This window comes from Hibiscus syriacus, unplaced genomic scaffold (genome assembly GCF_006381635.1).
Source record: "Hibiscus syriacus cultivar Baekdansim isolate YM2019G1 unplaced genomic scaffold, ASM638163v2 tig00000738_pilon, whole genome shotgun sequence".
Lineage (NCBI taxonomy): Eukaryota > Viridiplantae > Streptophyta > Magnoliopsida > Malvales > Malvaceae > Hibiscus > Hibiscus syriacus.
In genome coordinates, this window is record NW_024061816.1 from 838,239 (window position 1) to 910,133 (window position 71,895).

At 33.2% G+C, this 71,895-nt stretch overlaps 7 protein-coding genes across 8 annotated transcripts in view; 1 reads left to right on the forward strand and 6 right to left on the reverse strand.

Moving 5' to 3' along the window:
- Positions 1-15,682: 15,682 nt before the first annotated feature.
- Positions 15,683-19,731, reverse strand: LOC120213085 (apyrase 2-like). The gene is made up of 9 exons (XM_039211230.1): positions 19,118-19,731; positions 18,108-18,236; positions 17,961-18,017; positions 17,782-17,874; positions 17,056-17,261; positions 16,759-16,850; positions 16,366-16,580; positions 16,090-16,279; positions 15,683-15,996 (listed from the first exon to the last, which is right to left on the reverse strand). Exons 1-9 carry the CDS (start codon positions 19,433-19,435, stop codon positions 15,887-15,889), a joined length of 1,410 nt encoding a protein of 469 aa, XP_039067161.1. The 5' UTR covers positions 19,436-19,731; the 3' UTR covers positions 15,683-15,886.
- Positions 19,732-22,122: 2,391 nt separating this feature from the next.
- On the reverse strand, positions 22,123-25,040 carry LOC120213072 (violaxanthin de-epoxidase, chloroplastic-like). 2 transcript variants are annotated; one of them, XM_039211211.1, is made up of 6 exons: positions 24,889-25,040; positions 23,820-24,126; positions 23,548-23,720; positions 23,303-23,399; positions 22,800-23,191; positions 22,123-22,681 (listed from the first exon to the last, which is right to left on the reverse strand). In XM_039211211.1, exons 2-6 carry the CDS (start codon positions 24,096-24,098, stop codon positions 22,180-22,182), a joined length of 1,443 nt encoding a protein of 480 aa, XP_039067142.1. In that variant the 5' UTR covers positions 24,099-24,126; positions 24,889-25,040; the 3' UTR covers positions 22,123-22,179. The 2 variants fall into 2 exon arrangements, with proteins under 2 accessions (XP_039067142.1, XP_039067150.1); XM_039211219.1 differs by lacking the exon at positions 24,889-25,040 and adding an exon at positions 24,247-24,330 and having other exon boundaries at positions 23,820-24,127.
- A 7,896-nt stretch (positions 25,041-32,936) lies between these two features.
- On the forward strand, positions 32,937-34,194 carry LOC120212477 (AT-hook motif nuclear-localized protein 1-like). Its single transcript, XM_039210764.1, has 3 exons — positions 32,937-33,387; positions 33,679-33,746; positions 33,928-34,194. The coding sequence occupies exons 1-3, from the start codon at positions 33,045-33,047 to the stop codon at positions 34,102-34,104; spliced, it is 588 nt and encodes a 195-aa protein (XP_039066695.1). The 5' UTR covers positions 32,937-33,044; the 3' UTR covers positions 34,105-34,194.
- Positions 34,195-34,941: 747 nt separating this feature from the next.
- LOC120212487 (germin-like protein subfamily 1 member 13) lies at positions 34,942-35,985 on the reverse strand. The gene is made up of 2 exons (XM_039210772.1): positions 35,810-35,985; positions 34,942-35,684 (listed from the first exon to the last, which is right to left on the reverse strand). Exons 1-2 carry the CDS (start codon positions 35,931-35,933, stop codon positions 35,131-35,133), a joined length of 678 nt encoding a protein of 225 aa, XP_039066703.1. The 5' UTR covers positions 35,934-35,985; the 3' UTR covers positions 34,942-35,130.
- An 18,864-nt stretch (positions 35,986-54,849) lies between these two features.
- On the reverse strand, positions 54,850-55,885 carry LOC120212498 (germin-like protein subfamily 1 member 13). The gene is made up of 2 exons (XM_039210780.1): positions 55,710-55,885; positions 54,850-55,584 (listed from the first exon to the last, which is right to left on the reverse strand). Exons 1-2 carry the CDS (start codon positions 55,831-55,833, stop codon positions 55,031-55,033), a joined length of 678 nt encoding a protein of 225 aa, XP_039066711.1. The 5' UTR covers positions 55,834-55,885; the 3' UTR covers positions 54,850-55,030.
- A 7,116-nt stretch (positions 55,886-63,001) lies between these two features.
- Positions 63,002-64,045, reverse strand: LOC120212508 (germin-like protein subfamily 1 member 13). The gene is made up of 2 exons (XM_039210790.1): positions 63,870-64,045; positions 63,002-63,744 (listed from the first exon to the last, which is right to left on the reverse strand). The coding sequence occupies exons 1-2, from the start codon at positions 63,991-63,993 to the stop codon at positions 63,191-63,193; spliced, it is 678 nt and encodes a 225-aa protein (XP_039066721.1). The 5' UTR covers positions 63,994-64,045; the 3' UTR covers positions 63,002-63,190.
- A 7,613-nt stretch (positions 64,046-71,658) lies between these two features.
- The window catches only part of LOC120212518 (germin-like protein subfamily 1 member 13), a 1,044-nt gene continuing 807 nt past the window's right edge, over positions 71,659-71,895 (reverse strand). The window contains exon 2 of the mRNA XM_039210798.1: positions 71,659-71,895. This exon is cut by the window's right edge and continues 506 nt beyond it. Within this exon, the coding sequence (XP_039066729.1) occupies positions 71,848-71,895 (48 nt within the window). The 3' untranslated portion in view covers positions 71,659-71,847.

Below are 71,895 nucleotides of genomic sequence, written 5' to 3' on the forward strand. Positions count from 1 at the left end.
TTTAGGAATTGATTTTGTGTGTTTTTATTGTTTGTTTTTTCGCTTTTCCTCACACACTGCACAGCTGCATTATCATAACATGAGCTAAAACTCCGCTCCGTCCTATTTAAGTAGGAGTGAGAGACTATGCCCTCGTGTGGTTTTCACCTCCGCATGGGATAGTGGATCGCTCCTGGAGCTCACGCCTTATGGTCCTCGTGATGGTAATCACCTCCGTATGGACATAAGGAGGTGTGTTCCCTCGAAATTGAACTCGATCCCCTAAAGCCTATGATGGGCCAGGATTGAGGGTTCGATAGCCCAATGGGGCACCGGCAAGGACAATTCGAGAACCTATTACTTTAGAACCTAACCCATCATATAGTGAACGTAGAGCCTGAACTTAGGTTGAGTAAACCCGAACCTTAAGAATCCTGTGAGGAGGGTACACAAGGAAAAAGTTTTTTGAGTCATTTATTTTCATTTTTTCGAATAAATGCATGTGAACTAGATATCATGCGGTTAGGTTTATTTTTCAAACAAGCATGCGAATTAGATATCATGCGGTTAGGATTTATTTTTGTGAATAACAAAGCATGGGGGTAGATATCATGTTGGGTAGGATCTGATAAAGCATGATTGGGTAGCCAGCATGTGAGTAGGATTCTTGAACAAATTATTATCCCGATTTAATTGCTTTATGTTTACTAACTGATCTTTTGTTGTCTTTGTCTTGTTTCTTTTCTGTTTTGCATTGCACTATCCATTACATGGTGTTGATTTGGGATCGATGTCCATATAGAAGGCCAGTAATATGGAAAGAACGGCTCAGAAAGAGGTTGAAGACAATGCAAATGTTTTGAGGTGGTCGAAACAGTCCCAACTGACCAATGGGGACAGCGTGATGCCTGGATACGTGTCAGAGTTATTTGGTTATACTCACATCAACGTGCGTCAGAATGATCTAAGTGAGCTAAAAGAGATATGGGGAAGATGGACAGTAGCCGATAAGGAGATGTTTTATCAGTTGTACGGCGATATTCCTTATCTTCTGGATGTACCTATTGACCGAAATTTGTTTAGAGCATTGGCACAGTTCTGGAACCCGACTTATAGCTGTTTCACATTTGGTAGAGTGGATCTGACACCAACAATAGAGGAGTATCAAGCTTTGGTCCGTTGTCCGAGGTCCCAGATAGATAGAATATATACCAAGCTGCCAGTCACTCATTCGTTTAAGAAGAAATTACTATTGATGACCGGAATGAGTAAAGATTGGGTAGTCAGAAACATTAAGAAGAAGGGAGACAGTGAGTGCATCTCTTGGGCTGCTTTGAAAGAAGTAATTGATCATCACCCTGATAAGAGAAAGAAGCTTGACTTGTTTGCTTTAGGGATTTATGGGCTCGTCATTTTTCCAAATGTACTAGGATATGTAGATGTATCAGTCGTTGACCTGTTTGAAAGATTAGATAAGCACGTGGATCCTGTTCCAGCCATTTTAGCTGAGACGTTTCGGTCTTTGAGTTCTTGTAGGCGCGAGGGAGAAGGACGCTTTATAGGATGTGCGCATTTGCTGCTAGTGTGGATTCTGAGTCATTTCAAACATGTTGAAAGAGCACCAGGACGAGTGTTTCTAGAGGGGTTTTCGCCTTTGAAAGATTTTCTTTCTAAAGAATGGCCTGGGGGCTTCACCGAAGAAAAATGGATGGTCATCTTCAAGGATATCAGAGATGGAGATATTTTGTGGTGAGCTTCGTGGAATACCTCTTCGGATATACTTTACCGATGTGGAGAGCGAGATTGGGTTCCTTTGCCAGGTATATGGGGTTCTGTTGGGTATGCACCGCTACTAGTTTCCAGACAGTATGGATCGAGGCAGTTCATTCCAGCCACGTGGGACTTGGTAAGATCGGATTTTGCATTCAAAGGAGATCAGTATAAGGGTAAAGTTAAAGGGGTTTCTGAGGCCTGGAAGCAAACTCGTCGCGTGAATTTGTTCACCTATAATCTCGAGTTTTCTCAAGAGTACGAGCAGTGGAGAAGCGGTCGAGTAAATGACAACATCCCGATAGTGAATCCTGAAAATATTCAGTTGGTGGAGGAACAGTTGAGAGTGGTGCCATCTCCATTAGAGTTAGCCAAGCGCGATTTCGATGCAGAACGGAGACAATGGAGAATGACTTTGCAGAAACTGGAAGATGAAGTGTATCAAAAGGGATTGGAGATCGACATTCAGAAGAGTAGAGCAGATCGAATTGAAAAAGTAGAGAAGCAACTTCGGCTAGATTTTGACGATCTTCGGTCAACTTATCAGCGAATGGTAAAAGCTCAGGTAGGTTCTAGCTCGAGTAAGTATGTCGAATTGAGGCAAGAGGTGGCGAGCCTCAAAAGAGTAGCCGGAGAGAGTCAAGAAGAGCTCAAGCAAAGCAGGCATCAAGTGAAGATTTTATAGAAAGAAAAGAATTCTTTAGAGCAGCGATTATAAAAGAGTCAAGCCAGAATGAAAAGTTGAAGGAGAAAATTTCAAGTTTAGAGACCGCATTACGATGATACCAAAACAGGGAAGGTAGCTCGAGCCAGAGGGAGGTTGAAAATCTGAAAAAATAAGTGAGTGAGCTTGAAGCCATGGTTCAAAATTTTCAGAGGCAAGCAAGTGAGCTATCAATAGTTCCTTATGAAGGGGATATACAATGGCGTTTTCGATGGGAGCGTGCTCAGGCGAGAGTTAAGCAAAGAGAGGATCTTATTGCTTGTTACTTAGGACACGCGCAGAGAATAGCTCAATATTTGGTCATTTTATCCGAGGAAGTTGCTGATGTGACTGAAGAACTGGATCCCGAGGCTGAAGAAAACTAGAAGATCGTGGAGTTACTTGCACATGTACAGGAAATAGGAGAGATGGTGCAGATCTATTTGTGATGTGTTTCAACTTTGTAATTGAACTTCGTTCTAATATAAAGAGTTGTTCTAAGGAGTCGTTCCAAGATCAACACCCTGCATTTTGCATATGCATTTTAGTACATTTAAATTTTTGCATCACATTTTATTCATTCATAATCATATAAATCATATTCTTTAATAAACAATAATGTTAACAAAATGACTCTGTGACAGTGTAATACTGGAAAATCCCAAGCATATCTACAGAACCAGGAAGAAAGTTATGGAGGACAAACTTGCCCAAATTGAGAAGGCTCAGTTGGAGTTACAAGATAATATCAAGAAAATGCAAGAAGATATGATGAATGTCCAAAAGGAAATGTTTGCCAAGTTTGCGAGTATGTTGGAAGGAAGAAATCCAGAACATGGGAAAAGCCCTATGCCAGAAGGTGTAACTGAGGACCCACTTCATCATCCAGGGTTAACCCCAGAACAATCTCAGAACGTTCAAGTGACCCCTGTTCATGTAGGAAGGTGCACATTAATCCAGTCGGTGCTTCTGTTAACGTACAGCCTGGATCTAGTTCATATCAGGAAGAACATCAATATCATCAAGTTCCGGACCTTGATGAAGAAGCCAAGAAAAACCAAAACGATCCACTGGAAGAGAAATGGAAACAGCTAGAAAGAGAAGTCAGAGCCATGAAGGAAGATACTAGTGTCTATGGATTCGACGCAAAGGAATTAAGTCTAGTTCCAGATTTGGTTTTACCTCCAAAGTTCAAAGTTCCTGACTTTGAGAAGTTTGATGGTACCATGTGCCCCTCTGCACATATCACAATGTTTTGTAGGAAGATGACCGGATACATAGGGGATGATCAATTGTTGATACACTGTTTTCAGGAAAGCTTAACTGGCTCGTCAATCCGGTGGTATAACCAGTTGATTAGAGCTAATATTAAATCATGGAAAGACTTGGCTAAGTCCTTTCTTGAGCAATACAAACATGTAAAAGATGTTAGGCCCAACAGGATGATGTTGCAAGGAATGGAAAAGAAGTCTAACGAGAGTTTTAGACAATATGCTCAAAGATGGAGAGATGTAGCAGTGCAAGTCCACCCGTCATTGGAAGAGGAGGAAACAAATATGCTTTTTGTCAACACCTTAAAGGCTCATTTTTTCTCGTATCTTATCGGTAATCCTTATCGAAGTTTTGTTGATGTAGTTACAGCGGGAGAAATGATTGAAATGGCTGTTAAGAGTGGGAAGCTCGAGGGAGGAGAGTCTAGTAAGAGGCCACCAGCGAGGAAAAAGGAAAATGAAGTCAGTAATGTGAGGCAGTACGATTCTAATAACATCACTGTTTCCCGTCCTCAAGGAGCAGGGTCATCAACACAAAATGACAATAGACAATGAGCAAGGGACCAGAGGAGAGAGAGGCCTCAATTTGATCCAATTCCGATGACTTATAAGGAATTGTTTCTGATTTTGTATAATCGACATGTGGTTTCGCCGTATCACGTGACTCCAATGCAACCTCCTTTTCCCAAATGGTATGATGCTAGTGCTCAGTGTGAGTACTATGCAGGGAACCCTGGGCATTCCATTGAGAATTGTACTGCTTTTAAGAAGGTTGTCCAAGCTTTAAGAATGAGGAATGTCATCAACTTTGGTGACAGTGAGCAGCCGAATATAGCTCAGAATCCGTTGCCAAGCCATGCAGGGGCATGAGTTAACGCGATTACTGAAGAGAGAGGAAAAAGAATTGTAAGGAATGTTAGTGAGGTGGTATCACCTATGAGTTGGGTATGGTGCCAGATGGTTAAGGTAGGATGGTTGAAGCCCAGTTTGGTGGTTGAACAGTTAAACAGTGGAGAGGTATGTCAGTGTCATAACAGTGAAGGACACAATATTCAGCAATGTCCTGACTTCCTATCTTTGGTACAAGACATGATGGACAGTAAAGAAATTGAGTTCTTTAAAGAGATTGCTGAAGAAGAGGAAGTGGAAGTTTGCACTTCAGAAGGATTGTCTAAAGGGGTATACAATGCCAGTTGTCCCCTAATTATTACTCCCAAGAATCGAGTTGCTGAGAAGATAGCCCCGAAAGTGGTTATTACACCTCCATCTCCATTACCATATCGGGATAATAAACAAGTGCCTTGGAGATATGATTGCCAGATGGGAGATGTAACAAAAGAGAATGAGGAAGTAGATGAGGTGGGACGCTTTACTAGAAGCGGTATGTGTTATTCTCTTAATCCACCTAAAGAGTCTGAGAAGAAGGTTGCAGTTGATAAGCGGAAAAGGTTGATGTGCAGATAGAAGAAGATAAGCCTGTTATCAATGAACCAGTAACCGAGAGTGAAGTGGTAGAATTTTTGAAGTTTCTGAAACACAGTGAGTACAGTGTTGTTGAACAGTTACACAAGTTGCCTGCCCGTATTTCTGTTTTATCATTACTTTTGAGTTCAGAGGCCCATAGGAATGCTCTGTTAAAGGTTTTGAACCAGACTTTTATTCCGAAAGAGTTGCCCATTGAAAAGTTGGATCAGTTAGTTTCCAATGTACAAGCTGATAATTTTTTATCTTTTTCTGAGGATGAAATCCCTTCTGGGATGGTTGGTAGTCAGAAGGCTTTGCACATCACAGTTAAATGTAAAGGGCATGTGTTGTCCCGGGTCTTGGTTGATAATGGTTCAGCTTTGAATGTGATGCCCTTAGTGACTCTAAAGAAGCTTCTATTAGATAGTACACTTATGAGAACCTGTCAAAGTGTGGTTCGAGCTTTCGATGGGACTAAAAGAGAAGTGTTGGGCAAGATTGATGTTCCTCTGAATATTGGTCCAGCAACTTATGAAGTGGAATTTCTCATAATGGACATTATGTCTACGTACAATTGTTTGTTGGGAAGGCCTTGGATTCATCAGGCCGGTGCAGTTCTGTCCACATTGCACCAGAGAATGAAATTTGTGATTGATGGAAGGTTGGTATGTATTCATGCTGAAGAGGACATTATTGCTTCTGTTTCTACTACTGCTCCGTACATTGAAGTGGATGAGCAAGCGGTCGAGTGTTCTTTCAGATCGTTGGAGTTTTTCAATGCTACATTTATGGCTGAAGGTAGGAAGATACCAACACCTAGACTGTCAAATTGTACCAAAATGGGACTCAAGCTGACCCTTGGAAGAGGAGCAAAAGTTGGGAAAGGATTAGGAAGTCAGTTGCAAGGACCAGTGAATCCAATATGCCCTGTTACTAAAAGAGATCGATTTGGTTTGGGGTATCAACCAACTCTGAGGGATAAGCTGAGGGGAATTAAGAAGGGTCAGGAAATGAGAAAGGCCAGACTAGCTGGTGAAGACCTTAGCTGGGAACCCATGATCTTCCCGTCGTTGAGCAGCATTTTCATATATGGGGGACATATGTTTCAAGGGAATTCAAGGAACACTGAGGTGATGGTTGAGGATGCCTTGGGAGATTTAGGCATTAACGTTATAACTGATGATGAATTTGAGGAAATGAGAGTTATGGGCATTTATCCTGCACCGCCGGGCTTCGTGTTGAATAATTGGACCGCGGAAGAACTTCCTGTAGTTTACAAATCTTTTACAGAGTAATGCACTGGAACTTTCTCCCTGTTGTTCATACCCTGGGGCAATAGGTGATTTTATGTAAAGGGTTAAGTTGTTTGTTTTTTCTTGCTTTCAATAAAAGATGCATTATGTTAGTTCCAAATGGCAAACATTCTCCCATACATTTCATTCGTTCATTCTTTGTTGTATATATGTATGTATTTATTTCTTTCTATTTATCTATATGGGAAAAGATCCTCCCATATGTATATATGTATATATATCTTCTCTTTCATTATTTTTTCAGGAGCTCATATATCAATAATATGAATGCTAATGACTCTGACCCGGAGATTGATTTCGAGAAGCCTATATGTCAAGGGGAAATCGAGGATTGTGATGATGATGAGGGATGTGAACTACCTTCTGAATTGCTGAAAATGGTGGAGAATGAAGATAAGCAGATTCTGCCTCATAAAGAGTCTACTGAGATTTTGAATTTAGGGACAGATGAGGATAAGAGAGACGTAAAGATTAGTACCACTCTGTCAGTTGGAGGTCGACATGATTTGATATAATTGCTTCAAGAATACAAGGATGTGTTTGCTTGGTCATACGAAGATATGCCGGGTTTAGATACAGAGTTGGTTGTTCACAAACTGCCAATAAAGCCTGAATGTAAACCGGTACAACAAAAACTGAGAAGAATGAGACCCGAGATGCTGTTCAAGATTAAAGAGGAAGTGAAAAAACAATTTGAGGTTGGGTTTCTTAAAGTGGCTAAATATCCTGAATGGGTGGCGAATATTGTCCTAGTACCGAAGAAGGATGTGAAAGTTTGAATGTGTGTTGACTACAGAGATCTCAACCGAGCTAGTCCAAAAGATAATTTTCCTTTGCCACATATAGACACGCTAGTGGATAATACTGCTGGAAATTCTTTGTTCTCTTTTATGGATGGTTTCTCTGGCTACAATCAAATTAAAATGAACCCTGAAGATATGGAAAAAAACGATATTCGTTACCATGTGGGGAACGTTTTGTTATAAAGTAATGCCGTTTGGATTGAAGAACGCCGGGGCAACATATCAAAGGGCCATGGTGACATTATTTCACGACATGATGCATAAAGAGATAGAAGTTTATGTCGATGATATGATTGTCAAAGCTAAGACAGAGGAAGAACATATTGGGAATTTGAGAAAGCTTTTTAAAAGACTAAGAAGATGCCAGCTAAAACTCAACCCAAATAAATGTACTTTTGGGGTGACATCTGGGAAGTTGTTAGGATTCATAGTAAGCCAAAAAGGAATTGAAATAGACCCATATAAAGTAAAGGCTATTCAAGACTTGCCAGCCCCATGAACACAAAAAGAAGTCAGAGGATTTTTGGGGAGATTGAATTATATAGCTCGGTTTATTTCACAGCTGACGGAAAAGTGTGATCCCATATTCCGCCTTCTTTGCAAGAATAACTCAGGGGAATGGAGTGAGAATTTGTCAAAGAGCTTTTGAAGCAGTGAAAAGATATTTGTCGAGCACACCAATCTTAGCGCCACCCATCTCAGGCAAACCCTTGATTCTTTATTTGTCAGTTTATGAAAATTCAATGTGTGCTGGGGCAACGTGACCAAACTGAGAAGAAAGAAAGGGCTATCCATTATCTCAGCAAGAAGTTCACTGAATGTGAGACAATATACTCACCCGTTGAAAAGTTGTGTTGCGCTTTAGTATGGGCTACCCGAAGGCTTAGGCAATATATGTTGTATCATACTACTTGGCTTATATCGAAGATTGATCCCTTGAAATATCTAATGGGTGTGCCTGCATTATCTGGAAGATTAGCTCGTTGGAAGATCTTATTGTCCAAGTTTGACATCCAGTATGTAAACCAGACAACAATTAAAGGAAGTGCTATAGCGGAATTCATTGCAAGCAGGGCTTCGGAAGAATATGAGTCGTTGAGCTTTGATTTCCCAGATGAAGATTTAATGGCTATTTCGGTAGAAGAAACAGTTGCATCCACTAGCAAATATTGGAAGTTGAACTTCGATGGTGCTTCAAATGCCATGGGACATGGAATCGGGGCAATTTTGGTCTCACCAGAGGGAGAGCATTATCCTTTCACCAGTCGGCTTAATTTTGATTGTACTAACAATATGGTCGAGTATGAAGCTTGTGTTCTGGGTCTTAGAGCTGCTGTTGAACGTAAAGTAAAAATTCTCAAGGTGTATGGAGATTCAGCTTTGGTAATATACCAGCTCAGAGGATAATGAGAGACAAAAGATCCCAAGCTTGTAGAATACCGTAAGTTGGTTATGGAACTTGTTGAAGAATTTGAAGAAGTAACTTTCAATTACCTCCCCAGAGAAGAGAATCAAATGGCAGATGCCTTAGCCACACTGGCAACAGCGTTTAAGATGAACGAGCATTCAAATATGATGCCCATTGAAATGAAGGCTTATGAGTATCCAGCCCATTGTTTTAATATCGAAGAGGAAGAAGATGGAAACCCTTGGTATTATGATATCTTGCAATATATAAGGTATCAGAGTTATCCAGAACAGGCTACTGAGAATGATAAGAGAACCATTAGAAGAATCTGGATCAGGTCTTGTTAAGGTGTGTGGACGCGAAAGAAGCCAAATTGATTCTTGAAGAAGTGCATGAGGGAATATGTGGTACCCATGCTAATGGGCATGCTATGGCCAGGCAGATTATGAGATTTGGGTATTATTGGTGAACTATGGAAACAGACTGTATCAATTATGCCCGAAAATGTCACAAATGTCAGATTTATGGAGATAAGATACATACTCCTCCTCATCCGTTGCACGTAATGACAGCTCCATGGCCATTCTCAATGTTGGGCATGGATGTTATTGGACAAATTTTGCCCAAAGCTTCAAATGGTCATCGCTTCATCCTGGTAGCCATAGATTACTTCACCAAGTGGGTAGAAGCAGCTTCTTATGCAAATGTTACTCAGTCTACAATATGCAAATTCTTAAAGAAGGAGATCATTTGTAGATATGGTTTACCAGAGAGGATTATCTCCGATAATGCGTTGAATTTAAATAATAAGATGATGGACTCGGTCTGTAAACAGTTCAAAATAAAACATCATAATTCCACCACTTATCGCCCAAAGATGAATGAGGCAGTAGAGGCGGCCAATAAGAACATCAAAAGGCTCATAGAGAACATGACTGAGACCTATAAGGATTGGCATGAGAAGTTACCCTTTGCTCTGTTTGCTTATCGAACTTCAGTACGGACTTCAACTAGGGCAACTCAGTTTTCTTTGGTTTATGGGATGGAAGCTGTCTTACCTATTGAGGTGGAAATTCCCTCACTTCGGATTTTGTCAGAGGTAAAGCTTGATGAGGCAGAATGGGTCCAAGCTAGGTATGACCAGTTGAATTTGATTGAAGAAAAGAGATTGAAAGCTATTTGTCATGGTCAGATGTACCAAAAACGTATGATACAGGCACATGGTAAGAAAGTTCGCCTTCGAGAATTCCATGAGGGAGATTTGGTGCTTAAAAGGATTTTGCCTATTCAGAAGGATTTCAGAGGAAAATGGATGCCCAATTGGGAAGGACCTTATGTTGTCAAGAAAGCTTTTTCTGGGGGAGCTCTAGTCCTAACTGAAATGGACGGATCAGAATTACCATATCCAGTGAATTCCAACGCTGTTAAAAGATATTTCGCTTGAAGAAGAAATAAAAGAGAAAAAAATGAAAAAAAATGAAAAAATAATAATAAAAATGAGAAGAAGAAAAAGAAGAAAAAATGAGAAAAAAGAAAAATGATGGAAAAATGAAAAGAAAAAAAAGAAGAAAAAATGGAAAATGGAAGAAAAAATGAAAAATGAAAAAAAGAGAAATAAAAGGAGGGTTCAAGATGAAAACCCGAAAAGGGTGTCTTGGAACCAAATGAGGTCTCAAGTTGAAAACCCGCAAAGGGCGACTTGAGTTGAATTTGAAATTCAGAATTCGTGCATGGTGGAGGTTCTGAATCAATTTTGGAAGTGGAAAGAGCTCCTGATATGGATAGTAACAATGACAGTTGGTGATCAGGGATGAGACTAAAGATTAATAAGTCTCGATTGAAATAACCAAGAGAAATTGAATGCACATGAGATTCAATACTGGTTTAGGGCATCCAACGATAGAGATTTGGGAGTTTAGAAGCAGCTTCATACTCTTAAGCATCACAAATTTGGAGCTCTTTTTGACAGAAGCTACACTCGAGACATTCTAACGGCGTGCCAGTTCAAAAGCATTTGCATTATTGATATTTGAAGACGCCTACTCTTTTGTTCTTTTACTGTTTCCAGTTAAAAGTTTGCCATTTAGTTGCCTAAAATTCTCTGTATTTATATAAATAAAGAGGTGTCTTTCCTTGTTCGTTTCCCTTTTGTAAGCATCTTATTTTGAAAAGTTAAAACATATAGCTTAACTTGAAGTACATGAGATCATTTTGTATTATTGTGCAAAAGGTTTTGGAAAATGCAGGTATTCTGAAGCTGATGATGGTTTTAACATGTAAGCTTGTGTGGTTACGGGAAAATGAAATCTTGAAATTCATAAGAAAATCTCAGCCATGAGAAAAGACCTAAAGAGATTGTCATTAATTAAGAAGTTGGTTATGGGTACTGGTGGGTTTTCAGGAAAGAAAGAAGTCAAGGCCCTATTAAGCTGAGAAATATGGAATTGAGATTGTTAGCCGGGGTGAACTGGTCAAACGTTCTGTGCCCAAGATGAAGCCGAGTTTCATTGAGATCAAAAGGAGATAGAGTTCTTTCGAAGAAGAAAATACATTAAATTGCATAATTGCATACATTTTAGGCATGAATAGGATCATGACATTCATAATTGCATGATGACTTAAATATTTACAGGTTTCTCAGGGATAGTTGAAGATTGAAGATATTGAAGCATCGAGATGAACAAACTGGTTTTGAGATTTTGAAAAGAATGATGTTTATACGAAAACTGAGCCAAAGCAGATTCATGTATCCAATGGTTTCCAGACAAGTTTTCGCGATGGAGATGGATTTTCAGAAATTTTATCAAATTCTAAATTTTTGAGTATAATATTTTCAAACATACATTAATGATTGGTAATGTTTGATTTTCAGGTTGGACCTTTGAAACAATTCAAACTTAAGCCTTCACGGAAGAGTAGTGAAGCCAATCATCTATAAGCCTTCACGGAAGAGTAGTGAAGCAAACTCGTTTGTTGAAGATTGAGTCCTATACTCTCTGAAGGAATAGGGAGTGGACAAGTTCGTTGAAGATTGTTCGAGTTCTATACTCTCTGAATGAATAGAGAGCGGACCCGTTTCATGAAGATTGTTCGAGTTCTATACTCTCTGAAGGAATAGAGAGCGGACACGTTTGTTGAAGATTGTTCGAGTTCTATACTCTCTGAAGGAATAGAGAGCGGACCCATTTTATGAAGATTTCTTGAGTTCTATACTCTCTGAAGGAATAGGGAGCGGACACGTTTGTTAAAGATTGAGTCCTATACTTTCTGAAAGAATAGGGAGCGGACCTGTTTATTGAAGATTTCTGAGTTCTATACTCTCTGAAGGAATAGAGAGCGGACCCGTTTTTTTTTGGAAGATTGTTCAAGTCTTATACTCTCTGAATGAATAGAGAGCAGACACATTTTATGAAGATTGTTCGAGTCTTATACTTCCTGAAGGAATAGGGAGCAAGCTCGTCATTTGAAGATTTTTCAAGTCTTGTTTATCTTGACATAACATTCTCATGACCAGACAAATTCGATCATCTTTTGATCTTTGCCCTATTCTCGTTATACGATAATGAGAAAAGAGGGGCAGCTGTAGATGCTTAATTTGTCTAGGGCCTATATTATTTTCAAATGAAAGCAGTTCTGGGGAGTTAAAAACCAGAAAAAAAAACGTGGGGGGAGGACACAATCAGATAACAGAAAAAAGGAGACAAAGAAGGGACATAAGGGAATTAACCGAGTGGTCATGGGGAGTTAAAAACCAGAAAAAACATGGGGGAAAAAAACAGAAAGCATTGAAGAATAATTCCATTTTAAATTCTTTCTCAACACAAACCTCACGGATCAACAAAATAGAGTAAACTTAACAATCAAACAGAAACAAACAGTAAAAATCATCCTCAGTCATCGACATCACAATTGAAGAGGGAGGAATTCGATCGTTACTACCTGAGTTCGAGGCCTCTATTGCGTGAGATTTGTCGCCGGTTTCGTCTGGCTTTAAGGGAGCATCCAACCACCTAAAGGTAATACTTTTAATGTTCAGCTGAGGGTTTTGTTAGGTGTCAAGGGTTGTATCTTCGGGGCTAGGTTGGGATATAGGGCTAGATGGTGTCCTGTTGGCTATTTAGGTAAATCTTACACGGATTTAGACCCTCGTCGGAGCTTCTAGGTGGTGGTCGTTCGTTTTGGTTGAGGGCTAGAGAAGGAGAAGACATGGTGGCTTGGGTTTTTCGAGGTGGTCGCGTAGTTTGTTTTGAGTTGGGGTTTTCACTTGTATTTCTTTAGGAACCTTAGCATTTCGTTGGAGCGGCTATAGGGCGGAGGCCACGGTGGCCTTGTGTGGTCGCCGATTCAAAGAAGTAGAGGGCAAAGGAGAAGAGAGATATGCGGTTGATAGTGATGAAGTAAGCTAGGTTTAGTTTTCACATGAAATTACATACATATTAGCGAATTAAAATGGTGTCGTTTAAGGGATTTAGGGTTTCCTGTTTCTGCATGGTTTATTCTTAATATGGGCCATCTAGATTTTCAATTTCATGTAGTTTCGTCCTTAAATCGATGTTTTCATATTTCTAATTTTGTCTCTGTATTTTACTCGTATTTAATTTCAGTCCTAAATGGTAATGTATTTAGTTTCTGCTTGTTTATACATTTGCCTTGTACTTTTACGCACGTTATATTTTAGTCCTCAGGCTGTTTTCTTTTGGGTTTCTGTTCGTGTCCTCTAGGTTTATGTATTTCCTTTTTTCGTCCTAGATTAGGTTGTCTTTGATTCTATTTTGTTTTTACATTTAAGCTGTAATTTTGTGAATTTGTATTTTAGTCATGGAGCAAAGTTATTTTGGGTTGTGTATGAATTTTCGTATTTAACCTTTAGTTTTATTTCTTGTGTATTTTAGTCTTTTGAGCATGACTTGTTGCTGTTTTATAATTTCATTTTTTTATTACTCGTTTTTTATATATAGGTTCGTTCTGGCCTTAGATGTTCATAGTTTCCTCTTTTAATAGTAATGCCTATATTTTTTTTAAATAGTTGATTTTAGGCCATAATATTTTGCTTCATTTCATGTTAGTAACCTCTAATTTTTGTTATGTTTATTTCAGCCATTACATTGCTTTCTTTAGTTTGTATGTGATTTATCTTGGTTGTATTTTGGTGTGTTAAGCACAATTGTGGCATGTTATTAAATTAATTGGTCTAGGAAGTGTTTATGTAAGCATGTTTGATCATACACATATAGTTAGATGCCATTAATTTTTACATAACATACATTTTTTGCATAATTTGTATGATATCCTCATGTGCATAACTCGACATCATTACATAATTTAACTAAGGGTAATATCCTTTTAATTTAAAATTGTTGAAGTGGGCAGTCATAACTGATTTGAGGTCCGCTTTTAATGATTTTAAAATAAAAGTGTATCCCGAAAGTGAAACCAAAAAATTGATTTGTCACCTAAAATTTAGGAACAAGAGAAAAAGAAATGTTCGTTTATTTAAATATATCGAGAAAAGGTTGTTATATCTTTAAGATCTGGTCTCGATATTTATAAATAATCGAACATTCTTTATCTTTCTAAAACGACTCAGTAATTTTAATTTAATTTATTTGAGTGCTTTTTGAATGTTTTTAAATTTACATCCTTATTTTATGAGATCAAAAATTAAATTAAATTTGAATTTGTAAAGTTCATTGCAAAGACGTTAATTAATCGGCTAGGTACCGATTTAGGGCGTTGTGGGGGTGCTAATCCTTCCCCGCACGTAACCGACTCCCGAACTTGGATTTTGGTAACGCAGACCTTAATTTGTTGTTTTAATTAAAATTAATTTTTATTTAAAATAACAAACATTTTTGGGTGCCCAATCACACCCTAATCAAAGATTGGTGGTGACTCTTTGAACTGTATTTTTTTGATCATAAAGGAAATCCGATTTTTTTTCGAAACGAAAGGTTTTTTAAATTACATTTGTTTTTAAATTAAAAATCAATAGAAAGAGATAAATTAAAAATTAATGTGGTTTTTAAAATCTCACATTTTTCTCACTTTTTCACATTTAAGAAAAAAATCGTTTCGACAGTTTCCATATTATTTTCATCTTGTCTGCTATGAGTTCTTCTTGATTTATTTAATCTTTCTCTACTGACCCTTCTCCCACATAACTCTTCCTTTATCTTTCTTTGGTTTGCTTTTGCGGTGACCCCTCTTTCCACCCATCCTCTCACCGAGCTACGTAACATTGGTTTTAATCGCAAAAGCTCCAAAGCGTTGTGTCCGTCACTCGACGCCTAAAACCCATAGGTGCGCGCCTCACAACACTTAATATAAAAAGCCTCGCTCTAACCAAGGCGATCGTTCACTTCACCACCTTTTTGCGCCTCGCGCTTAAGACGTGCTTTAAAAAACCCAAATACTAATCATGTTCTATGTTAATAAAATCATTAGGCCAAACTTTACTGTATGTTTGAAAAAAAAATAAGTTTAAGGTTAGTTAAAACTAAAAACATATTGAATTTAGGGATGAAATTGAAAGTTTAAAAGTTTAGGGACCAATTTAGAATGAAGGCGATAGTTTGATGATAAAATTGGAATGTTTAAAAGTTTAAGAAGTTATTCAAAATGAGTATCATATTTTAAGGATGAAATTAAAATATTCAAAAGTTTAGGGACGAATTTAAAATGAGGATTGTGGTTTGGGGATATATGATGCAATTAACTCTTCAAATTAATAAAAAAATACAACACCTTTATAATAACACTTATTGCACTTAATAAATAATGTTAATTTTGTAATTTCCAAATTGAATTAACACTGATGACATCGAACTTTAAATATTTGGATAGGTATCAAAAGGATAACCAAGTTAAGAAATTAATTTATCCCTTAATTAGATACACGAGCTATTCTAAATAAACATTCAGAATTCAAAATTGAAGATATCCGAAGCTTAATGCTTATAAATAATCTGTTATTTTCACTGACAAAAGTATTAGAGATACAATCACATTGGTATTGTATAATCTGTTTGTTCAGTTCTGTAGGACAAAATAAAATTTAATCAAATTTCATTAAACCTAGTAATAATGCAATTACATATGATTCATTCTCTTCCATTATTCCCTCCAAAATCCGATTTCCGGTGAGTGATTAAAGCCGCATTACCTGAAATTTAACTTCAAGACGATACTGCCTCGATGGCACTGCCTAGTGGCCAAGCCGCTTCCACAAATGAATCGCGGTATTGGACTTTCTTTACCAGTGTGATATCTTGGTAGGGATCAAGGCCTGTCCAAGAAAAGATTATGTCGAACAATGAGAACCATAAGGATCTGCAATTATGAAATTGCATAACGAAAAACGATGAAGTATGGGCTTTACCTAATCCGTCAATGAGCAGGGTGTACTGATAAACTAGATCCATGCAAAAGTACGCCAAGTTACCCTCACCTACATCAGGGAATGTCGCTTTAGCGTCTGCGTACTTGGTTCCACAAGCACGTTTAGCAGCTTCTGCAAATGAATGAGGGTTGACTTTTGCAACTGGATCAGAAGCTTTAATAAAACCGGCCTGTATTCATGAACAATTCAATTAGAATGGCAAACCACTTTCATCCATAATTTATTTCAGGCAATATGATTCTTGATCAACGATACCTCAGCAGCCCTGTCAAAGAAAAACGAAGCAATAAACAGATTTTTCTGTCCATCTCCGCCTCCACCATTCCATACACCACCGAATGTGCACTTCATATGTGTACATGTATCATTTATTTTAAGAGCCTTGAGAGTCACCCTCCTGCATTCTTCCATGCTTGTGCCAGATGAAGGAGCTGATGCTTTATATTCGTTGCCTCCATATGCATAATTACCTTGTAAAGATAAAAAGGCCATATATGTTCATTAAACGGCACATATTCGGTCATCCACAAAACAAAGGATGCTACAACTACAAACTACTAAAACTACATTCACAGCATTTCAAAATTCAAGAATAGAAAGAGAAGTTACAGTTCAAAGTAGGAAGCTGGTTGAATAAATCTAACATACCATCAAAACCCTCCAAGATGCAAGGGTTGCCAGAATCATCAGATGCCTTCAGAATTTCTGCTCGAGCTGCCAATAGGCCGTAGCGCAAATAACTGCATGCAAAAAGTCCCAAAGTATATTAACTAAAAACTCATAATAATGTAGAATGGTTGGCATTAAACCACAAAGTTATACAAACGATTTTATAAAAACATCTGATAAAATTGGCTGCTGTTGCAATCAGTTATAAATCTATATTGTCCATTTAAATCATTAATAGAATCATAAAACCAATTTATCAAAATGAACGAGAGAAACCTGTGCACGTAAAGGTAATATTTTGATCCCTTCAGATACATTTCATTTACATAATTGTCCTCTCCAGCTGGTACACTTGGAGCCTTTGAAGCAGCATCCCGGGAGATGGCATAAGCCATTTGCACAGATCCACCACCAAGATCAATGATGCCAACTGTGTCTTTGTACGTCCCTCCCAACTTACCTAATAGGTAATTTATTGTCACCTGAAAAGGAAGATGGCAGTTAAGGAACTCCAAATTAGGTCACTGCCTAAACCAGCAGGATAGATCCAGATCTTTGACCTTATGTTGTTCAGTATAAATGCAGCAAAGTTTAGCTTCAGCGCAAAATGTAAATACTTGCTTCTACGGAAAAAGAACACAAAATATATCCATCCTTCTATATTACCCAAGCTTTAAGCGTATCGCCATTCATTACCACAGAAGTCCTGGGGATCTCCCCCTTTGAATTAACCATCATCATCAAATCATCTAGAGTAAGACTGAATGTGCAGACCAGCAATAGCATGCAAAAGTGTTTTCAAGGAAAAAAATCATAAGAACAATGAGAAACTTGAAGACGGTCAACCACAAAAACAAAGGAAGCCTGATCAAGCATGCAATAAAATGCATTCTACAGCAGGCTTGGCATGCTTTCCCTACAATCAATCTTGAGAAGGAAAATAACTTAAGGTCCATAATAAAAGCAAAATATAAGATGTGAATGAAATTCAACAAAACATACCCACTCATAAGAACCTTCTTGAGAGCCATCCAGAATTTTAACACCATTTGCCATGGACTTTAGAGTGCTTCTATCTTTCAGAAGATCCCTAACCTATACGAATATTTAAAACAAAATTAGCATGATGAAATGGAAACATGATGTGAACATAACCAACATGCATAAAAATGTAGAGTTACCGCTTGCAAAATTCTGTCAGCTGCATCGCCTTCTAATGCCCTCAGGCCTGCAGTTGCCTAAACAACATTTGAAGTCTCAGATTTCAAGCAATTTAAGAAACTTAGAATACAAAAATAAGCATAAACAAAGAAACTAAGTATACCAACCCCAACTCTGACAGGAGTTTTTGATCGCAACTCCAGAGGCACAACACTTTCTGCCTTGTCAAGAAGAGAAAGTAATGAATTTGCTGCAGCCTGTGGATCTTTCGCATAATAGCTCAAGCCAGGTTTTAGCTGCAATAAAACAAACCACATAAAATCAATTAACACATGGAATACAACCAAAGAAAGTCATGAAAACTTTAAAAATTCGAACTAATTGATGCTAGAAATTTCTCTTTTAGTCCAAATTCTAAGTGAAATTCTCTTTTAAACCATAAAAAGTCAAATCTTACTTTAAAATATGCCGGTGTATACATTTTCTTCTAAAAAGGCTATACGGTAAACATTGAACAAAAATTATTATTTTAAAGGTACATTTCTCACTGAAAGTCCAGATTTAAAAGCACGATTATATCCTGGAAGTCAAATTCATAGCAATCTAGTTTTAGATCCTAAAACTCAACAAAATTGGGGTAACAAATAACAGTAACCATAAGATAAAACCCACAAACATAATTAAAGCAAAGCAAAGTTACATTACATCAGCGCTTGGATTATCATTTCAAGGCTTTATATCCCTCTCAATATCCCAAATTTTAATCTTTCGTTTCTAAAATTAAACGTAAAACTAGAAAAATATAAAATCAAATCTCCACAAATTCAAGAAAAAAATTCATCTTAAAATATTAAGATAATGCCACCACAACAACCGAAAAGCGAAGAAAAGAAACAGAAACAAAAAATTATAATAATAAATTCCCATTTACAGCAATCCACCTTCTAAAAGAATTAGTTTTCGTTTCTTAAAAAATTAAAAAGAATTATTAAAGGCCAGAATTTTTTTTAAATGAAAGATTGGTAGTTTCAAAAAAAAGGCTGTAATTCTAATGAAATCTATTAATAAAGTACAACTATTAAACTAGGACTCGATTATCGTTTGGTGAACCTGCATTACAAGGAAATATATTTTTCTACTCTAAAATATATCATAAAATTGTAAGAACAGAATTTACCTGTTCAAAAAGCTCTAATTCAGATCCAATTGGAACAAGATCCAAATTATGATCAAAACAATAAACATGAACCCGACTCCCGGAACTTCCCGCATCAAAAATAACCGCATAATTCCTATTTCGTCTGGAACTCGCCCCAATTTTCCTGCTATTCAGCTCGATCTCCTCCAGCACGGTCAAATCCCCCGTAGATTTCCCGGGCATAACGTACAACACGAACAACACGAGCAAGATAGGTATGGAGATCACCAACAAAACGCCACGATATCTGTGGATCTTATCGGAGACGGAGTCGTGTCTGGCCATCGGACGCTTCATCTTTTCAAGGTGATCGGCGGTGCCGCTTCTGGTCGGGGATGTCGGGGCGCCGTTCTTAAAGGCCTCCTGCAAATCCGCAGAGGACGGTGTTCTGTACCGGATCTTTCCGTTCCCGGAGGAAGGCGGTAATGACTCCAGATCTTCCAGCTTTCTAGATTTGAGAATTTTCAAATTTATAGAAATTTGGAGCCTTAATTAAAATAAAATAAAACAATAAAGAAATAATGAATGAAATTAATAATTGATTTTGAAGGGATTGGGAGAGGAAGAGAAATGTATATTCATATTGGGAAAAAAAAATGGCTGTCCCTTTTTCCCATATGTATGGGGTAAGGGGGAGGTAAGATAGTAGGCTACCCCCAACACCAGGTTGAGAGCAGCTTCCGTTAGAGACCTCCGAATTATGAAATGTCCTCCGTGGGACTCGATCCCACGACCTCAAGGTTAAAGGAGAGTGTAAAGGGCGAAACGAGAAAGGGGAGGAAAGGGAAGGCGATGGTTTAGGGAGGGAGAAATTAAATGTGAAGGTGCAGGATTATTTGTTTCTTAAGCTTCGTCTAATTATGGATTTCATCCTCTATTTTACCAAAATAAATATTTTTATTTATAATTTCATCCTTCATTTTATCAAATTAATAAATTGTACCAAATCAAACTAAATTGGTATTATTATGATTTTCTAAATACGTAAAGTATTTACAAATAAAGGGTACAGTATACAAATCAATGTTCCCACTATAATATATTTTGACTATTAAAAGTTATAAAATAATCCCTAGATTATAAAGTGTTGTTTTGTAGAGTCTTCCGATTATTAAAAGTTATAAAATGATCGCTCAAGTATTTATATGTTATAAACTCGTCATTTCCTATTAAGAAATTGACATCAGTCTAAGCTGGAGTTGACCATGATATGATAAAATCTGATCTTAGAATCTCAAACGACTATACAACTCAAACAATTATAATTTTTTACAAAAAATGATGAGTTTGTAATATATGAATACTTGAGTGACCATTTTGTAACTTTTAATAGTGGAAGGACTCAATAAAATAACTCACTATAATCAAAGGACTATTTTACAATCTTTAATAATCGAGGATTTAAATAAAATTGTATCTTATAATCGGGGGATTATTTGTGTACTTTACCCTTAAATAAATTATTAATTTGTGTTGGGTCCATTTTTAATGTTTTTCTAATAATATTTAATAAAAAAAATATTTTGTATTTTTCAATTTGATTTGTTTTTAATAAGACATATAATCTATTATTGAACTTTAGACAATGAATTGTACACATTAGTGAACTTTCAATTACTATTTTAAAACTGAATTTTGATTTTGATTTAATTATAGTATCATGTCGTTAAAAGCATAACAAAATGATAATATAGACAAAATGATATTATTTTAGTATGGTTACTGATAATTAAAATAATATCGTTTTAGGTATTGAATTTTAGAGATATATCATTTTTATCATTAAACTTTTAAACGGTTCATTCCATACATTAAACTTTTTGGCTACAATGGTAGTGAATCATCGACCTTCACGGTCGTCATTCGCAATAAAATTAGTATTAAAATGTCGCATTCTATTCCTCTTACTTCTTCTAGAATTGTTTTTTTACAAAACCCACTCAAAATTAATAAAATTAAATAAAAGAAATATATCATTTTTTTTTGGAGTTGAAAGGCTTTCTCAGATTTAAGGAGTTTGTTCAAAAATTCAAATGGTGAAACATTATTTCGAGAAGACACCATTAGAAGATATCAAAGTATTTAGCATGTCAAACCTTTAGATGAATTTTCATTAATTTTGAGTAAAATTTACAAAAAAAAACTAATTCGATAAGATGAAAGAAGAGTAAATGTGAAAATTTTGATATGCTACTAATGGGGACTGGTGATGAACGACGTTTGATTGCCAGTGATGGTCGAGTGTCTAAAATCGAACCTTTTCAAAGTTTAGTGACAAAATCAACACACTCTTAAAGTTTATTATCTAAAATGACATCATTTTTTGCATCAATAGTAAGACTAAAACGAAGTTTTTTTGTCCATGTTACCTTAGTGGCAGAAAGATCTGTCCATTTCATAGTGCTATTAAAATTTAATGTTATAGTGCTATAATTGAAGAAAAAAAATCAAAGTTCAATATTATAACTGAAACAATTAAAAATTTATTGGGATAAACTATATAATAGATGTTTGGCATATGATATAATTTAGTCTTTTTTATATAATTTTGCTTTTATTATTTAGCTATTAATTTATAAAATGATTTTCTGATGTGGATACAATTTTTATATATTTGGCATGTGATGCATGCTTACTCTTTGCATGATATTTTTGTTGCCTGTTAAGTTTCAAAAAGAAATGATGATTGATAAAGAAGAAACCCCATTGAATATATTTACGGTTGAATTGAGCAAAGAAATGGAGAAAACTAATATTAAATCAATTCGTAATGTTTATAACAGTTTACGATTTATGATTTTAAAAAATATGATTATTTTAATAAGATTAGATTTTACTTTTATTTAATTTATAATTTTTAATACATTTAATATAGTTAGTGAAAACAATTTAAAATCATTAATTGTTTTCATTTGAAAAGTATTTTTAAAGATTCATTTATTAACAAAAATCTTAAACTATATATAAGATGTAACAAACCTCTGTACAGTTCTAACACAAAAGGTTGTAATTGAACTTTGTTGAATTACTTGCGAAACAATCTATCGCAGCTTCCTAATCGGCAGTGCATTTCCGAAGAGTTTCTCGACTTCACTCGCTTCCATTTTCAGCTCGTTCAACAGCTCCATCTCTTCTTCACTTAGCCCTTTCAAGAAGTTTTCTTCATCTCGTTGCAGCTCTTTAAAACCTTCAAACAAGCTCTGAAACAACGTCAGCTCGGTCTTCCCGGCCTTCTCCACCTCCTCTTCTATCTCTTCAACTTCTCGAATCAGTGTCTGTTCTCCTTCCTCTACTTTCTTTTCCAGTCTTTCAACGAGGGGAGGCTCCGGGCCACAAGTATTATCGGTTTTGATAAATTTGTTGAAGTTTCTGCCAACATTTTCAGCTGCCCTTTTGAGTTCAGGTACAATGGTTTCCGGCAAAACGGCACTTCTTGTGTACACAACAGCTCCACCATATCCATCCCATGCATCGTTTCTTCCCCGATAATATACGAATACATAATCATCCGGTTTGTTTTCTATTTTGGATGATATAATATACCTGCATACCATAATGAGAGGTTCAAAAACTATAAATTTTAAGCAAACATATGTGAAGTGCTTCCCTCAAGTGTGATTGAATACTTAATATTCAGCAAATATATGGGAGCGGATGTTACCAGTCATCTTGATAATGAAGGTACTCATTGTCATGATTGTAAAGAATCCCGGGGTAGTTCGGATCTTGCACGAATCGTTGTTCAGTCGATCGAGTGAAAAAACCACCATCCGGTGTTCCTATTCTCCAAGTAATATTGCCTACAAGTTTGTCACCTTCTGCATGAAATTCATGTAGTTGGCAGTCAAAAGTGTCAAAGGTAGGATTTAAACCCCTACTGATGAACCATTTCCCATTAAAATCTGCAATGTTGAAGTTTTCAACTAGAACAGCAGGATCGGGGGCAGGGAATTCGCCTAGATCGGATTTCTGGGGCACACATTTCTTGCGTGAGACGGCACATTCGTTAAATTCGTCTACAACGCTGTTCTCAAAGAGGTCCCCACATTTAATCTGCAGAAGTGCTGATATAAACAAGTCTATAAAAAGCATAATATGTAATCATTAGGCATAAACTCACCTATCAATAGACTAAATCATTTGCAAGAATCATATAGAACTTACCTGGCATTCGGTCTCGTCCGGTCTATCGTTGCAGGTCTGGAGGCAAGCAACATTTGCAGCACATGATGGGTTGGCGATGCACTTAGCAAGCTCTACCCTGACAAGAATAATATTGTGCACTGAATTAGATGACAAGGGAGACTTTACCTCCATAGACTTGGAACACAATCTAAAGTTAAAACTTAAAACAATAAGACACTGAGTATGAAAATTGAAGATGACTTTCGCTTAATTTGATCAAATACCTGCATTCCTTCAGCAAACAAGTGCATGTTTTTAGAGCATCGACAGCTGCAGCTGACGGAATCACCAAGTATGCACATGCAAGCAATCCAACCATTTTCACAATCTGTGACTGGCTCCATTGTTCCATGAAATTGGATAACGTAGGCACCGATAACGAAAATGTCTCTTCTTCCTTAAAGAAGAAGAAATGTAAATAGAAAGATATAAACACTAAATTGCCAAGGAATGTTGTTATTTAGTAAGAAACTCAGCATCTAGAAGCCAATACTACCATAGGTGTTCTTCCATTGCTTCTCCTTGAAGAGAAGTTCCTCTCTTTTCTTCTTGAAAGCTGATTTGAACATCTTGACTTCAACGAAGCACTCGTATTCGACTTCATTAACCGAGAGTACCTTGAGTTTCTGCAACTAGATTGAATTTTCAGTAGCACTATGCCATGGACAATAAGCCTCCGACGAAACCCTTCATTACGAGTAAATGCCGATGTTCGACATTGAAATTTAACACTTTTACCATGGGAAAAGCATATTAGACGTGCAGCTTGTGCCATATTTCAGTAAATCAACTTCACAAACAACCTGATTATCCAAAATAAAATCAACAAGCTCAATTTCTGATCTTTTTTGTAAGTATTACAGGAGAAATTCAAAAGTATGGAGTCAGATTCTTTCAGTAGAATCAACTTTCCCTATATTAGGAATCCTTTCTTTTAAGCAATTATTAAAAGCAATCATCTATTAGCATTTGTTCACCATAATCACATTACTCTCTCACCTCCATTACTAAAGAGGAATAACCAAAAGGCAACAACGGACCGAGAAATATTTTTGAGACTGAATATATATATGTTAATAAAAAAAAATGTATGGAGTAATTACAAATAAAATGAACAATTAACATAAATAAATTAAGATTTCTTGGCGGACACGTGTCCCGAACATCACTTGCATCCGCCATTGACCAAAAGAAGCAAAACATTGAAAGGAAAAGCATCCAATTACCTGGTCTACCATTTCTGACGGAAATTATCAGCCAAGAAATAAAACCCATTTTCCTACCAAACAGATTTCATGAATCATATCCATTTCCCACCCAGAAATTAAGAACATAACTTACCAACAAATTCCCAAGTTTCCCAGTTTAGAGAACATAACATATTGCATATTTCAATCCAAAAAGCCTACAACTTTCACTTGCTAGAAAATGTCGAAACTATAAGTAATGTACTTGAAGAACTTTCCATTTTTTAACTGTTATTAACAGCTATAAACACAACAAAAGGAGAAACAAATTAAAGAAAAGGTTATTTGTTTTGAAGAGAAAGGGTTAAGTAAACTGACCTCAGTTAAATGGAGAGGGAAAAAATGGTGGGTTCTTCTTCTTTGTTTAAATGTTTGCCATGGTTTTATTAAGGAGAGGATTGCAGGAAGACGAAGCCAGTGGATGCTAAGACTTGAGTGGGGGAAAAAAGGGCGGCAAGAAGCTAACGACAACGTGTGACAGTTGCAAGTTTGTCTAGTGAAATTAGGATAAAATAATGTGTGGAAACTAGACGTTTTACGTATCCATTCTGCTCTTTCTTTCTAATAATTGAATTTTATTTAGTTTATTTAAATTTTAAAAAAAATAGAAAAACCATGAAATAATTTTTTTAGTACGGTGATTATTTAGAAAATATAATGAATATTACATTAAGAATTAAAGTGGTTGACAGTTGTTATCAAGTGTGATAAGTTTAAGATAGTTATTGATGATTTTTTTTCAAGATTAAAATGATTTTTTTTTAAATTATAATGACTAAATTAAAATTTTCAAAAAATAATACATTCAAATAAAATGATAAATATAAATATATTAAATTATATTAGTTTTCTTTTATAATTAAGTTTAAGTTAGTGTGACTTTCTCAATTCAGGACTATGACATACTTAAGACTCAGTTGAGATTTACATAGGAATTTACAAATTGTTCATCTAGAGTGACGGTGGTAGGATTCGAACTTGACTTTATAAACTCAAATTCCTAAATCTCAACCCCTTAAATCAACACTCATTAATAATTATATTAGTGTTTGAAATATAAATTTAGCGATAACTATATTTAAATTATGAAGTGTCCTTGAGATTTAAGTGAGGTGAAAAAGTTACAGGACGCGAGTCAAGGAAGAAACCCATACAAACAGTGTCACCCAATGAGTATCGAGCAACATATCAGAACCAAAACTGCCATCCAAAGTCAAATTGTACTTGCTTTCATCCGAGAGGCCAACATTCGAGAGATCTAATTCATCAAGTAGTTGAACATTCATCAACTAAGACTATCACATCGCCGTAGTCGAACATAAACATTTGAGGAAGTAAATAACGAGTCTATTTTTATTACCTCATTGTTGATGTACCACTCCTATACAATGAATTTGTGGCAGAGGCGCTTCCAAGCCATGCTGTTGGTTGCTGGTTTGATTCGCAGTAGATATAAAATATTTTGAATATGTTTTAACTTTTCATTCATAAGGTGAGTGAAAATTTATTGAACTAAATAAATTAAAAATTAAAGAAAATTTTCTAATCAGGGTTTATACATGTCACTATTTGATTTGAGAATTAAATTTATTGAATTGATATTAGAGTAAAATTAGTTAAATGCATAATAAGTAACGAGGACTAAGTATGTAAATATATCAATTTATTTAATTGTCAGGTCATCTATTCCGTCAACTGTTAACGGCAGGTGATTTGATTGACAACGTTTAAACAACTATATGATCTGATTGAAAAAAGTAAAAGACCAATGGTAGAAGTAAAAGGACTAAATAGTTAAGAAGTTATTTATATAAATTACCCTAAATAATATAGTATTTAACATTGACGTAAAAGTTAAAAAAAATATTTATTTTTATCTTAAATATATATATATTTTTAAGGGTAAAGTATAGTAATGGTCACTGAACATTTTTGAATCTTGCATTTAGGTTCTTCAACTTTTAAAACTTGCAATACAGTCCCCAACATTTATTTCGTTTGTAATATGATCCCCAAACTTAAACCACCGTTAGAAAATTAGGGTAAATTATATAAACGGTCATTGAACTTTTCAAGCACTTGAATTTAGGTCCCCTAATTTTTAAAACTTGAGTGACTGAACTAGGATAGATAAGAAAGTTGAGTGATGATATGTGTAGTTTACCCAAAAAAATTAAAAGAATATTAACGGCACCGTATAACATTTGGGAAAAGATAAATGGGTTTTAAACTCAAATCAACGACAAGTTATGAAATTTTTTCCCAAAAAACACATATTAGGTTTATTTTGGGGTTTTTGGGGGTTAGGATTATTTTTAAGAGTATTGATTGTTGGTGGATTAAAAATGAGGGAGAAAAGGAGTCGATCGAAGGCTTGTTCAACTATGGTGAACGATAAGTTTTCCTTTTTGATGTATTTCAAAGTTTCTTTGATGTTTAGATTACAAATGCCGTATAATTTTTTTTTATTTTGAAAATTTATAGATTTAAGTTTAAATCTTGGTTAACATGAAATTTTTTAGTGAAAATATTTATGATGTTTTGATTGAGTTGTATTCGGTGATTTTTTTTTGATGTTTTACTTCTGCTCTTTTGTAAGTTCCCAAATCCATCATCTCTTCTTTGCTATCTAAATCTTAAAATTCTTTTCCTTTTATTTTTGGTTTTTATTGTGTGATTTTTTTATTCATTTTGTCTCTTCAAGAAATGAGGTATGCGTTGTTTTATTTTTCATTTTTGCGATATTCTTGAATATCTATTTCGTGGCAAACGCCAAGTTCCTCTTCTGTTAGCTTGTGTAGACACAAGAAAATACCTATGGTCATTTTTTTTATTTATATGATAATGAAAAGGGTTTTGCCTCCCATTTTCAAATTGCTAGGTTTTGTTATCGAACCTGCAATTACTTATTTTTCTGTTTGATTTCGTGTTAAATATTTAAATGTTCTGATATCGTTGTTTCTTGCACATTTTCCTTGTTGTTCTATTATTTTCATCAACGATTAAACAAAGCTGCTACAACGTTGTTGTTTCAGTAGTTTATGGGGTACTGAAAATGTTTGCATGTTCAAGCTTGTATTTGATTTATAATTTGATGTCGGAGAGTGAGTAAAACTTGATTAGAAAATTTTGATTTTTTAAAAGATTTTAAGTTATTTGACTTGAGTCTCTCGAGCTATTCGGATTTTTATCCGAATTTCGAGTTTAGGTTGATTTTGAAATTACGTATACTATTTACATTTATAAATTATACATACCCCTTCTTGACATTCACACGTAATTTAGTGTTGAGATTATGTATCCTTTTGTATTATAATTATATTTTGGGTATTATATGTTTTTATATAAAATTTGATTAAAAATATTTTATATTTACAAGTTATATTTTCAAATGAAATTTGAGTTAAAAATAATCTATATTATATAAATTTTTGAAAATTTATAGATTTAAGTTTAAATCTTGGTTAACATGAAAATTTTTAGTGAAAATATTTATGATGTTTTGATTGAGTTGTATTCGGTGAATTTTTTTGATGTTTTGATTGAGTTGTATTCAATAATTTTTCTGATTGAATGGTAGGGTATGTTTCTTTTCCTTTTACGTGTCTTAGTCCTATTATGCATACTGTTTTATTTTCTTTTTTAGTTTAACTTACGTTTTTTTTCATTTTACTTCTACTTGACAGAAACTGTTCACAATGAAATATCAGAATCTGAAGGTTCTGATTATTGGCCATCTAAGCATGAAAGGTCTGAATCTGACTTTGTGGATAGTGAAAATGATGTGTATGATACAGTTGAAGAAGATGGCGTAATATTTGTGACTAGTAGTGTACAAGAAAACCTAGGATTTATGCCTAATCAATCTGCACTAGTTTGTGTTTCTTCTGATAGTCATAATGGTGCAGAGTCATTGCGTAGTGCTTCTTCTTATGATAGCACTGATCATAGTAAAAAACAAAGATTTCATGAGTTTAATACTGAGAAAGATATGACATGCCCTAGTTTAAAGAAAAACCTCATATTTGCTACTAAAGAAATCTTAAGAGATGCAATTAGGCAGTATGGAAGGGTTGAAAGGTTTAGCATGTCATTTAAGAAGAATGATAACCGAAGAGTGCAGGCTGTGTGTAGTAAAGGGAGTTGTTCTTGGGTATTATGGGCATCTAAGTTGAACCCTAAGGATCCTAATGATGACACATGGTAGATTAAGACAATTAATGATGAACATAATTGTCAAAGAGGCATAAGAAATCAAAGGTTGATATCTGCCAAGTGGATTGCTGAAACGTTTTTTGCAAAATTTAAGACTGTCATCAAGTATTCAATTGTCTCACTGTAGCAAGATATTAGAGAAGCTTATGGAACTTATGTGTGTTTAGCAAAATGTTCTAGGGCTAGGAAATTGGTTGTAGAAAAGGTCTTAGGTTGTTTTACAGAACAATATAGCAAAATATATGAATACCTAGGAGAAGTGAGACACTCAAATCCTGATACAACCACAATATGCAAGTTAGACAACAGACACTTCGTTAGGTTGTACGTGTGTTTATAGGGTTACAAACTAGGGTTTAAGAATCACTGTAGACCCTTCATTTCTCTTGATGGATGTTTTCTGAATGGTTATTACCAGGGTTACATATTGACTGTTGTGGGAATTGATGCAAATGATTGCATTTATCCCATAGCAGTGGTAGCTGTGGAATCTGAAAATCGTGATAGTTAGCAATGGTTCCTGTAATTATTGGGAGAAGACTTGGACATAGTCAAATCTCATCATGTCACATTTATGTATGATAAACAAAAGGTAAAAGTTTATCATTTATTTGTTTTTTTTTATGAAGAAGCCATATTTTTTAGTATTCAAAACCAACTATAAAAAAGGTTTACATCATTGTTCCAACAAAATATGTTGCACAAGTCTCAGCTGAAACTGATTTCTAAAAGAAAACGAGGTTGATATGCCATACCTTACAATGCAAGCAGTGTTGTATGCATTTTCATATGATGAAAAAACTGGAAATCAGATTAACCCCAATTCCCCTTGTTGCCACTCATCCTTACGTTGCTCTTATCATTTATTTGCTACTTATTGATTGTACTTGTTGTTTATTTTCCATTTATTTGCTATTTATGGCTCTTGATATTTATTGGCTGTACTGGTTTTGAAATGTGGCAGGGACTTGTTGACTCAATTCTGGAATTGTATCCTAATGTTGAACACATAACTTGTGTTAGGCATTTACACTCAAATTTTAAGAATGTGGAGGGCTATAAAGGAAAAGCATTGAAAGATTCTTTGTGGAAAGCTTCAAGGGCAACTACTGTGAGGGATTTTGATAGAGCCATGTCAGAAATAAGAGGGACGTCAGAGGATGCTTGTAACTGGTTAAAGTCAAAAGATGCTGCCATGTGGTCTAAATCTCATTTTTCCATAAGGTCAAAATGTGACCTCTTATTAAATAACTTTTCAGAATGTTTCAATAAGGTATATATAATTTCAAAATTTATTTACTGTAAATTCAATGTTATTTTGATCTTACTAATGTCTTTTGACCCTTTTATATTACAAGATGATTATGGAGGCAAGGAATACGCACATCTTGACCATAATGGAGATTATTTGTACGAAGATGATGCATAGATTTTCTAAAAAGGGAGAAGATATTCAGAAGTCTTCTGGTTTACTTTGTCCTAAAATTCAAAAGAATGTGGACACATTAATTAGGCAAGCTGTTAGGTGTTGGCCATCACATGCTGGGGGTCTAAGATTTGAAGTTGCATTTGGTCCATCTGACCAACATGTTGTGGATCTAAAAGTTAGAGACTGTTCTTGTAGGAAATGGGGTCTTACAGGTATTACTTTATGCTTTTTAGACTTTAATTACTTGATGTTTATTTGATATTTTAGTTGTTGTTTATTTATTAACTTCGATTACAAAAGCTAAAACTAACGTTTGAGGCATCATAATCTGTGAACACACAACATAAATTCGTAATCCAATAAGTTTCCTGTCAACGTTTTAGCTTCTGGTTTTGCTTCATCTTTCATAGCAAGCGGGTTATTCAGTTTTTAAAGGGGAAAAAGGAAAGGGTAATTCCTTCTTCTTCTTTTCAACTTTCATTCAGATAAAACTCTCTGCTGTTTTTTACATCATAATATTATTCTCTCTTTATTGTCAAAATAGATAATTTCTATACTTTTCTCTTTTTTCTGGGTAATATATGAAATTTGATGCGGTTTGAATTATTCTTTTAGCTTGTTAAGAAACTGGAATTTGCATCTGTAAATTTAGCTATTGATCGTTCTGGATTAACCTTTTTTTCTTATGTTTTCTCTATAAAGTTGAAAATTATGTGACATTTATTAGTCGAAGCTGTTGATGCGTACGCTCATAAAGTTAATTTGTTCGAAGTAATTGATTATAAATATTGTTTTTAAAGAGTATCTATTGGAAGCTAGGTCTTCGGGAAAGTTATCGTAAGAGAATTATGTTATGATCCATCCGTACAGTTCATTTGTACTTTTTAAGATTTAGAATTATGGTATTGCCTTCTAGTTTGTGATAATCATTCTTTTATTGCATCGGGTACCATTGATTGCATCTGTAGAATGCATGCCGATATACTGCAATCCTGTGTTCCTCAGTTTTCTTGTACCATTTCCTTTAGATGGTTTTTTTACAATTTATGTCTTTTTATTGGTTGTTTTGATGGTATTTGATATTTATGTTAGGGTCATATTGTGTACATGATGTTTGATGGTGTTGTATATTTATGTTTCTCAACAGGGATCCCATGTGCACATGCTGTCTCAGTGATGCTATTGATTCAAGAGAGACCAGAGAACTATGTTGACAATTGCTACCATAGGTCGAATCAAATATTCTAACTTTATCTACCCTATCTGAAGAGTCAATCAGTGGGAACTAGTCCCATCAATGGAGCCAATACTTCCTCCAATTCAGAGGAGGCCACCTGGTAGGCCTGAAAAACAAAGGAAAAAGGCTGTTGACGAACATCAAAGTGGTCCTAGTAGGGGGCAAAAGACCCTAGAAATTAAGTGCAAGAAATGTGGTAAAACAGGCCACAACATAAGGACATATAGAGGTTAGGTCAGAGGTAATTCTAGGCTTAACACACCACTTCCTTCAACAACAACACATCCAAATCATCAATTGGTTCACCTCCACAGTTTCTATTATTTTCAACTGCTCCACCTTTCACTACTTCCAGAGTATCAAAATTATCATTCAGTATTTAATTCTCCACAATCTCTATTATTTCCTTTAACTAACAACTATCACATATTGGTATTTACAGTTTAGGAGGCCTTCTACAACAATTACCCAAGTCCCACTTCCCACCACCTCAGCAACAACCAAGTCTATATCAACATCTGATCAAAGGAAGAAGATTGAAAGGGTTGCAGGAGGACAAGTCCCACCACCTCAACAACAACCAACTCCATATCATGTTAGATGGATGTTGCAATCACCTTCTCCCTCTGAAAATATAGTGATGCAGGATTAAAAAGAATCAATTTCTAGTTTCAAACCAAAGAATGTTGATGGATGTTGACAAAAGCTTTAATATGTGTTGATAGATGTTAACTGCCATTTTTTGTGCTGATAGATGTTACCTGTCATATTTTGTGTCATTTTTTGTGTTGATGAATGTAAAGTGCCATCTTTAGTGTCATTTTTTGTATATGGCATAGTGACTTAGGCAATATGGTATGGTTGCCAAAACCATATACCACGATATATGGTCATTTTTTGTATATGCATAGTGGCTTAGTCAATATGGTATGGTTGTCAAACCATATACCATGATATATGGTAACATTTGAATGTAAATTGATGCAAATGATAATAGAAACAATATTACATTTTGTTATGAAATTTTTAGCTGCTCAAGTCCAAGCTCAGTAGCAATATTTAGTTGCTCAAATCTCTAAGTGTAAACATCTGTTAACTTCAAAGTTTTCTTAATATACTTTTTTTCTTTTGTGAAAAGGAAAATTCATGCTTTAATGATTCTTTACTTTCTTTCTTCGAGATGAAACCGAATGCTTGAAAAGATAGGGAAATATTTCTTAGGTTATTATGTATGTAATTTGTTTCTGTGTATATTTTCAAAATTTAGTCTTTTTTTTAATATGGGTTAAGGAACTGATCTGTGAACTAAACAAAAAGTTGAGCTTTAAGTATTAGCAGTTTCACTTGTATCTTTGCATTCTCTTTATTTTATTTTTCTTTCAGATGATCTTTGTATTTAGAGGTTTTTAGCTCCCCCAAAAAAAAAGCCTTAGACTTAATTTTCCCTTTTTTGAGAATATATATATATATATATATATATGTGTGTGTGTGTGTGGTTTTTGATTGATGAATTTCTATTTTGTAGGTGGTTTGGCCTTGAATCTGCAAGTATTGATATAGTTATAGTGCATAGTTTTGGTTTGCAATATATGCATGGAAACAAATTCAGGTTTTACAGTGATAGGAGCAGAAGCTCCATCAGCTTGTCATATGGCACCAAGGACTAAAAATGTCGACCAGATCGCTGGTGGAATAACGGCTGTCAATGTTCCGTTAGTTAGCGATGGGTTAACTGGCAGTACAGAGAAGAAGAAAAGAGGTAGGCCTAGGAAATATGGACCGGATGGGACAATGACAAGGGCATTGTCACCTATGCCTATTTCGTCCTCCATCCTGTCGGTTTCGGGTGAGTTCTCAAGTGGTGGAAAGCAGGGGAGAGGCCGAGGCAGTGGTTATCAGATTAAACATCATAAGGGAATGGACATGGAGAACTTAGGTAATGAAGGTCACCCTTTCGAAGAAAGTTTATTTCTTTTAGTTCAGGTTTTTGCAAGCTGTTTTAGGTTTCAAGTTTTTCCATGTTATAGATTTGCTAATGTTTCTGATTTCTGTTTCTTCATGGTATGCCTCAAACTAAGTACAATTTGTGATTTCGTGGGGATTTATTGAAAATGTCGTTGTTCGGATTTTGAAGAACAATGCTGGTTACGGGAATGATTGGTGTATATCACCAAATAATTTTTGTACTTTTAGCAGCAAAATTCCATGTTTACATATTGTTTTGTAGGTGACTTGGCTGGGACTTCTGTCGGAACAAATTTTACGCCACATATCATCACTTTCAATCCCGGTGAGGCATTTTCCAATACGGGAAAGAGATGGTTTTGTTAATTATATAAGCAAACAATCTTATGATTCATTCCTATCATCGTTATATGCTTCTTGAACTATGAGATTGATGTCAAGGAAGGTTTCTTTTTCACTTATCAATGAATCTAAATTATTTTCATCATCTTGATTTTCTTTGGTGTTTAAGGATGTAACAATGAAGGTTATGTCGTTTTCTCAACAAGGACCAAGAGCCATTTGCATCCTATCCGCTAACGGAGTACTTTCTTGCGTTACACTTCGTCAGCCGGATGCTTTCGGTGGTACGCTTACGTATGAGGTTAGGCAAATTAGAGATTACCATAACATTCCAAAATATGTCTAGTTTCTGATTAAAATTTATCGAATACTGAATGCAAAGGTTGTTATTATTGCAAAAACTGTAGTGTATCGATGTCGTGTTTTATTCCGACGACACGAACATGATACTGTCAAATAGTAAATTCATGTTCAAAATTCCAAAGCAATTCAATTTCATTCTAAACAAAAAATCCCAAAATAATTCAATTACATTCTAAACCTTAAATTGAAGTATTTTGGAATTTGGGGTTTAGAATGAAATTGAGAACTGTTTTGCAAGTTTTAAAAGTTGACGAACCTAAATTCAAGTGTCTGAAAAGTTCAATGACCATTTATATAATTTACCCTATTTTTCTAACGGTGGTTTAAGTTGGGGGACCATATTGCAAACAGAATAAATGTTGGGAGACTATATTGCAAGTTTTAAAAGTTGGGGGACCTAAATGCAAGCTTCAAAAATGTTCAGTGACCATTACAATACTTTACCCATCTTTTAATTTCCTTTCGTTTTCTCATAGTTAAACAATCGTTTTCGTTTAACGTATTGTATGGTTATCTTAAACACACACGAATTTGTTTTATTGCTGTTTATTATTTCATCGGTTTATATTTTTGTAACATCTCTTTAACCTCACGAATTTATATTCTAAAAATTTATTATTTTTAAGATTTTGCGATATTATTAGATTTGAGAGATTTAAATTATTTGTCAAAAAAATATGTATGATCGAATTAACCGTTTGAACACCATAACAATAGACAAATTTTCCAATGACACTTATGAAATATATATATTATATAAAAAAGTTGAAATAAATAAACATTAAGAGATCAAATAGATAATTATATAAAAAAGCTGAACTAAATAAATTGTCATTGGAAGACACCATATTATTATACGACCAAAAGCAAAGTACATAAGAAACTTGTTTATTTCTCAATATTTCAACAAGGAATACTGAGTTGAACGACAGAAACAAGTCCAACATTATCCAGAAAATAATTAGCCAGCCTACTATGTAGGTTTCATGGGGTTTAGAAATTCATTCCTCTAGTTGTTATCCCACCAGAACCGGGACTGAAGTTGCTTAACGATATTCTTATCCAGCTGGAAGGCCTTGGCAAGAACGTCGGGATTGATTGCCGGGTCTGAGCCGAACACTGCATTTGCAATGGTGATAACACCTGGGTTTTGGCTACTGAGACCAGCAAAGGCAACTGCATTGGTGTGCCCTATGTTGAACTGGAAGTGGATGAGGCCGACCGGGAACACGAAGACATCTCCGGGGTACAGGACTTTTGTGAAGAGACGGTTCTCCGGGTTGGATGTAACGAAGCCGACGTAAAGAGTGCCCTCCACGACGACTAGAATTTCGGTGGCACGAGGGTGGGTGTGAGGAGGGTTTAGGCCTCCATAAGGTGCATAGTCGATTCGAACGAGAGAAATGCCGAGAGTGTTGAGCCCTGGTATTTGTTGAACATTGGCTGGAGTGACCATGGATCCTACTGGGTTTGATGTATTTCCTGGAATGTTAAGCCCTTGAAGGAAGAAGTCTTCTGGGACAGCAAGCTTTGGGTCCTTGCACAACTTGCCATTAACAAAAACTGCAGAAATGCAAAAATAAAAATGTATTAATACTTCACTAGTTTCGACACTTCAACGTGATCCGTCGAGACGAATATAATGCAAAGATGAAGATTCAAAGGAAACAAAGCATTAAAGAACACACCGCCATCTTTAGCATCATTAACTGCTACACAGAAATCCTGAAGAGGGCTGGGATCTGATGCTGAGGCAAGTTTGGAAGCCAAAGCCAACAGGACAAATGCTACAAGGAATCCAACACCTTTCATTGTTGTAAGCAGCAGTCTTGAATTTGATTCAATTCTTCTAAGATTTGTTGCTTTATGAGGGGTGAGAAATCTGGTTTGAGAGCATGCCAATTTATAGATTGCAGGAACTGAACTGGTCCATTATCATTTTTTAATAATTCTATTTTTTTTTTTAAAAAAGGAAAATAGTTAAGAAACGGATGAAAGATTTACCAAGTCCGTAGTGATTACATGTTTTTAAAGAAATCTAAATGAATCATTCTTCAACTACTCTATGCCTTGATCCTCATCGAGTTTCAGTCTTCCAATGCATACATATTTTGCAATGGAACCGGTCGTTTTTACACACCAAATGCCTTCTTTGTCTATTTAACTAATCTATCGACTTTAAGGGAAAAAACCCAAAAAAAAATAACATCCAATTGATTAGCCTCTTGCAATGTTTAAACACACTGCCAAAGTCAACGTTCGAATGGATCAAGTTGTATAAGCCGTTGATGAACAATTCTTATATGAGAAATTAAAAATGAGAGTGTAGACCACAACATGAAAGTTTCATAAATATAATTACTACAAAATAAAATGATTTAACAAATATATTCAGACAAATCAAGTTTCACCTAGATTCAACGGTTCTCATCTCATCTCTAAAAATTTTAATAAAAACCCACTCTAATATCTAATATAAAAAATACACTGATCAAGTTAGGTTAGGACTCATAACGATTAGGAAAATGATGTTAAGATTGTAGTTAACATGTAAGCATTAGAACTTTCAAGAACGATGAGTGCGCTGAAATTGAGTTAACGATCGATGAGATATTGCAGAGAATGAGGAAGAAACTTGAGGTAAATTTGGGAGGAAAAAAGATTCATATATGCATATCATTAAGGAATGATAACTATACATTATATACAACCATAATTAGCTAACTCTAGTTAGTCACTTACAACTGATTTATGTAGACTAACTAACTAACTAACTCGTAAGACTCCAACTCATTTCCAACTTGGCTACAAGATAATCATGCTACTTGTTTGTCAAAACATCTGCTTGCTGATCGTCGGACGAGGCATGATGTGTCTGAACAACTCCTGTTTTTTTAATCTTCACTTACACAAAGTCACAATCAATTTCAATATGCTTCATTCGTTCATTAAACATTGGATTAACAGCGGTTTGTAATGATGCTTGATTATCACTAAACAAAACTCCTGGTGCATCATGTTTTATGCCTAGCTCTTCAATCAACCCTTCAATCAGACATTTTTGCCACAATCACTTTCTTTCTCCGCTTCTGCAGACGAACCATACATCGTATTTTATTTCTTCAATTCCCAACATATCAACGAGTCACGCAACTTAACACAATAACATGTAACTGATTTCCCTGCATAGGACTAGGGGAAAATCAATTTTTTTTTAATTTTGAGTTATTCAAGTCGATTTATTCGAGTTATTCAAGTCAAATCGAATTATTAATTTAGTTTTCGAGTTCTAGTCGAGTAGAAATTTTTAAATTTCAAGTTACTCGAAAACTAAAAAGTTGATTATATATTTTGATAATTTTACGCTTTAGTCCATGATTTCATTATTCCTTCAATTCATCGTTCATTTCAAGTCTATTTTTAACCAAATTTGAACCACATGCTCCTAATTCATCATAGAACGCATATGTACTTTCAATTCCTCCTTTCGATAACAAGTTTTATATTTTCAATTTAGTCCATCAATGCTTCATAATTTCCTTATTTCTTCAATCCATCATTTATTTTAAGTCCGTTTTTACCAAATTTAAACCACACACTCCTAAACTATCGTAGAATACATATGTACTTCCAATTCCCCTTTTCGATAACAAGTGTTCTATTTTCAATTTAGTCCCTCAATTTTTCATAATTTTCTTATTTCTTCAATTCACCATTTATTTTAAGTCTGTTGTTTTATCAAATTTGAACCATATGCTCTTAAACCATCATAGAATACATATGTACTTTCAATTCCTCTTTTCGATAACAAGTTTTCTACTTTCAGTTTAGTTCCTCAATTTTTCATAATTTCCTTTTTTTTTCTTCAATTCATCATTTATTTTAAGTCTGTTTTCACCAAATTTGAATCACATGCTCATATACCACTATAGAATACCTATGTAACTTCAATTCTTATATTTTGTTTTACTAAAAATGTACTATCTTTTTATTTAGACCCTCAACATTGCATTTTACTAATTTGGTCTTTTGACTGCAATTGTTTGCAAATTCTTTCTTCCCATCAATTCATTAATTATTTTATACTCTCGTCAATATTTCACCCTCAAAATAAAGAAAATATAATATTGTGAATATATTTTGTAATTTTAGATTGCATTTGATATATTAAAAAACATTATAACGTGAAAAGAATATATATATATATATATATATATATATAGTTAGTGAAAGTCGGAAAATTGGAATCAATCCTTACCATAGAATAACTCGACTCGAATAGAGATTATGTCTTAACCTTTAGGCTAATGCGAGTGATAATTATTTTGGAGAGATGAAATCCTTTTTAGATCTCAGTAACTTTTAGGGCTTATGTTGTAGAGACAGTTTTGTAGGGATGTTGGAAGTGTGTTTTGTAATATACCGGGTTTTGGTATCTATACCGGGTTTTGGGATACATATGATATCATGTTTTTGTACTCTTTGTGTTCTATACGTTTATAGTGGATTGTTATGCATCTTATCTATGGAAGCTTCAGTATCCTCACCTCTTCTACCCAGGTAAATTTAGAGGATGAAATTTTATTTAAGAGGGAAGAGTTGCAACGCCTCGAATCACGGGTTAGAAGTATTGGGCTAACCCGAGATGGGCCTTGGTTTAAATCTCTAGCCTGTAGGAAGTCTTGACCCAAATTAAAGAAGATTTGGGCTTGAGGTAATCCTAATAGTGAATAAAAAGGGTGTTTTTAATCTGCAATCATAATTGGAGGGACCAAGGAAACAATTATACCCTTGTTAAAATGTTAGGATGAAATCCTTAATTGTTTGGTGATACCATGTCTAATACACCCTATTTTTCTCAACTCTCATTTGTCTATTCTACCTCTTCTTCCTCTTCATCTTCGTAGCTTTTTCTTCCTCTACAAGAACCAAGTAAAGGTAGAAAGTTAGTAGTCTTGCAACCCTAGTTTAGCAACCTAAAGTTAAGAATCATGATTCATATATCCCATGCATTGTATCAAGCTCTCAAGAAACCCATTTCACAATAGTTACAAGAAACATGTTTAGAAGGGTTTTAGAAACTAGATGGTTTCAACCCATTTTTCATATATTTCTAGCCTTAGGAAGTGTTTTAAAACCCTCCTTAATCCCTAGCAACAATTAGGAGCTAAATTTGGGATGAGCCTTTGACGTTTCAAGAAGTATAGAATCAAAGGTTACTCACTCTTGACTCAACTATACCATATGTAAGTCATTTAGATAAAATGTACTAGGTTGCATGAGCTTGAAGCATTCTCATGGCAGATTTCATGTTTTAGAGTTATAAACATGTTTAAAGCCCTATTTATGCTCATTTGTATCTTTATAAAACAAAAATAATGTTTGGGGACCTCACCAAGGTCTTTGGGATAGTAGAATAGGAGTTTTTGCACCTATTTTATGCTCGCTATAGGTTGAGTTTCACCTAGATTCAACGATTCTCATCTCATCTCTAAAAATTTTAATAAAAACCCACTCTAATAACTAATATAAAAAATACCCTGATCAAGTTAGGTTAGGACTCATAACGATTAGGAAAATGATGTTAAGATTGTAGTTAACATGTAAGCAGTAGAATTTTCAAGAACGATGAGTACGCTGAAATTGAGTTAACGATCGATGAGATATTGTAGAGAATGAGGAAGAAACTTGAGGTAAATTTGGGAGGAAAAAGATTCATATATGCATATCATTAAGGAATGATAACTATACATTATATACAACCATAATTAGCTAACTCTAGTTAGTCACTTACAATTGATTTATGTAGACTAACTAACTAACTAACTAACTCGTAAGACTCCAACTCATTCCCAACTTGGCTACAAGATAATCATGCTACTTGTTTGTCAAAACATCTGCTTGCTGATCGCCGGACGAGGCATGATGTGTCTGAACAACTCCTGTATTTTTAATCTTCTCTTACACAAAGTCACAATCAATTTCAATATGCTTCATTCGTTCATTAAACATTGGATTAACATCGGTTTGTAATGATGCTTGATTATCACTAAACAAAACTCATGGTGCATCATGTTTTATGCCTAGCTCTTCAATCAACCCTTCAATCAGACATTTTTGCCACAATCACTTTCATACTCCACTTCTGCAGACAAACCATACATTGTATTTTATTTCTTCAATTCCCAACATATCAACGAGTCACGCAACTTAACACAGTAACATGCAACTGATTTCCCTATCATAGGACTAGGGGAAAATCAATTTTTTTTTTAATTTTGAGTTATTCAAGTCGATTTATTCAAGTTATTCAAGTCAAATCGAATTATTAATTTAGTTTTCGAGTTCTAGTCGAGTTGAAATTTCAAGTTACTCGAAAACTAAAAAGTTGATTATATATTTTGATAATTTTACGCTTTAGTCCATGATTTCATTATTCCTTCAATTCATCGTTCATTTCAAGTCTATTTTTAACCAAATTTGAACCATATGCTTCTAATTCATCGTAGAACGCATATGTACTTTCAATTCCTCTTTTCGATAACAAGTTTTCTATTTTCAATTTAGTCCATCAATGCTTCATAATTTCCTTATTTCTTCAATCCATCATTTATTTTAAGTACGTTTTTACCAAATTTAAACCACACACTCCTAAACTATCGTAGAATACATATGTACTTCCAATTCCCCTTTTCGATAACAAGTGTTCTATTTTCAATTTAGTCCCTCAATTTTTCATAATTTCCTTATTTCTTCAATTCACCATTTATTTTAAGTCTGTTGTTTTATCAAATTTAAACCATATGCTCTTAAACCATCATAGAATACATATGTACTTTCAATTCCTCTTTTCGATAACAAGTTTTCTACTTTCAATTTAGTTCCTCAATTTTTCATAATTTCCTTTTTTTTTCTTCAATTCATCATTTATTTTAAGTCCGTTTTCACCAAATTTGAATCACATGCTCATATAACACTATAGAATACCTATGTAACTTCAATTCTTATATTTTTTTTTACTAAAAATGTACTATCGTTTTTATTTAGACCCTCAACATTGCATTTTACTAATTTGGTCTTTTGACTGCAATTATTTGCAAATTCTTTCTTCCTATCAATTCATTAATTATTTTATACTCTCGTCAATATTTCACCCTCAAAATAAAGAAAATATAATATTGTGAATATATTTTGTAATTTTAGATTGCATTTGATATATTAAAAAACATTATAACGTGAAAAGAATATGATATATATATATATATATATATATATATATAGTTAGTGAAAGTCGAAAAATTAGAATCAATCCTTACCATAGAATAACTCGACTCGAATAGAGATTATGTCTTAACCTTTAGGCTAATGCGAGTGATAATTATTTTGGAGAGATGAAATCCTTTTTAGATCTCAGTAACTTTTAGGGCTTATGTTGTAGAGATAGTTTTGTAGGGATGTTGGAAGTGTGTTTTGTAATATATCGGGTTTTGGTATCTATACCGGATTTTGGGATACATATGATATCATGTTTTTGTACTCTTTGTGTTCTATACGTTTATAGTGGATTGTTATTCTTCTTATCTATGGAAGCTTCAGTATCCTCACCTCTTCTACCCAGGTAAATTTAGAGGATGAAATTTTATTTAAGAGGGAAGAGTTGCAACGCCTCGAATCACGGGTTAGAAGTATTGGGCTAACCCGAGATGGGCCTTGGTTTAAATCTCTAGCCTGTAGGAAGTCTTGACCCAAATTAAAGAAGATTTGGGCTAGAGGTAATCCTAATAGTGAATAAAAAGGGTGTTTTTAATCTGCAATCATAATTGGAGGGACCAAGGAAACAATTATACCCTTGTTAAAATGTTAGGATGAAATCCTTAATTGTTTGGTGATACCATGTCTAATACACCCTATTTTTCTCAACTCTCATTTGTCTATTCTACCTCTTCTTCCTCTTCATCTTCATAGCTTTTTCTTCCTCTACAAGAACCAAGTAAAGGTAGAAAGTTAGTAGTCTTGCAACCCTAGTTTAGCAACCTAAAGGTAAGAATCATGATTCTTATATCCCATGCATTGTATCAAGCTCTCAAGAAACCCATTTCACAATAGTTACAAGAAACATGTTTAGAAGGGTTTTAGAAACTAGATGGTTTCAACCCATTTTTCATATATTTCTAGCCTTAGGAAGTGTTTTAAAACCCTCCTTAATCCCTAGCAACAATTAGGAGCTAAATTTGGGTTGAGCCTTTGACGTTTCAAGAAGTATAGAATCAAAGGTTACTCACTCTTGACTCAACTATACCATATGTAAGTCATTTAGATAAAATGTACTAGGTTGCATGAGCTTGAAGCATTCTCATGGCAGATTTCATGTTTTAGAGTTATAAACATGTTTAAAGCCCTATTTATGCTCATTTGTATCTTTATAAAACAAAAATAATGTTTGGGGACCTCACCAAGGTCTTTGGGATAGTAGAATAGGAGTTTTTGCACCTATTTTATGCTCGCTATAGGTTGAGTTTAGATATTATAGTGATAATATCGAAACTAATTCTTCTTCTTGGGCAAACTCATGAGTTTCTAGGCAAGAATATCGATATAATTCAAATACTTTCGATACTTTGGGTTATAGTTTTGAAACTCCCAGAAAATATCGAAACTGGGCATAACAGACTGCTTTAAAGTATCGACACTTACATGAAGTATCAAAACTTTTGCAGGAGTATTGATACTCTTGGGCTAGTATCGATACTTTAGTCTATTTTGGACAAAAAGGAAAGGTTTTAAGGGAATTAGACTCGAGGTACCCCCAACACTTCAGTATATCCTCCAATAAGACTTCAAGGGAGAACACTAGTTATTATAAGAACAGTAGAAACATAAATAGCTAGGTTTACATAAAACAGGTTTACATAAAACTAGCCTTGTTTGACACTCGCGAATCAATCAAGATACCCGAGTTCCTTTTAGCATAAATACGACTGTAACATCCTCAATACCGGGTTAGTGACCAAATTATAAAGTTTCAGAAATTGGTGATTAAAGTAGGATAATTGAATAGTTCAATGACTTATTGGAAATATGATGAAGGTTATTCAGAAATTATTAAAGGAAATAAAGGGTAAATTGGTCATTTGACCAGAAAGATTTTTTATCTTTCTTTTAGGGTTATAAAACACGTGGGAAAGGAGAGAATTATCCAGAGTCTTATTCTCCAGCTTCTTCTTCTCCCCGTAAGCCTCATTTAAAGGTGAGTTTAATTTCAACTGTTTAATTCTTGGATTTATAAGTTGATTTTGATTCTTGGAGTATTATATAAGCTTAAGGAAAGCTTATATAAGCTTTAAACATCAAGAATAGAGAATTAGAAAGGAAATGATATGAAGGGTGTAGAAATGAAATTTTGTTATAGAAAGGTTTTTGTAGTTCTAAAGATGGATTTGACTTGTCAAGGGTATAATTAAAAAGCTAGAAGCAATAGAATTGAATTTGGAACATGTTGAAAATTTAGTGTAATTCTTGAATTACATATGGAGAATAGGATTTTGATGTTAAAGAGGTGATTAATGAATAGGAATGAGTTTGAATATGAGTATGTAAGTTAATAATAAGAAAGGGGATGATATATGAAGTATTAAGCTGAAAAGAGTGGATTTTCGGGCATAAAAGAGGATTCTGGGCAGAGTGCATCGATGCACATTCATAGTGCATCGATGCATCAAGGTTAAAACCCAGAAATTACTTGAAGGTGTATCGATACATTGGTAATGCATCGATGCACTCTTTTAAAATAGAAACATCGAATACAATTAGTGCATCGATGCATAAGGCATGCATCGATGCATCCCAGTAATAATACAACATCGAATGCATTTTATGCACCGATGCATCAGTAGTGCATCGATGCATACCTTCATTAAAAGATGAAATTGGCTTTTCTCTGAGCCTAAGGAGTGATAGTTTCGAATATATCAATAAGTATACTGATAAGTATTAATGTATTATTATGTAGATATAGAATGAAAGCTTGTTCCGGAACAAACTAAGGATTAGGATTGATTCAAAACAACGAGGCCCAGATGAGTGCATCTTATTGTATAAGATTATATGGAAATTGGACTTGTGATAAGTCTATTCTTATAGTAATAGCTCATTAAGTCTTGATTATAAGTATGTTAACGATATGAAGTGTATGTATGTTTGATTATATGAATTTATATGTTTTGTTTGGTATGTGCTATGTGATTTATGAAAAAAATACGGTTAAGTGTTAATGAGAGAATATAAAATAAGTTATGAAATTATATGAATATAGAAGATAAGTCAAGAGATGTAGGGAAATGGAAATAGATGTTTATAAAGAGTCATAGGAGAACAAATATAAGTAATATGATAATGAAATATAAGACTATGTGAATACATGGTTATGAGATAAAAGATGTAAGAATAGGAAAATATGATGAGAGTGAGTTCATGAGAAGTGATATGAACTAGGTAAACATGAGTTGGACAAGTACATAGTGATATGATCCATCATGGGAATTAGTATAATAGAGCTTTTGATTTAATGAGAGTTAAGGGAACTAAATAAGATTGAATTATAGAATGAAATGGGAATAATATATCAATTAAGAAACTTGAATATAAAGGGACGATACGAATATGCAAGATAAGTTATATGCTAAATATCTATGGAGCTATATGAAAAGATTATAATGAAATTATGAAATTGAATTAAGTAAATAGATTAAATTATTACCTAAATAAAAATACTATTAAATGATATATATTTAGAAATACGATATAAGCTATGTAAAAGTGTTCTAGGTGTTTCTATATGTTATATGAAGTATATGATCATATGTGAACAAGATATGATAAGTATGTTTACATGAATAAATGTGATTGGGTGAGAAATGATAGAAAGTATATGAAAACATATATAGGTGAATTAGCTTTGTAATTAGGTAATATATGAAATCATAACTATGAATTATGTGATGTGAAAGTAATCTATGTGATTATATGTTATATGAATACAAGAACATGAGATATGTGACATGTGAATTATATGGAAATGATCTACGTGTAAGTGAACTATGTGACTATGTGATAATATGAAAAGAAGCTATGTGATACGTGATATGTGAAAGTGAATTACATGTTTATGTGAATATTTGAAATGAAATAAATGATAATGCCCATGTTATGTGTCATGAGAGCTAGGGGTATAGTTGGCATGCCAAGAGTCGAGGGTTCTACGCGGTCCTTCGGGATATATATATATTATGTGGAACATGTGTGAAGTCTTGTAAGACACATACTTGATCCCTAGTATATGTATATGATTCTTAAGGAATAATATGTGGTCCTTATAGACATTATTATATGGTACTACGGTGCAATTCTACGTGGCACTTCGGTGCAATTATACGAGCTGTGTTGACAGCATTAGTGCACAACCTCAATGTACTCACATACCTCTATTCTCAATAATATACATGGGCAATTGAAATACAAACTTTAAAGTGAAAGTGGTACAAGAAGGTAAGTTTCGTATGTGCATGATATGATTATATATGTTATAATGTAATAGATACATGCATATTGAAATGTCATGATCAAATATTTAGAATACATATTCATCGAATGAAATGGGTATTAATTGGAAAAATGTATGATATTATATGATATATATGTTAATGATAATGATAGTATTTGTACAGGTATGTGTTTTGTTATATGTAATGTTCTATGGTTTTATTATATGTTTATATGCCTCACTAAGTCAACGACTTAGGGTGTGATTATTTTACACGTAGGTTTCGAGAAGAGTAAAGAGCAATATGGAGCAAGACCGGTCAGTTCTCCTTACCAAATGTCAGATCAGAAAAGAGGTGAATAATACGTATTTTAATAAATAAAGTTTTAGTTGGCATGTAATCAAAAGAATATATATTGTATAAGCTCTGAATAGTTTTGTAAACGTTTTGAATAAGTTCAATGTTATAAAAGTTTTTAAATTACTCACTATTTTATATGAATAAATGTTTGAAAAGACAATGTGACACTTCAGACTCGTATCCGGGTCGGATACGGGTTGGGGGTGTTACATTTAATGGTATCAGAGCTAAGGTTTAGCCGATTCTAGGCTTAAACCGAAGTCAAAGGAGGTTTAAAAATGTGTACATGCCAACACAGAGTAAAAATTTCTGATCTTATAGGGTAAGGAGTATGTTGTCTTGCCAATAGAACAAGATTTGTATAATATAGTAGAAATTGATTATAAAAATTGTCGAAGTGAATCGATAGCTGACAAATCTGATGGTGATAGCAATTCACTTGCCCTGGCCAGGCAGGATGAAGAGCAGAAACCTCAGAAAGTGTCTTATAAGATTAAAGGTTGATTTCAGAAAGTTAAAATCATATTAGAATAGTGATAGAAGATCTTTATTGTTTTGAATAGGAAAAGTTATATGAATTAGTTTTGTTAGTATGTGGATAAGATAGAATATGGTGAACAAGTGTCACCATAAGAGTGTTAAAAGATCAAATGATGCAGTGAGAATTGCAAAAGAGTTCCAGGATAAGTGCATCAGTGACAAGTGTATAAGGTATATGAAGCTAGAGTTTATGAGTTTGATACAGGGGGAAATCGTAATGTGTATGGACAAGAGTATAGTTTGATGAGTAGAGTGAAAGGTAGTGAAGCTAATTTAAATGGAAATGATGCATGCAAGTGATGTGTAGAGGGCTGGTGCTTGGATTAAAAGAAGTGTTGTAGGTGTTGAAATGGGTCCCTTTTCAAAAAGTGGTTATTGTGTTAAGGTTTTGGAGAAAACTCAGAATGATTAAGGGAACTGGTATTTCATAAATTAGCACTACCAAAGAGAGATAGAGATTATGATTTTCAACGACAAACTTGATTGGAATTGGTGGTATTTCAAGATAAAAGATCAATTGGAGGAAAGTCAGACTCATTTAAGTAGTAGAGTCTGGTTCTGGATAATTGAATGAAAAGTTAAAGATATATATATGAAAGTGGAGGAATGAATTCAGAGTTTTGCTAGAAATTATATAAAGTGAAGAATAAGAAGTATTTTAAATGGATCCAGTGATGTAGATACTGTTTTGCATTCTAGAAGGAAAAAGTCAGCGTTGGCTAATAAGAATATGTGATGGGAATGTACAGGAAGTATAAGAATGTAAGATATTGTCAGGATATGATAATCAAATATGGAATGGATCTGGATACAATTGTATATTTGAGTAAAGCTGAGAATTGATAAGAAGAGTTTGAAAATGTGTATATCGATAATTAGTTTATAAGACAAAGAAAGTCATAATGTTGAGTTTGAGCAACGGAAATTTCGGGATGTATATGATTGGATGATTAGGACTTGTGCCCTAGATTGAACAGATGTTATTGAATAGTTGTCATAGTAAAGGTAATAGAGTTATAAGATTGAAAGGAAAGATAAAGTGGAGTTAATCAAATATGATATGAATCAGGATGTGGTTATGTATCTTGATCATACAGATATGATGTAGGCAAAGAGATAAGCATTGGTATGTTTTAAAAAGTGGCTTTAAAGAAGAAAATACAAATACAAGAGATGATAAAGAATGAAGTTATGTATAAGAAATGGGTTATCAGAGTAATGAGGATGCAATGAAGATTGGTACATAAAAATGAGTATAAGTGATAAGATAAGAGTATGTGAATATGAAAAGAAAGATATGATTTGTGTATAAGGAATAAATAAAGGAGAAATGGAATAAAGAAAGGAAATGGATTGAGGTTATGAGTTACTGTGTTTATGATAAGTAACAGAAAATAAATGTATAAAGGAAAAAGACAATTGAAGAAATACAGAAAGGAAAAAGTAAGTAAATGAGGTAACATGAGAACAATAGAAGATATGTTCTTATTGATTTGTTCAGTGAAAATTCGAGGACGAATTTTCTTTAAAGGAGGGGAGATTTGTAACATCCTTAATACCGGGTTAGTGACCAAATTATAAAATTACAGAAATTGGTGATTAAAGTAGGATAATTGAATAGTTCAATGACTTATTGGAAATATGATGAAGGTTATTCAGTAATTATTAAAGGAAATAAAGGGTAAATTGGTCATTTAACCAGAAAGATTTTTTATCTTTCTTTTAGGGTTATAAAACACGTGGGAAAGGAGAGAATTATCCAGAGTCTTATTCTCCAGCTTCTTCTTCTCCCCGTAAGCCTCATTTAAAGGTGAGTTTAATTTCAACTGTTTAATTCTTGGATTTATAAGTTGATTTTGATTATTGGAGTATTATATAAGCTTAAGGAAAGCTTATATAAGCTTTAAACATCAAGAATAGAGAATTAGAAAGGAAATGATATGAAGGGTGTAGAAATGAAATTTTGTTATAGAAAGGTTTTTGTAGTTCTAAAGATGGATTTGACTTGTCAAGGGTATAATTAAAAAGCTAGAAGCAATAGAATTGAATTTGGAACATGTTGAAAATTTAGTGTAATTCTTGAATTACATATGGAGAATAGGATTTTGATGTTAAAGAGGTGATTAATGAATAGGAATGAGTTTGAATATGAGTATGTAAGTTAATAATAAGAAAGGGGATGATATATGAAGTATTAAGCTGAAAAGAGTGGATTTTCGGGCATAAAAGAGGATTCTGGGCAGAGTGCATCGATGCAAATTCATAGTGCATCGATGCATCAAGGTTAAAACCCAGAAATTACTTGAAGGTGTATCGATGCATTGGTAATGCATCGATGCACTCTTTTAAAATAGAAACATCGAATGCAATTAGTGCATCGATGCATAAGGCATGCATCGATGCATCCCAGTAATAATACAACATCGAATGCATTTTATGCACCGATGCATCAGTAGTGCATCGATGCATACCTTCATTAAAAGATGAAATTGGCTTTTCTCTGAGCCTAAGGAGTGATAGTTTCGAATATATCAATCAGTATACTGATAAGTATTAATGTATTATTATGTAGATATAGAATGAAAGCTTGTTCCTGAACAAACTAAGGATTAGGATTGATTCAAAACAACGAGGCCCAGGTGAGTTCATCTTATTGTATAAGATTATATGGAAATTGGACTTGTGATAAGTCTATTCTTATAGTAATAGCTCATTAAGTCTTGATTATAAGTATGTTAACGATATGAAGTGTATGTATGTTTGATTATATGAATTTATATGTTTTGTTTGGTATGTGCTATGTGGTTTATGAAAAAAATACGGTTAAGTGTTAATGAGAGAATATAAAATAAGTTATGAAATTATATGAATATAGAAGATAAGTCAAGAGATGTAGGGAAATGGAAATAGATGTTTATAAAGAGTCATAGGAGAACAAATATAAGTAATATGATAATGAAATATAAGACTATGTGAATACATGGTTATGAGATAAAAGATGTAAGAATAGGAAAATATGATGAGAGTGAGTTCATGAGAAGTGATATGAACTAGGTAAACATGAGTTGGACAAGTACATAGTGATATGATCCATCATGGGAATTAGTATAATAGAGCTTTTGATTTAATGAGAGTTAAGGGAACTAAATAAGATTGAATTATAGAATGAAATGGGAATAATATATCAATTAAGAAACTTGAATATAAAGGGACGATACGAATATGCAAGATAAGTTATATGCTAAATATCTATGGAGCTATATGAAAAGATTATAATGAAATTATGAAATTGAATTAAGTAAATAGATTAAATTATTACCTAAATAAAAATACTATTAAATGATATATATATTTAGAAATACGATATAAGCTATGTAAAAGTGTTCTAGGTGTTTCTATATGTTATATGAAGTATATGATCATATGTGAACAAGATATGATAAGTATGTTTACATGAATAAATGTGATTGGGTGAGAAATGATAGAAAGTATATGAAAACATGTATAGGTGAATTAACTTTGTAATTAGGTAATATATGAAATCATAACTATGAATTATGTGATGTGAAAGTAATCTAAGTGATTATATGTTATATGAATACAAGAACATGAGATATGTGACATGTGAATTATATGGAAATGATCTACGTGTAAGTGAACTATGTGACTATGTGATAATATGAAAAGAAGCTATGTGATACGTGATATGTGAAAGTGAATTACATGTTTATGTGAATATTTGAAATGAAATAAATGATAATGCCCATGTTATGTGTCATGAGAGCTAGGGGTATAGTTGGCATGCCAAGAGTCGAGGGTTCTACGCGGTCCTTCGGGATATATATATATTATGTGGAACATGTGTGAAGTCTTGTAAGACACATACTTGATCCCTAGTATATGTATATGATTCTTAAGGAATAATATGTGGTCCTTATGGACATTATTATATGGCACTACGGTGCAATTCTACGTGGCACTTCGGTGCAATTATATGAGCTGTAGTGACAGCATTAGTGCACAACCTCAATGTACTCACATACCTCTATTCTCAATAATATACATGGGCAATTGAAATACAAACTTTAAAGTGAAAGTGGTACAAGAAGGTAAGTTTCGTATGTGCATGATATGATTATATATGTTATCATGTAATAGATACATGCATATTGAAATGTCATGATCAAATATTTAGAATACATATTCATCGAATGAAATGGGTATTGATTGGAAAAATGTATGATATTATATGATAGATATGTTAATGATAATGATAGTATTTTTACAGGTATGTGTTTTGTTATATGAAATGTTCTATGGTTTTATTATATGTTTATATGCCTCACTAAGTCAACGACTTAGCGTGTGATTGTTTCACACGTAGGTTTCGAGAAGAGTAAAGAGCAATATGGAGCAAGACCGGTCAGTTCTCCTTACCAAATGTCAGATCAGAAAAGAGGTGAATAATACGTATTTTAATAAATAAAGTTTTAGTTGGCATGTAATCAAAAGAATATATATTGTATAAGCTCTGAATAGTTTTGTAAACGTTTTGAATAAGTTCAATGTTATAAAAGTTTTTAAATTACACACTATTTTATATGAATAAATGTTTGAAAAGACAATGTGACACTTCGGACTCGTATCCGGGTCGGATACGGGTTGGGGGTGTTACAACGATAGTCAGTGGATCCAAGTCAGTGCCACGACACTACAACAGCGACTATGCACAAGATGCCCCAAGACTCGACGAAGTAAGTCAGCGGGTGTAATTTCCGATGCAGAATTTTGGATCTCACCCAAGAGTACCCGATGGTGCTTCAGTAGTGCTAGAGTGGTGTGTAAGCTCTGAAAAGCAAAATCCCTTAACCGCACCATGATGCCAACCACAAATTAGTAGTCCAGTAGTTATATACTCAGACCTGTGCCACTTGCCATTTTATTTAGTGAATGCATATAGTATAGTACATTTTTTAGTGATGCACTGAGCTCGAAGCTCATCATTCGAAATGTGTTTCCGTGCATAGGATCTTAGGGACAGATTGTGGGGAGCTATCGTCTTCAGATATTCAGTGCAGCACAACAGATTTCCAGAGACTTTTCAGAGTACGTCTCGAGTTATCTTTAGAGGGCATGTACTGTTATGGACCTTGTTATGTATTCAGTCGTAACTCTTTTGAAACTCAGTATTTTGTATTATTTTGTGGATGTATTTTGGGAGCTACCCATTAATTGCATGTAAACCCAATTTATTACTATATTTTTATATTACATTATGGATGTCTAAATTTTAAAGATTTACAAGCACTTTTAAAAGAAAAATTTTGGGTCACTATTTCGGTAGTCTCGTGTAACATTGTAATCCATGGATCTTCGGGTTTAACTGGACTAGGGTGTTACACACAGACTATATAAATAATTAAAAAACTCAAATAATGAAGGGTTATAATTGACATAAAGTAAAAAAAGAAGAAGCCCTTCTCATGTTGTATGTATCTACTTTGCCACCGCTCGCACTTTTATAATTATAAAGTATCAGTTTTGTTCATTTAGTATTTAAACTTTTAATTATTTTCAAAATTATAACTAAATTTAGTTTTTGTTTCATTTTAGTATCTAATTCAATATTTAAAATTAAGTTTTGAAAAAAAATCTAAAAGTTTAGGTACTAAAAATGATCAAATCGGATAGTTTATGTACTAAAGGCTTTAAGTTTTTAATGGTGGGGTGCTAATTTGAAACAAAAATTAAACATCATGTGTGATTTAAAAAAAATAAAGTTTAAATAATAAAACAGACTAAATTTATAGTTTAAGTACTAAATGCGTAGTTTACCGAATTATAAATTACACCATTAGCTACATAATGTAAACATTTGAATCTAATTAAATAACACGGTAAACTATATGACCACTTAATTATTTAGTTCTTTTAATTTTATCAATCAAACCACATAATTATTTAGACGTTATCAATCAAGTCACTTACCGTTAAAAGTTCACAGAATAGCTGACTTACAGTTAAACAAATTGGTGTATTTACATATTTGATCATCATTACTTACATATTTAATCAATTTGATTCTAATTTCAATTTAATTCAATATATCTAATTCTCAAATCAAATAGTGACATGTGTCACCACCTAATTAGAGAAAATTTTTAATTTTTAATTTATTCAATCTAATAAATTTTCAATCCAATAATAAGGTGACACATGTCACCTTATGAGTGGAAGGTTAGAACATCTTTGAGTAGATTTGCTTCTACGGAATCGAACCAATTAAAGAAAAAAAGGAAACAAAATTGGTTAAGGATACAAACCTAGATTAATTGGAGTATGAATTGAAAATATATAAACTATTAAAATAAATTTAATAAATAATATTAAACTCTTTTTAGTTTAAATCTTGGATTAACTATAGTTCTTATTTTTATATTTGATGTATTCCATTATAAAATCATTTATCAAATTTATTTTAACGACTATATATTTTCATTCCCAATTAATCTAGGTGATCCTCATTTGGCCACTTTTACTTTTTTTATTTTTTTTATCTCTAACAATAATATTGAATATATATAAAATGTAGTAGTATATTGGTAAATATAAGAATTGGCCTAATGTGATGACAATCTAAATCATATCTTAATTCACGGGTTCAAGTTCAAATTTAACCAATTTTGCTTTCTATTTTTCTAACTAATTATAATAGAACATATAAGTTACTAGGCCTATAAACAAAACGAACAATCAGTGAACTGTTCGTGAACTCTTCGGGGGAAATGTTCAATTATTTATTAAACGAATGAACATGAACAAAATTTTATGTTCGTTTGATTAAATGAACGAACACGAACAAAATGCTCGTTTGTTCATTTACATTCATGGACGTTCGATAATATGTTCGTTCGTTTATGTTCGTTTATAGTCATTCATTTATTTTCGTTTGTGTTCTCAATATCCGTTTGAAATGTTAAAACTTAATAAATTTTAACCTTAAACCCATTAATATTTTTAAACTCAATTAATTTTAAACTCAAATAAAAAATACTCAAATTATTTAAAGAAAATATAAATCCTAAAATTATTTGAAAAGAAAAAAAATATCTTCTCAAATATAAGCTCAAATAATTTTATGTTCGTTCGTTTATGTTCGTTTATGTTCGTTTATGTTCGGTCATTTGTGTTCGTTTATACATGAACGAACATGAACGAACACGAACAAGCTAAATTTCTTAATGAACGAACATAAACAATAATTTTTCTTTCGTTTAGTTGTTTGTGTTCGTTCGTTTGTTCTGTTAAAGTTAGACGAACGAACGTTAACATCTCCTCGTCCGTATTCGTTCGATTTATTTACAAGCCTATAAGTTACGTTGTAAAATTTATCATAAGTTGGGGTTTGTTCTTGTGGCAGAGGCGCTTCCAAGCCATGCTGTTGGTTGCTGGTTTGATTCGCAGAAGATATAAAATATTTTGAATATGTTTTAACTTTTCATTCATAAGGTGAGTGAAAATTTATTGAACTAAATAAATTAAAAATTAAAGAAAAATTTCTAATCAGGGTTTATACATGTCACTATTTGATTTGAGAATTAAATTTATTGAATTGATATTAGAGTAAAATTAGTTAAATGCATAATAAGTAATGAGGACTAAGTATGTAAATATATCAATTTATTTAATTGTCATGTCATCTATTCCGTCAACTGTTAACGGCAGGTGATTTGATTGACAACGTTTAAACAACTATATGATCTGATTGAAAAAATTAAAAGACCAATGGTAGAAGTAAAAGGACTAAATAGTTAAGTAGCTATTTATATAAATTACCCTAAATAATATAGTATTTAACATTGACGTAAAAGTTAAAAAATATTTATTTTTATCTTAAATATATATATTTTTTTAATTTTCTTTCATTTTCTCATAGTTAAACAATCGTTTTCGTTTAACGTATTGTATGGTTATCTTAAACACACACGAATTTATTTTATTGTTGTTTATTATTTAATCGGTTTATATTTTTGTAACATCTCTTTAACCTCACGAATTTATATTCTAAAAATTTATTATTTTTAAGATTTTGCGATATTATTAGATTTGAGAGATTTAAATTATTTGTCAAAAAAATATGTATGATCGAATTAACCGTTTGAACACCATAACAATAGACAAATTTTTCAATGACACTTATGAAATATATATATTATATAAAAATGTTGAAATAAATAAACATTAAGAGATCAAATAGATAATTATATGAAAAAGCTGAACTAAATAAATTGTCACTGGAAGACACCATATTATTATACGACCAAAAGCAAAGTACATAAGAAACTTGTTTATTTCTCAATATTTCAACAAGGAATACTGAGTTGAACGACAGAAACAAGTCCAACATTATCCAGAAAATAATTAGCCAGCCTACTATGTAGGTTTCATGGGGTTTAGAAATTCATTCCTCTAGTTGTTATCCCACCAGAACTGGGACTGAAGTTGCTTAACGATATTCTTATCCAGCTGGAAGGCCTTGGCAAGAACGTCGGGATTGATTGCCGGGTCTGAGCCGAACACTGCATTTGCAATGGTGATAACACCTGGGTTTTGGCTACTGAGACCAGCAAAGGCAACTGCATTGGTGTGCCCTATGTTGAACTGGAAGTGGATGAGGCCGACCGGGAACACGAAGACATCTCCGGGGTACAGGACTTTTGTGAAGAGACGGTTCTCCGGGTTGGATGTAACGAAGCCGACGTAAAGAGTGCCCTCCACGACGACTAGAATTTCGGTGGCACGAGGGTGGGTGTGAGGAGGGTTTAGGCCTCCATAAGGTGCATAGTCGATTCGAACGAGAGAAATGCCGAGAGTGTTGAGCCCTGGTATTTGTTGAACATTGGCTGGAGTGACCATGGATCCTACTGGGTTTGATGTATTTCCTGGAATGTTAAGCCCTTGAAGGAAGAAGTCTTCTGGGACAGCAAGCTTTGGGTCCTTGCACAACTTGCCATTAACAAAAACTGCAGAAATGCAAAAATAAAAATGTATTAATACTTCACTAGTTTCGACACTTCAACGTGATCCGTCGAGACGAATATAATGCAAAGATGAAGATTCAAAGGAAACAAAGCATTAAAGAACACACCGCCATCTTTAGCATCATTAACTGCTACACAGAAATCCTGAAGAGGGCTGGGATCTGATGCTGAGGCAAGTTTGGAAGCCAAAGCCAACAGGACAAATGCTACAAGGAATCCAACACCTTTCATTGTTGTAAGCAGCAGTCTTGAATTTGATTCAATTCTTCTAAGATTTGTTGCTTTATGAGGGGTGAGAAATCTGGTTTGAGAGCATGCCAATTTATAGATTGCAGGAACTGAACTGGTCCATTATCATTTTTTAATAATTCTATTTTTTTTTAAAAAAAAAGGAAAATAGTTAAGAAACGGATGAAAGATTTACCAAGTCCGTAGTGATTACATGTTTTTAAAGAAATCTAAATGAATCATTCTTCAACTACTCTATGCCTTGATCCTCATCGAGTTTCAGTCTTCCAATGCATACATATTTTGCAATGGAACCGGTCGTTTTTACACACCAAATGCCTTCTTTGTCTATTTAACTAATCTATTGACTTTAAGGGAAAAAACCCAAAAAAATAACATCCAATTGATTAGCCTCTTGCAATGTTTAAACACACTGCCAAAGTCAACGTTCGAATGGATCAAGTTGTATAAGCCGTTGATGAACAATTCTTATATGAGAAATTAAAAATGAGAGTGTAGACCACAACATGAAAGTTTCATAAATATAATTACTACAAAATAAAATGATTTAACAAATATATTCAGACAAATCAAGTTTCACCTAGATTCAACGGTTCTCATCTCATCTCTAAAAATTTTAATAAAAACCCACTCTAATATCTAATATAAAAAATACCCTGATCAAGTTAGGTTAGGACTCATAACGATTAGGAAAATGATGTTAAGATTGTAGTTAACATGTAAGCAGTAGAACTTTCAAGAACGATGAGTGCGCTGAAATTGAGTTAACGATCGATGAGATATTGCAGAGAATGAGGAAGAAACTTGAGGTAAATTTGGGAGGAAAAAGATTCATATATGCATATCATTAAGGAATGATAACTATACATTATATACAACCATAATTAGCTAACTCTAGTTAGTCACTTACAACTGATTTATGTAGACTAACTAACTAACTAACTCGTAAGACTCCAACTCATTTCCAACTTGGCTACAAGATAATCATGCTACTTGTTTGTCAAAACATCTGCTTGCTGATCGTCGGACAATGTGTCTGAACAACTCCTGTTTTTTTAATCTTCACTTACACAAAGTCACAATCAATTTCAATATGCTTCATTCATTCATTAAACATTGGATTAACAGCGGTTTGTAATGATGCTTGATTATCACTAAACAAAACTCCTGGTGCATCATGTTTTATGCCTAGCTCTTCAATCAACCCTTCAATCAGACATTTTTGCCACAATCACTTTCATACTCCGCTTCTGCAGATGAACCATACATCGTATTTTATTTCTTCAATTCCCAACATATCAACGAGTCACGCAACTTAACACAGTAACATGCAACTGATTTCCTTGTCATAGGACAAGGGGAAAATCAATTTTTTTTAATTTTGAGTTATTTAAGTCGATTTATTCAAGTTATTCAAGTCAAATCGAATTATTAATTTAGTTTTCGAGTTCTAGTCGAGTTGAAATTTCAAGTTACTCGAAAACTAAAAAGTTGATTATATATTTTGATAATTTTACGCTTTAGTCCATGATTTCATTATTCCTTCAATTCATCGTTCATTTCAAGTCTATTTTTAACCAAATTTGAACCATATGCTTCTAATTCATCGTAGAACGCATATGTACTTTCAATTCCTCTTTTCGATAACAAGTTTTCTATTTTCAATTTAGTCCATCAATGCTTCATAATTTCCTTATTTCTTCAATCCATCATTTATTTTAAGTCCGTTTTTACCAAATTTAAACCACACACTCCTAAACTATCGTAGAATACATATGTACTTCTAATTCCCCTTTTCGATAACAAGTGTTCTATTTTCAATTTAGTCCCTCAATTTTTCATAATTTCCTTATTTCTTCAATTCACCATTTATTTTAAGTCTGTTGTTTTATCAAATTTGAACCATATGCTCTTAAACCATCATAGAATACATATGTACTTTCAATTCCTCTTTTCGATAACAAGTTTTCTACTTTCAATTTAGTTCCTCAATTTTTCATAATTTCCTTTTTTTTCTTCAATTCATCATTTATTTTAAGTCTGTTTTCACCAAATTTAAATCACATGCTCATATACCACTATAGAATACCTATGTAACTTCAATTCTTATATTTGTTTTACTAAAGATGTACTATCCTTTTTATTTAGACCCTCAATATTGCTTTTTACTAATTTGATCTTTTGACTGCAATTGTTTGAAAATTCTTTCTTCCCATCAATTCATTAATTATTTTATACTCTCGTCAATATTTCACCCTCAAAATAAAGAAAATATAATATTGTGAATATATTTTGTAATTTTAGATTGCATTTGATATATTAAAAAACATTATAACGTGAAAAGAATATGAAATATATATATATATATATATATATGGTTAGTGAAAGTCAGAAAATTGGAATCAATCCTTACCATAGAATAACTCTAGTCGAATAGAGATTATGTCTTAACCTTTAGGGTAATGCGAGTGATAATTATTTTGGAGAGATGAAATCCTTTTTAGATCTCAGTAACTTTTAGGGCTTATGTTGTAGATATAGTTTTGTAGGGATGTTGGAAGTGTGTTTTGGTATCTATACCGGGTTTTGGTATCTATACCGGATTTTGGGATACATATGATATCATGTTTTTGTACTCTTTGTGTTCTATACGTTTATAGTGGATTGTTATTCATCTTATCTATAGAAGCTTCAGTATCCCCACCTCTTCTACCCAGGTAAATTTAGAGGATGAAAATTTTTTTTAAGAGGGAAGAGTTGTAACGCCTCGAATCACGGGTTAGAAGTATTGGGCTAACCCGAGATGGGCCTTGGTATAAATCTCTAGCTTGTAGGAAGTCTTGACCTAAATTAAAGTAGCTTTGGGCTTGAGGTATTCCTAATAGTGAATAAAAAGGGTGTTTTTAATATGCAATCATAATTGGAGGGACCAAAGAAACAATTATACCCTTGTTAAAAAATTAGGATGAAATCCTTAATTGTTTGGTGATACCATGTCTGATACACCCTATTTTTCTCAACTCTCCTTTGTCTCTTCTTCCTCTTCAAATCTTCCTCTTCGTAGCTTTTTCTTCCTCTACAAGAACCAAGTAAAGGTAGAAACTTAGTAGTCTTGCAACCCTAGTTTAGCAACCTAAAGGTAAGAATCATGATTCTTATATCCCATGCATTGTATCAAGCTCTCAAGAAACCCATTTCACCATAGTTACAAGAAACATGTTTAGAAGGGTTTTAGAAACTAGATGGTTTAACCCATTTTTCATATATTTCTAGCCTTAGGAAGTGTTTTAAAACCCTCCTTAATCCCTAACAACAATTAGGAGCTAAATTTGGGTTGAACCTTTGACGTTTCAAGAAGTATAGAATCAAAGGTAACTCACTCTTGACTCAACTATACCATATGTAAGTCACTTAGATGAAATATACTAGGTTGCATGAGCTTGAAGCATTCTTATGGCAGATTTTATGTTTTAGAGTTATAAACAAGTTTAAAGCCTTATTTATGCTCATTTTTATCTTTATAAAACAAAAACAATGTTTGGGGACCTCACCAAGGTCTTTGGGATAGTAGAATAGGAGTTTTTGCACCTATTTTATGCTCTCTATAGGTTGAGTTTAGATACTATAGAGATAATATCGAAACTAATTCTTCTTCTTGGGCAAACTCATGAGTTTCTAGGCAAGAATATCGATATAATTCTAAGAGTTTCGATAATTTGGGTTATAGTTTCGAAACTCCCATAAAATATCGAAACCGGGCGTAACAGTCTGCTTTAAAGTATCGACACTTTCATGAAGTATCAAAACATTTGCAGGGGTATTGATACTCTTGGGCTAGTATCGATACTTTAGTCTATTTTGGAAAAAAAGGCAAGTTTTTAAGGGAATTAGACTCGAGGTACCCCAACACTTCAATATATCCTCCAATAAGACTTCAAGGGAGAACCATAGTTAATATCAGAATAGTAGAAACATAAATAGCTAGGTTTACATAAAACTAGCCTTGTTTGACGCTCGCGAATCAATCAAGACACCCGAGTTCCTTTTGGCAGAAATACGACAGTCAGTGGATCCAAGTCAGTGCCACGACATTACAGCAACGACTAGGCGCAAGATGCCGCAAGACTCGACGAAGTAAGTCAGCGGGTGCAAGTTTCGATGCAGAATTTTGGATCTCACCCAAGAGTACCTTATGGTGCTTCAAAAGTACTAGAGGGGTGTGTAAGCTCCGAGATGCAGAATCCCTCAACCGCACCATGATTCCAACCACAAATTAGCAGTCCAGTAGTTGTATACTCAAACCTGTGCCACTTGCCATTTTATTTAGTGAATGCATATAGTATAGTACATTTTTTAGTGATGCACTGAGCTCGTAAGCTCATCATTCGAAATGTGTTTTCGTGCATAGGATCTTAGGGGCAGATTGTGGGGAGCTATCGTTTTCATATATTCAGTGCAACACAACAGATTTCCAGAGACTTTTCAGAGTACGTCTCGAGTTATCTTTAGAGGGCATGTACTGTTATGGACCATGTTATGTATTCAGTCGTAACTCTTTTGAAACTCGGTATTTTGTATTATTTTGCGGATGCATTTTGGGAGCTACCCATTAATTGCATGTAAACCCAATTTATTACTATATTTTTATATTACATTATGGATGTCTAAATTTTAGAGATTTACAAGCACTTTTAAAAGAAAAATTTTGGGTCACTATTTCGGTAGTCTCGTGTAACATTGTAATCCATGGATCTTCGGGTTTAACTGGACTAGGGTGTTACACACAGACTATATAATTAATTAAAAAACTCAAATAATGAAGGGTTATAATTGACATAAAGTAAAAAAAAGAAGAAGCCCTTCTCATGTTGTACGTATCTACTTTGCCACCGCTCGCACTTTTATAATTATAAAGTATCAGTTTTGTTCATTTAGTATTTAAACTTTTAATTATTTTCAAAATTATAACTAAATTTAGTTTTTGTTTCATTTTAGTATCCAATTCAATATTTAAAATTAAGTTTTGAAAAAAAATCTAAAAGTTAGGTACTAAAAATGACCAAAACGGATAGTTTATGTACTAAAGGCTTTAAGTTTTTAATGGTGGGGTACTAATTTGAAACAAAAATTAAACATCATGTGTGATTTAAAAAAAAATAAAGTTTAAATAATAAAACAGACTAAATTAATTAAGGATACAAACCTAGATTAATTGGAGTATGAATTGAAAATATATAAACTATTAAAATAAATTTAATAAAAAATATTAAACTCTTTTTAATTTAAATCTTGGATTAACTATAGTTCTTATTTTTATATTTGATGTATTCCATTATAAATCATTTATCAAATTTATTTTAACGACTATATATTTTCATTCCCAATTAAAATAGGTGATCCTCATTTGGCCACTTTTACTTTTTTATTTTTTTTATCTCTAACAATAATATTGAATATATATAAAATGTAGTAGTATATTGGTAAATATAAGAATTGGCCTAATGTGATGACAATCTAAATCATATCTTAATTCACGGGTTCATGTTCAAATTTAACCAATTTTGCTTTCTATTTTTCTAACTAATTATAATAGAACATATAAGTTACTAGGCCTATAAACAAAACGAACAATCAGTGAACTGTTCGTGAACTCTTCGGGGGAAATGTTCAATTATTTATTAAACGAATGAACATGAACAAAGTTTTATGTTCGTTTGATTAAATGACCGAACACGAATAAAATGCTCGTTTGTTCATTTACATTCATGGACGTTCAATAATATGTTCGTTCGTTTATGTTCGTTTATACTCATTCATTTATTTTCGTTTGAGTTCTCAATATCCGTTTGAAATGTTAAAACTTAATAAATTTTAACCTTAAACCCATTAATATTTTTAAACTCAATTAATTTTAAACTCAAATAAAAAAATACTCAAATTAATTAAAGAAAATATAAATCCTAAAATTATTTGAAAAGAAAAAAAATATCTTCTCAAATATAAGCTCAAATAATTTTATGTTCGTTCGTTTATGTTCGTTTATGTTCGGTCATTTGTGTTCGTTTATACATGAACGAACATGAACGAACACGAACAAGCTAAATTTCTTAATGAACGAACATAAACAATAATTTTTCTTTCGTTTAGTTGTTTGTGTTCGTTCGTTTGTTCTGTTAAAGTTAGACGAACGAACGTTAACATCTCCTCGTCCGTATTCGTTCGATTTATTTACAAGCCTATAAGTTACGTTGTAAAATTTATCATAAGTTGGGGTTTGTTCTTGTGGCAGAGGCGCTTCCAAGCCATGCTGTTGGTTGCTGGTTTGATTCGCAGTAGATATAAAATATTTTGAATATGTTTTAACTTTTCATTCATAAGGTGAGTGAAAATTTATTGAACTAAATAAATTAAAAATTAAAGAAAAATTTCTAATCAGGGTTTATACATGCCACTATTTGATTTGAGAATTAAATTTATTGAATTGATATTAGAGTAAAATTAGTTAAATGCATAATAAGTAATAAGGACTAAGTATGTAAATATATCAATTTATTTAATTGTCAGGTCATCTATTCCGTCAACTATTAACGGCAGGTGATTTGATTGACAACGTTTAAACAACTATATGATCTGATTGAAAAAATTAAAAGACCAATGGTAGAAGTAAAAGGACTAAATAGTTAAGTAGCTATTTATATAAATTACCCTAAATAATATAGTATTTAACATTGACGTAAAAGTTAAAAAATATTTATTTTTATCTTAAATATATATATATTTTTTAATTTTCTTTCGTTTTCTCATAGTTAAACAATCGTTTTCGTTTAACGTATTGTATGGTTATCTTAAACACACACGAATTTGTTTTATTGTTGTTTATTATTTAATCGGTTTATATTTTTGTAACATCTCTTAAACCTCACGAATTTATATTCTAAAAATTTATTATTTTTTAGATTTTGCGATATTATTAGATTTGAGAGATTTAAATTATTTGTCAAAAAAATATGTATGATCGAATTAACCGTTTGAACACCATAACAATAGACAAATTTTCCAATGACACTTATGAAATATATATATTATATAAAAAAGTTGAAATAAATAAACATTAAGAGATCAAATAGATAATTATATAAAAAAGCTGAACTAAATAAATTGTCATTGGAAGACACCATATTATTATACGACCAAAAGCAAAGTACATAAGAAACTTGTTTATTTCTCAATATTTCAACAAGGAATACTGAGTTGAACGACAGAAACAAGTCCAACATTATCCAGAAAATAATTAGCCAGCCTACTATGTAGGTTTCATGGGGTTTAGAAATTCATTCCTCTAGTTGTTATCCCACCAGAACCGGGACTGAAGTTGCTTAACGATATTCTTATCCAGCTGGAAGGCCTTGGCAAGAACGTCGGGATTGATTGCCGGGTCTGAGCCGAACACTGCATTTGCAATGGTGATAACACCTGGGTTTTGGCTACTGAGACCAGCAAAGGCAACTGCATTGGTGTGCCCTATGTTGAACTGGAAGTGGATGAGGCCGACCGGGAACACGAAGACATCTCCGGGGTACAGGACTTTTGTGAAGAGACGGTTCTCCGGGTTGGATGTAACGAAGCCGACGTAAAGAGTGCCCTCCACGACGACTAGAATTTCGGTGGCACGAGGGTGGGTGTGAGGAGGGTTTAGGCCTCCATAAGGTGCATAGTCGATTCGAACGAGAGAAATGCCGAGAGTGTTGAGCCCTGGTATTTGTTGAACATTGGCTGGAGTGACCATGGATCCTACTGGGTTTGATGTATTTCCTGGAATGTTAAGCCCTTGAAGGAAGAAGTCTTCTGGGACAGCAAGCTTTGGGTCCTTGCACAACTTGCCATTAACAAAAACTGCAGAAATGCAAAAATAAAAATGTATTAATACTTCACTAGTTTCGACACTTCAACGTGATCCGTCGAGACGAATATAATGCAAAGATGAAGATTCAAAGGAAACAAAGCATTAAAGAACACACCGCCATCTTTAGCATCATTAACTGCTACACAGAAATCCTGAAGAGGGCTGGGATCTGATGCTGAGGCAAGTTTGGAAGCCAAAGCCAACAGGACAAATGCTACAAGGAATCCAACACCTTTCATTGTTGTAAGCAGCAGTCTTGAATTTGATTCAATTCTTCTAAGATTTGTTGCTTTATGAGGGGTGAGAAATCTGGTTTGAGAGCATGCCAATTTATAGATTGCAGGAACTGACCTGGTCCATTATCATTTTTTAATAATTCTATTTTTTTTTTTAAAAAAAGGAAAATAGTTAAGAAACGGATGAAAGATTTACCAAGTCCGTAGTGATTACATGTTTTTAAAGAAATCTAAATGAATCATTCTTCAACTACTCTATGCCTTGATCCTCATCGAGTTTCAGTCTTCCAATGCATACATATTTTGCAATGGAACCGGTCGTTTTTACACACCAAATGCCTTCTTTGTCTATTTAACTAATCTATTGACTTTAAGGGAAAAAACCCAAAAAAAATAACATCCAATTGATTAGCCTCTTGCAATGTTTAAACACACTGCCAAAGTCAACGTTCGAATGGATCAAGTTGTATAAGCCGTTGATGAACAATTCTTATATGAGAAATTAAAAATGAGAGTGTAGACCACAACATGAAAGTTTCATAAATATAATTACTACAAAATAAAATGATTTAACAAATATATTCAGACAAATCAAGTTTCACCTAGATTCAACGGTTCTCATCTCATCTCTAAAAATTTTAATAAAAACCCACTCTAATATCTAATATAAAAAATACCCTGATCAAGTTAGGTTAGGACTCATAACGATTAGGAAAATGATGTTAAGATTGTAGTTAACATGTAAGCATTAGAACTTTCAAGAACGATGAGTGCGCTGAAATTGAGTTAACGATCGATGAGATATTGCAGAGAATGAGGAAGAAACTTGAGGTAAATTTGGGAGGAAAAAGATTCATATATGCATATCATTAAGGAATGATAACTATACATTATATACAACCATAATTAGCTAACTCTAGTTAGTCACTTACAACTGATTTATGTAGACTAACTAACTAACTAACTCGTAAGACTCCAACTCATTTCCAACTTGGCTACAAGATAATCATGCTACTTGTTTGTCAAAACATCTGCTTGCTGATCGTCGGACGAGGCATGATGTGTCTGAACAACTCCTGTTTTTTTAATCTTCACTTACACAAAGTCACAATCAATTTCAATATGCTTCATTCGTTCATTAAACATTGGATTAACAGCGGTTTGTAATGATGCTTGATTATCACTAAACAAAACTCCTGGTGCATCATGTTTTATGCCTAGCTCTTCAATCAACCCTTCAATCAGACATTTTTGCCACAATCACTTTCTTTCTCCGCTTCTGCAGACGAACCATACATCGTATTTTATTTCTTCAATTCCCAACATATCAACGAGTCACGCAACTTAACACAATAACATGTAACTGATTTCCCTGCATAGGACTAGGGGAAAATCAATTTTTTTTTAATTTTGAGTTATTCAAGTCGATTTATTCGAGTTATTCAAGTCAAATCGAATTATTAATTTAGTTTTCGAGTTCTAGTCGAGTAGAAATTTTTAAATTTCAAGTTACTCGAAAACTAAAAAGTTGATTATATATTTTGATAATTTTACGCTTTAGTCCATGATTTCATTATTCCTTCAATTCATCGTTCATTTCAAGTCTATTTTTAACCAAATTTGAACCACATGCTCCTAATTCATCATAGAACGCATATGTACTTTCAATTCCTCCTTTCGATAACAAGTTTTCTATTTTCAATTTAGTCCATCAATGCTTCATAATTTCCTTATTTCTTCAATCCATCATTTATTTTAAGTCCGTTTTTACCAAATTTAAATCACACACTCCTAAACTATCGTAGAATACATATGTGCTTCCAATTCCCCTTTTCGATAACAAGTGTTCTATTTTCAATTTAGTCCCTCAATTTTTCATAATTTTCTTATTTCTTCAATTCACCATTTATTTTAAGTCTGTTGTTTTATCAAATTTGAACCATATGCTCTTAAACCATCATAGAATACATATGTACTTTCAATTCCTCTTTTCGATAACAAGTTTTCTACTTTCAGTTTAGTTCTTCAATTTTTCATAATTTCCTTTTTTTTTCTTCAATTCATCATTTATTTTAAGTCTGTTTTCACCAAATTTGAATCACATGCTCATATACCACTATAGAATACCTATGTAACTTCAATTCTTATATTTTGTTTTACTAAAAATGTACTATATTTTTATTTAGACCCTCAACATTGCATTTTACTAATTTGGTCTTTTGACTGCAATTGTTTGCAAATTCTTTCTTCCCATCAATTCATTAATTATTTTATACTCTCGTCAATATTTCACCCTCAAAATAAAGAAAATATAATATTGTGAATATATTTTGTAATTTTAGATTGCATTTGATATATTAAAAAACATTATAACGTGAAAAGAATATGATATATATATATATATAGTTAGTGAAAGTCGGAAAATTGGAATCAATCCTTACCATAGAATAACTCGACTCGAATAGAGATTATGTCTTAACCTTTATGCTAATGCGAGTGATAATTATTTTGGAGAGATGAAATCCTTTTTAGATCTCAGCAACTTTTAGGGCTTATGTTGTAGAGATAGTTTTGTAGGGATGTTGGAAGTGTGTTTTGTAATATACCAGGTTTTGGTATCTATACCGGATTTTGGGATACATATGATATCATGTTTTTGTACTCTTTGTTTTCTATACGTTTATAGTGGATTGTTATTCATCTTATCTATGAAAGCTTCAGTATCCTCACCTCTTCTACCCAGGTAAATTTAGAGGATGAAATTTTTTTTAAGAGGGAAGAGTTGTAACGCCTCGAATCACGGGTTAGAAGTATTGGGCTAACCCGAGATGGGCATTGGTTTAAATCTCTAGTTTGTAGGAAGTCTTGACCTAAATTAAAGAAGCTTTGGGCTTGAGGTGTTCCTAATAGTGAATAAAAAGGGTGTTTTTAATCTGCAATCATAATTGGAGGGACCAAAGAAACAATTATACCCTTGTTAAAAAATTAGGATGAAATCCTTAATTGTTTGGTGATACCATGTCTGATACACCCTATTTTTCTCAACTCTCCTTTGTCTCTTCTTTCTCTTCAAATCTTCATCTTCGTAGCTTTTTCTTCCTCTACAAGAACCAAGTAAAGGTAGAAACTTAGTAGTCTTGCAACCCTAGTTTAGCAACCTAAAGGTAAGAATCATGATTCTTATATCCCTTGCATTGTATCAAGCTCTCAAGAAACCCATTTCACCATAGTTACAAGAAACATGTTTAGAATGGTTTTAGAAACTAGATGGTTTCAACCCATTTTTCATATATTTCTAGCCTTAGGAAGTGTTTCAAAACCCTCCTTAATCCCTAACAACAATTAGGAGCTAAATTTGGGTTGAACCTTTGACGTTTCAAGAAGTATAGAATCAAAGGTAACTCACTCTTGACTCAACTATACCATATGTAAGTCACTTAGATGAAATATACTAGGTTGCATGAGCTTGAAGCATTCTTATGGCAGATTTTATGTTTTAGAGTTATAAACATGTTTAAAGCCCTATTTATGCTCATTTTTATCTTTATAAAACAAAAACAATGTTTGGGGACCTCACCAAGGTCTTTGGGATAGTAGAATAGGAGTTTTTACACCTATTTTATGCTCTCTATAGGTTGAGTTTAGATACTATAGAGATAATATCGAAACTAATTCTTCTTCTTGGGCAAACTCATGAGTTTCTAGGCAAGAATATCGATATAATTCTAAGAGTTTCGATAATTTGGGTTATAGTTTCGAAACTCCCATAAAATATCGAAACTGGGCGTAACAGTCTGCTTTAAAGTATCGACACTTTCATGAAGTATCAAAACATTTGCAGGAGTATTGATACTCTTGGGCTAGTATCGATACTTTAGTCTATTTTGGACAAAAAGGCAAGTTTTTAAGGGAATTAGACTCGAGGTACCCCAACACTTCAATATATCCTCCAATAAGACTTCAAGGGAGAACCATAGTTAATATCAGAATAGTAGAAACATAAATAGCTAGGTTTACATAAAACTAGCCTTGTTTGACGCTCGCGAATCAATCAAGACACCCGAGTTCCTTTTGGCAGAAATACGACAGTCAGTGGATCCAAGTCAGTGCCACGACATTACAGCAACGACTAGGCGCAAGATGCCCCAAGACTCGACGAAGTAAGTCAGCGGGTGCAAGTTTCGATGTAGAATTTTGGATCTCACCCAAGAGTACCTGATGGTGCTTCAAAAGTGCTAGAGGGGTGTGTAAGCTCCGAGATGCAGAATCCCTCAACCGCACCATGATTCCAACCACAAATTAGCAGTCCAGTAGTTGTATACTCAAACCTGTGCCACTTGCCATTTTATTTAGTGAATGAATATAGTATAGTACATTTTTTAGTGATGCACTGAGCTCGTAAGCTCATCATTCGAAATGTGTTTTCGTGCATAGGATCTTAGGGGCAGATTGTGGGGAGCTATCGTTTTCATATATTCAGTGCAACACAACAGATTTCCAGAGACTTTTCAGAGTACGTCTCGAGTTATCTTTAGAGGGCATGTACTGTTATGGACCATGTTATGTATTCAGTCGTAACTCTTTTGAAACTCGGTATTTTGTATTATTTTGCGGATGCATTTTGGGAGCTACCCATTAATTGCATGTAAACCCAATTTATTACTATATTTTTATATTACATTATGGATGTCTAAATTTTAGAGATTTACAAGCACTTTTAAAAGAAAAATTTTGGGTCACTATTTCGGTAGTCTCGTGTAACATTGTAATCCATGGATCTTCGGGTTTAACTGGACTAGGGTGTTACACACAGACTATATAATTAATTAAAAAACTCAAATAATGAAGGGTTATAATTGACATAAAGTAAAAAAAAAGAAGAAGCCCTTCTCATGTTGTACGTATCTACTTTGCCACCGCTCGCACTTTTATAATTATAAAGTATCAGTTTTGTTCATTTAGTATTTAAACTTTTAATTATTTTCAAAATTATAACTAAATTTAGTTTTTGTTTCATTTTAGTATCCAATTCAATATTTAAAATTAAGTTTTGAAAAAAAATCTAAAAGTTTAGGTACTAAAAATGACCAAAACGGATAGTTTATGTACTAAAGGCTTTAAGTTTTTAATGGTGGGGTACTAATTTGAAACAAAAATTAAACATCATGTGTGATTTAAAAAAAATAAAGTTTAAATAATAAAACAGACTAAATTTATAGTTTAAGTACTAAATGCGTAGTTTACCGAATTATAAATTACACCATTAGCTACATAATGTAAACATTTGAATCTAATTAAATAACACGGTAAACTATATGACCACTTAATTATTTAGTTCTTTTAATTTTATCAATCAAACCACATAATTATTTAAACGTTATCAATCAAGTCACTTACCGTTGAAAGTTCACAGAATAGCTGACTTACAGTTAAACAAATTGGTGTATTTACATATTTGATCATCATTACTTACATATTTAATCAATTTGATCCTAATTTCAATTTAATTCAATATATCTAATTCTCAAATCAAATAGTGACATGTGTCACCACCTAATTAGAGAAAATTTTTAATTTTTAATTTATTCAATCTAATAAATTTTCAATCCAATAATAAGGTGACACATGTCACCTTATGAGTGGAAGGTTAGAACATCTTTGAGTAGATTTGCTTCTACGGAATCGAACCAATTAAAGAAAAAAAGGAAACAAAATTGGTTAAGGATACAAGCCTAGATTAATTGGAGTATGAATTGAAAATATATAAACTATTAAAATAAATTTAATAAATAATATTAAACTCTTTTTAGTTTAAATCTTGGATTAACTATAGTTCTTATTTTTATATTTGATGTATTCCATTATAAATCATTTATCAAATTTATTTTAACGACTATATATTTTCATTCCCAATTAATCTAGGTGATCCTCATTTGGCCACTTTTACTTTTTTATTTTTTTTATCTCTAACAATAATATTGAATATATATAAAATGTAGTAGTATATTGGTAAATATAAGAATTGGCCTAATGTGATGACAATCTAAATCATATCTTAATTCACGGGTTCAAGTTCAAATTTAACCAATTTTGCTTTCTATTTTTCTAACTAATTATAATAGAACATATAAGTTACTAGGCCTATAAACAAAACGAACAATCAGTGAACTGTTCGTGAACTCTTCGGGGGAAATGTTCAATTATTTATTAAACGAATGAACATGAACAAAGTTTTATGTTCGTTTGATTAAATGACCGAACACGAAAAAAATGCTCGTTTGTTCATTTACATTCATGGACGTTCAATAATATGTTCGTTCGTTTATGTTCGTTTATACTCATTCATTTATTTTCGTTTGTGTTCTCAATATCCGTTTGAAATGTTAAAACTTAATAAATTTTAACCTTAAACCCATTAATATTTTTAAACTCAATTAATTTTAAACTCAAATAAAAAAATACTCAAATTAATTAAAGAAAATATAAATCCTAAAATTATTTGAAAAGAAAAAAAATATCTTCTCAAATATAAGCTCAAATAATTTTATGTTCGTTCGTTTATGTTCGGTTATTTGTGTTCGTTTATACATGAACGAACATGAACGAACACGAACAAGCTAAATTTCTTAATGAACGAACATAAACAATAATTTTTCTTTCGTTTAGTTGTTTGTGTTCGTTCGTTTGTTCTGTTAAAGTTAGACGAACGAGCGTTAACATCTCCTCGTCCGTATTCGTTCGATTTATTTACATGCCTATAAGTTACGTTGTAAAATTTATCGTAAGTTGGGGTTTGTTCTTGTGGCAGAGGCGCTTCCAAGCCATGCTGTTGGTTGCTGGTTTGATTCGCAGTAGATATATAATATTTTGAATATGTTTTAACTTTTCATTCATAAGGTGAGTGAAAATTTATTGAACTAAATAAATTAAAAATTAAAGAAAAATTTCTAATCAGGGTTTATACATGTCACTATTTGATTTGAGAATTAAATTTATTGAATTGATATTAGAGTAAAATTAGTTAAATGCATAATAAGTAATGAGGACTAAGTATGTAAATATATCAATTTATTTAATTGTCAGGTCATCTATTCCGTCAACTGTTAACGGCAGGTGATTTGATTGACAACGTTTAAACAACTATATGATCTGATTGAAAAAATTAAAAGACCAATTGTAGAAGTAAAAGGACTAAATAGTTAAGTAGCTATTTATATAAATTACCCTAAATAATATAGTATTTAACATTGACGTAAAAGTTAAAAAATATTTATTTTTATCTTAAATATATATATATTTTTAATTTTCTTTCGTTTTCTCATAGTTAAACAATCGTTTTCGTTTAACGTATTGTATGGTTATCTTAAACACACACGAATTTGTTTTATTGTTGTTTATTATTTAATCGGTTTATATTTTTGTAACATCTCTTTAACCTCACGAATTTATATTCTAAAAATTTATTATTTTTTAGATTTTGCGATATTATTAGATTTGAGAGATTTAAATTATTTGTCAAAAAAATATGTATGCTCGAATTAACCGTTTGAACACCATAACAATAGACAAATTTTCCAATGACACTTATGAAATATATATATTATATAAAAAAGTTGAAATAAATAAACATTAAGAGATCAAATAGATAATTATATAAAAAAGCTGAACTAAATAAATTGTCATTGGAAGACACCATATTATTATACGACCAAAAGCAAAGTACATAAGAAACTTGTTTATTTCTCAATATTTCAACAAGGAATACTGAGTTGAACGACAGAAACAAGTCCAACATTATCCAGAAAATAATTAGCCAGCCTACTATGTAGGTTTCATGGGGTTTAGAAATTCATTCCTCTAGTTGTTATCCCACCAGAACCGGGACTGAAGTTGCTTAACGATATT

Coding starts and splice junctions, on each gene's coding strand:
- LOC120213072 (XM_039211211.1), bottom strand. CDS start 24,098: ATGGCACAAGCTGCACGTCTAATATGCTTTTCCCATGGTAAAAGTGTT. Junction 23,400..23,547: donor TGTTTGCTGAAGGAATGCAG/GTATTTGATCAA, acceptor TATTCTTGTCAG/GGTAGAGCTTGCTAAGTGCA. Junction 23,192..23,302: donor CGGACGAGACCGAATGCCAG/GTAAGTTCTATA, acceptor GCACTTCTGCAG/ATTAAATGTGGGGACCTCTT.
- LOC120212498 (XM_039210780.1), bottom strand. CDS start 55,833: ATGAAAGGTGTTGGATTCCTTGTAGCATTTGTCCTGTTGGCTTTGGCT. Junction 55,585..55,709: donor TAATGATGCTAAAGATGGCG/GTGTGTTCTTTA, acceptor GCATTTCTGCAG/TTTTTGTTAATGGCAAGTTG.
- LOC120213085 (XM_039211230.1), bottom strand. CDS start 19,435: ATGAAGCGTCCGATGGCCAGACACGACTCCGTCTCCGATAAGATCCAC. Junction 17,875..17,960: donor CTGACAGAATTTTGCAAGCG/GTAACTCTACAT, acceptor ATATTCGTATAG/GTTAGGGATCTTCTGAAAGA. Junction 17,262..17,781: donor AAGAAGGTTCTTATGAGTGG/GTATGTTTTGTT, acceptor CTTCCTTTTCAG/GTGACAATAAATTACCTATT.
- LOC120212508 (XM_039210790.1), bottom strand. CDS start 63,993: ATGAAAGGTGTTGGATTCCTTGTAGCATTTGTCCTGTTGGCTTTGGCT. Junction 63,745..63,869: donor TAATGATGCTAAAGATGGCG/GTGTGTTCTTTA, acceptor GCATTTCTGCAG/TTTTTGTTAATGGCAAGTTG.
- LOC120212487 (XM_039210772.1), bottom strand. CDS start 35,933: ATGAAAGGTGTTGGATTCCTTGTAGCATTTGTCCTGTTGGCTTTGGCT. Junction 35,685..35,809: donor TAATGATGCTAAAGATGGCG/GTGTGTTCTTTA, acceptor GCATTTCTGCAG/TTTTTGTTAATGGCAAGTTG.
- LOC120212477 (XM_039210764.1), top strand. CDS start 33,045: ATGGAAACAAATTCAGGTTTTACAGTGATAGGAGCAGAAGCTCCATCA. Junction 33,388..33,678: donor AATGGACATGGAGAACTTAG/GTAATGAAGGTC, acceptor ATTGTTTTGTAG/GTGACTTGGCTGGGACTTCT. Junction 33,747..33,927: donor TCACTTTCAATCCCGGTGAG/GCATTTTCCAAT, acceptor TTGGTGTTTAAG/GATGTAACAATGAAGGTTAT.